This window comes from Vipera berus (genome assembly GCF_964194415.1).
Source record: "Vipera berus genome assembly, chromosome: 7".
Taxonomy (NCBI): domain Eukaryota; kingdom Metazoa; phylum Chordata; class Lepidosauria; order Squamata; family Viperidae; genus Vipera; species Vipera berus.
The window spans coordinates 70677886-70749974 of record NC_138209.1 but is presented as its reverse complement, the minus strand read 5'-3'; the positions used below and the strand labels follow the sequence as shown (position 1 = coordinate 70749974).

General features: G+C 43.3%; 1 protein-coding gene across 2 annotated transcripts; it reads right to left on the bottom strand.

Annotated features, from left to right (window-relative positions):
- Positions 1–14430: 14430 nt before the first annotated feature.
- On the bottom strand, positions 14431–69876 carry USP46 (ubiquitin specific peptidase 46). Of its 2 annotated transcripts, XR_014027029.1 has the most exons (10): positions 69410–69876; positions 53181–53261; positions 51903–52116; positions 48195–48424; positions 45077–45153; positions 43119–43202; positions 40890–41087; positions 36874–36952; positions 32825–35430; positions 14431–14840 (listed from the first exon to the last, which is right to left on the bottom strand). XR_014027029.1 is itself a non-coding variant. In XM_081332084.1 (9 exons), exons 1-9 carry the CDS (start codon positions 69443–69445, stop codon positions 35329–35331), a joined length of 1101 nt encoding a protein of 366 aa, XP_081188210.1. In that variant the 5' UTR covers positions 69446–69876; the 3' UTR covers positions 32557–35328. The 2 variants fall into 2 exon arrangements, 1 of the variants encoding a protein (XP_081188210.1); XM_081332084.1 differs by lacking the exon at positions 14431–14840 and having other exon boundaries at positions 32557–35430.
- Between the last annotated feature and the right edge of the window lie 2213 nt (positions 69877–72089).

Below are 72089 nucleotides of genomic sequence, written 5' to 3'. Positions count from 1 at the left end.
TTAATAACCTCCTTAGTCTTCACATCCGCTGGATTCAAAATCAAAGCCTTTTCTTTTTCCTTAATTTCATTCTCCAATTCTTTCCTCCTGGCTTCCAAAATACGTCTATGTTTATTGTTCATATATATCAACACCCCTCTCATATAGGCCTTGCTAGCATCCCAAACCATGTCCATAGAAGTGTCTTTGTTCATATTAATTTCAAAAAAATCCTTCATCCGCTGTTTACATTCTTCCACATTTCTCTGATTTCTAAACAAATTCTCATTTACGCGCCACGAGCGCCTATCTCTATTCTCCTTATTAATCTCTAGCCAGACTGGGCTGTGATCAGAAATAGTTCTTGCACATATCTTCACCTTTTTAATCCTTGAAAAAAAGTCATTAGTCAGCAAAATAAAATCGATCCTGGAGAAAGATTGATGTCTGTCAGAAAAAAAAGTATAATCCTTTTCATGCAAATGTATTTCACGCCAAATATCTCGCAGTTCCAAGTCATCCTTCATTTCAAAAAAGGATTTAGGCAGTCTAGCATGACTTGGAACATGTTTAAAAGAACCAGCCTTATCCATCTGTACATCCAAAACACCATTCCAGTCCCCCATAAAAATAAACGATTTATAATCCAACTGAGTAAGCTTTGTGTGAAGTAAACTAAAAAAATCAGCTTGTTGTTGATTAGGAGCATATAATCCAACTAAAAGCGTCTTTTTACCTTCTAACAGCAACTCTATCATAACGTATCTTCCATGCTTATCTGCTTCAATTAAGTCCGCTGTTAAGGCACTTTTAACATAAACAACCACTCCATTTTTCTTATTCATTGCAGAAGCAACAAATTGCGTGCCCAACCTTAAGTTCAATAAATACTTTTGGTCCATAGCCCTAATATGCGTTTCTTGCAAACATATAACATCTATCTTGAATTGTTTTAAATATTGAAAAACTTTCTTCCTCTTCTGTGGTGAATTTAGTCCATTAACGTTCCAGGTTAAGAATTTAGTCGCCATGCATGTCATCCCAAAGCTGTTGGAGCACATCTTTAATAGGCTCTCCTTTAGGCCGTGCTCCTCCCACTGCTTGGCTGTAAGTACGTTTTGGAAGTTCCATAGACTTCTGCTGATCTTGTTCTTTTATTTTTTTTGCTCGTTTTAAAGCAGCACGCGTCACCCTCTGCTCTCCAGGATCAGCCAAAGAAGTTGTAGCTTGATCTCCTCTAGCACCATTCTCCTCTGTCTGTCCAGCTTCAGCCTCTTGAAGTTTTCCTTCTCCAGATCCCTTTGCAGCTTCCAGAAGTGATAGTGGGGTTGCTTTTAAAACATTGTTATAAAAATCCCGCGCCTGTGTCACAGTGACCAGACGGTACCTTTTGCCTTCATGCATCGCCACCAATCCAACTGGAATCTCCCATCTGAACCTTATATCACGTTGTTTGAGCTCTTGCACAAGAAATGCATAATCTTTTCTTCTCCTTAAGATCTTTGGAGGAATTTCTTTTAAAACCAAAACTTCTTGGTCAGCAATCACAACTTTAGTATCATAGGCAGCTTGAATAACTTCATCTCTAATTTCCCTCTTTGCAAAATATACCACCACATCTCTAGGTAACTTTCTCTGTCTAGCAATCCATGAGTTAACACGGAACACTTTATCCATGCCTCCCTTTATTTCAGATGCTGGCTGACCCAATACTGCTTCCAGAGCTTCAGAAATCAGCTGCTTTAGATCTTCCTTAACATTTTCTTTTAAACATCTGATTCTAACAGCATATTGCATCTGGTAATATTGAACTAGACACAGTTCTCTGTCCATTTTGTTTCTTAAATCTTCATTCTCCAATACCTTTGCTTCTAATATGGCATTCTTTTGAGTCAAGTCCTCCACTTTTTCATCCAGATCTTGCACACATTCAGCCACACTACGCACTGTAGACAAAATGTCTACCCTCATCGCACTGAACTTCTCCTCCATCCTCTCCTCCAATTTCTCCTCCATCTTTGCCAATTTATCACCCATTGATTCCAAAATTACCTGGGCATGTTTTTCAAGAGCATCTTGTAAGTCCTTCGATGTCAGTGCAGCGGGAGGAAGCAAAGCTTGCAATGATGTCTGTTGCACCGGAGAAGTTCCAGCACTCCGAAGAGTTTTTGGGGGAGGTTTAGCCGCCATCTTTTTACTTTCACTTGTGACGCACTTTCACTTTAAGTTTATAAAGTCCATTAAGCTAGAGAGCAAAAATAAAAGTCCTCTTCACCTTATCCTCCTGTACCGCTCTGCCTGCTCTTTTTATTCCATGGTCTTTCCTTCTGGCAGGGGTGGTCGCAAACGCCTGGCTCCGCTCCAGAAATCACGGAGCAGAGACGCTGAACAGCTGGGAGCAACCCAGGCTACGGGGGAGTTCAATCCTTCAGCCGCCCAAGCTTTAAGCTCAGGCGGCCCCGGAGAACTCAACCCCTACCTGGGGCCTCTCCCCCTCCTCTTCTCCCGAGGAGGGGGCTTCAAATTCACCCGAACAGCTGATCGGCGCTGTTTCGGGTGAAAACAACACAGCTGAGCCGCGGGCAGCCCGAAAAGGCTGTCTCCGGCGCCGCACCGCCACCGGAAGTCCCGACAGACTCGCTTTTTGACTTGGCCCCAGGCATATTGGATGACTCAAGAAATCACATAAGCATTTTATGTATTCTTAAATAAAAAATATGCAGTCCAAAGTAAAATCAGTATTTATTTTAACCACCCTAATCTCTGTAAGCATTTAATAGACAATACGGCAAACTCCCCTAATCTTGTTCTTGGACAGATCTTTGCTCTGCCAAGGTAGTTGTTTGGCAGTCACCACTGCAAGCATCGGCCAGAATAGAAGGGCCTTCAGGAAAGTCCACATACAGTAGCATCCCTGTCAGTTCTCACAATAATTCATTAAAAGTCTTTTGGACATTTTCTCCAGCTATTGAGACAGAGAGGTATCTTAACATGGAACTGGTGGTGCTATACAGACAGATTGACGCTATACAGACAGACAGCCATGGCAAACCTTGTTTCCCATGAGTCTTTCTAAGCTTGTTTATCAGCCAGGTGACCACCAGTAGATTGCATTGACCTAATTCAGGGCTAGGCAACCTTGGCTCTTTTAGGACTGATGGACTTCAACTCCCAGAATTCCTGAGCCAGCCATGCTGAGGGGAAAGGGAGAGGTTTCCAAGCTGAGCCATGCTGGCTGAGGAATTCTGGGAATTGAAGTCGAGTCATAAAAAAGCCAAAGTTGCCTACCCTTGACCTAATTCAGAAAACTAAGGTATCCTCTCCCAACCTGACTTTTTTCAGATATCATCATACTGTAGAGAGTGAAAATGCTAATAAAACTCAACCCCTTTTGCATAGTTTTTCCTCCTTCCTGACCCAGACAAAAAGGCCAAAAATAAGAATTATGGACAATGATTATGGCAAGTTCTTTGATATCCTGCTTTGAGCATAGCCAGATGCCTACACGGCCTTGCTCCAGTGTGTCAACTAGCAAAAACTGTTGTCAGAAATTGTGCAGCCTTCGTACCTGATTCCTCCATTGCCTGACTGACTGACGAAGGTCCTTATTTTTAAAATGTAAGGCAACTTAAAGAAAGCAGCTGGCAGATTTTGTCCTGCATTGTTTCCCCACCAAAACAACCACTGATCTTTCTTCAGCAGGTGATGGGGGGTGGAGAGGGGTGGGTATAGGATGGTCCTTATATTTCTTAGAGTTGCCCAGATAACAGGCTGCTCTGTGCCCATTTGCCTCTGAACATTTTCGGCTATTTCTGAACATAGGCCTCCGCTCTTCTAAAAGACTGATAAACCTGTGTTCGAAAGCTAATAGTTTACAAATGCAAAAGAAGCCGGAGGAGGCAACCAACTTTGTTCTCAACTAGTGCTGCAAGGCAATGGCAATAATGACAAGAACTAGAAGTACCCTGTGGAACAGGCTAAACTAAAGAGAGTTGACCTGGGTGGCTGGAGAAATTTAATGAGTGAATGAACGAAATGGCTTGAACTTCCCTATTACCAAAATAGGAATACAGAATAACAGAATGGGAAGGGACCTTGGAGGTCTTCTAGTCCAACCCCCTGCTCAGGCAGGAGACCCTATGCCATTTCAGACAAGTTGCTGTCCAGTCTCTTCTTAAAAGCCTCCAGTGTTGGAGCATTCACAACTTCTGGAGGCAGCTTGTTCCACTGATTAATTGTTCTCACTATAGTTCTAGGTTGCTTCACTCTGTGGTTAGTTTCCATCTATTATTTCTTGTCTTGCCTTCTGGAGCTTTGGAGAATAGGTTGACCCCTTCTTCTTTGTGGCAGCCCCTCAAGTATTGGAACACTGCTATCATGTCGCCCTCTAGTCCTTTTTCCCCACCTCTAGACTAGCCATACATAGTTCCTAAAAAGAAAAATAAGAGCAGTAAATGCATATGTATTTTATTGCATTGCCCTGTACACCACCCTGAGTCCTTCGGGAGAAGGGCGGTATATAAATTAAATTAAATAAATAAATAAAATAAATAAATATGCATAAGCATTTGAAAGAGTATGACTTGACATGCTCTACAAAAATGCCAGTTACGCAATAGGTGGTCAGGTGCCTTTGTGAATGTTTACGGAGGGTGCTTTGCTCTAGCAGAAACCAAAAATTCGGGACAGAGGGGTGTGTGCCCTCACAACAATGGCCAGTATGATCTGAGAAGATTCTAGGACCTGATCATGCATCTATCCCATTGCCAATGAAGTTTCCTAGAATATGTTCACCGCAAAAATTGTGTCAGGGAAGAAGGAAAAAGATGCTTAAGTCTGGAACAACTAAACCAGGGGTCTTCAAACTTGGCCCTTTTATTACCTGTGGACTTCAACTCCCAGAATTCCTCAGCCAGCATGGCCCAGCTTGGAAACCTCTCCCTTTCCCCTCAGCATGGCTGGCTCAGGAATTCTGGGAGTTGAAGTCCACGAGTCATAAAAGGGCCATGTTTGAAGATCCCTGAACTAAAGTAAGAGATGAGGCAAAGACAACATCATGAAGATGTGACATAAACAAATGTTTATCAAGACATGTTTGGAATATAGCCAAGAGAATATAAAAAAGAAGCCTTTCTAAAACTTGTTTTTTGTTTTGTTTAGTGAGAGAACATGTAATTTTTTTGTTTTCAGAACAGGTGGCCCTGGAGATGAGAAATAACCAAGTTTCGCTGAAGCACCAGGAAAGAGATGCTATCTGGCCTGGAGTGAGGGGTTTTTAATGATTTTAAATTGTGATTTTAATTTTTGGGGGCTATACTTAATTTAATTTTATTTTAATTTTATACTGTATTGTTTTTAAATTTTGCCCTGTAAACCGCCCTGAGTCCTTTGGGAATAGGGCGGTATATAAACCGAATTAATAAGTAAAATAATAAATTCTTTTCTGCCCCCGTCCATAAAAATGTAAGAAAATCAAGTCATCAACAAAGAGAATGCAAATTAGACAACAGCAGTGCAACGAAAACTGAAATGGATATATATATTTTTTAGCGTGAAAGTAGCTTGAACATTTTCTGCCATTAAAATAAACATTTTGGAAAACAGTAGATATGCTTCAAAGTCACATTAGCCAAAAAATTGCTTTAAAATACCCATCTCTTAGATTGCACAAAATACACTGTATGAATAGCAAGGGTATCTGTGATGTAATACTTGGCATATATAGCTCTGAAAGGCTATTTAGATATAATGACACCAGGTCTGGTTAATGGAGAAAGATGAAAGGAGATGGACTTGTTTAGGGCTGTGAATATGGTGCCACTTTCAAAACCTAAAAATGGTCAAGTCCTCAGTCTAGGGCAGACATGTCAAACACAAGGCGCGGGGGGCCGGATCCGGCCCGCGAAGTGGTTTCATGTGGCCCGCGAAGCCATCCTGGAAACAGTGAGGGAACGGCCCCCACTGCCTTGGCCCTGGCCCAGAGACCCTCCTTCTGCCAGAGACCCTCAGATCTGTCCCACTCCTGCCCAGGCCCCCATAGGCACCCTTGATGCGAACGATGTAGAGCTGGCCATGCCCACCCAGTAGGCCATATGCACTCTAGCCACGCCCACCCAGTAGGCCACGGCCACCCAGGCCATACCCACCTGGCCCACTGAGGGCAACCGCAATGCTGATGCGGCCCTCAATGAAATTGAGTTTGACACCCCTGGTCTAGGATGTACCAGGAGGAAGAAGGGAATTAAGTTACAAGTAGGCAGATTAAATTAAATATCAGGGGGGAAAAAACACCTTGGTAATGCAACCCTTTTCCAGAGATATGATGAGCTTCCTTTCACTGGATTAAGAGAGACTAATCAGCTGTTTGTTGGGAACGCTTTAATTTATATTTCTGCACTGGGCCTGGATTGGACACAAAATCCTAAACGGCCACTCACAAATCTATGTTTGTAATAATGCTTATTTATTTAATAACCAATGTTGATTAGGCTGAGAGTATGCCATCTGCTCTCTTTCTCTTTCTTTCCATATGGGGGGGAAAGCATTCGTTTATTGATTGATTGATTCATTCATTCATTCATTGATTCATTCAGCTATATTTGTAACCAACCTGAATCCTAATGGACTCTAGGCATTGAACAGAAAGTATGTGTCAAAAAATATAGAAACAAACAAACGAACAAAAAAAGCAACGAAAATGTTAATCTAACTTGCTATGAGCACCCAACATCAACTTGGGCCTAAAAGCTTGTTGGTACAGAATAAATTTTATTTGTTTCAAAACGCCGGAGAGGGAGGAACCATACAACCCATCTTGTAAAAGAATGTTCCTGAAATGGGAGCCATTGCTGTCATCTCATCCACACCCCGTGTCCCATTCAGCAGGGAATCTCAACAGGACTGTTCTTAAAAAGTGCCAGTATAGTGCAGTGGTTAATGTGTTGGAGTAGGAGTAGGAAGACCCAGATTCTAGTCCTCCCTCAGCCGTGAAACTTGATTTAGTGACCTTGCTACAGTCATTCTCTCTCAGCCCAATCTTGTAGGGTTCTTGATGTGTAAGTAAACTCTGGCTATAGCTCAGTGCATTTTTGGGGACTGGAGACTAAAACATATAAAGAACGGTGGCTGGAATTGGGAGTGTCTAATGAAGAGAAGAACTAGGGGTGACATGATAGTAGTGTTCCAATATCCCAGGGGCTGCCCCAAAGAAGAGGGAGTCAAGCTATTCTCCAAAGCACCTGAAGGCAGGAGAAGAAGCAATGGATGGAAACTAATCAAGGAGAGAAGCAACCTAGAACTAAAGAGAAATTTCCTGACAGTTAGAACAATTAACCAGTGGAACAACCTGCCTCCAGAAGTTGTGAATGCTCCAACACTGGAAGTTTTTAAGAAGAGACTCGACAGTCACTTGTCTGAAATGGTATAGGGTTTCCTGCCTGAACAGGGGTTTGGACTAGAAGACCTCCAAGGTCCCTTCCAACTCTGATTCTATTCTATTCTATTCTATTCTATTCTATTCTATTCTATTCTATTCTATTCTATTCTATTCTATTCTATTCTATTCTATTCTATTCTATTCTATTCTATTCTATTCTATTATTCTATTCTAAACATATGGATCCCTGTTTAATCATGTTTAGGACTTCTAAGGAAGAAATGGAGAACTGAAGATGGCTCTATGAAAAGTGGAGTCAACAACTATGATAGAATGAAGAACCAGTGAGTAGACCATCTCTTTATCATTCCTCTACAGACAAGGAATAGACTTGAGATTGCCCACAAGTCTCCATATAGTTTCTCCTTGACTGTTTGAATCTTCCCTATAGAGGTTGCTGTACATACATTATAAAGGGTAGATCAGATTCATCTTGGGTGGAAGACCATAGGATGGCTACTGAAAGGACTGCAAAATTGGGGGCATATTACAGTGATTCTCTTTTGAGTTTACTTTATAACGTTTCTTGGAAAAACCTAAGCAAGGTCTTTCTTGGCTACGATATATGCATCTTGGAGCTCAATCCTTTTGGGGTTGTGAGATAGAATGTAGTCCAGATTCCCAGGAGGGAGAGAATGCATTCAGAGGAGCAAGAGATAATTCAGTTCAGATAGTTTGTGTGAGAGAAAGAGGGTGAAGATGGCTCCTTCTTAATGGTTTCCAGAGTTTATGCCTTCTGTTATATGCTTTAGGTAGGCAAGATTCTGTTGATGGGTAAGGAAAAATAAAGAGATCTACTCGGAAGAATCACATATTTTTCTTGGTTTTTGGAGACTGAAAGAGTCTAACCACCATCTGCTGTGGTTCAAATTGTTAAGCACAGCGGACCTCTGCAGCCAGTTCAATTGTGTTGAGCACGGTGGATGTCTTTACCCATCGAAGTGTTTGCTGTTGGTTAATTTCAGTGGCTGAAATTTTTATTATTATTATTATTTTTAATTCCTTGTATTTTATGTTTTTTTTAGAAAATTGATAAACAACTGTAATCTTGTTTTTAGTGAAAACATGCCTACAAAGGTAGCCACAGTAGTAACAACAACAATAATAATGTTCTGGATTTGCTTTGAATTTAATCATTGCCATTTTAATAGAATTAGGGGGAAAAATGGTTTGATGTTTTATTCTTCATGGGAAGGGGGATGGGACATGTCAGAAAAATTTCTGTGTTCCTATTAACTGTTGCAAAAATCCATTCCAAACATTTGTGAGAACATTATGTGAGTTTAACTGCTGACATCAATAACTGCAGACTTAAGGCACACTGGAGGCTTTTGATCTCATACCTAGACTTTAATATGATGTGTAGTGTGAACAGTGACTTGACAAGTACCAACATTTCCAAGAGGAAGTAGAGAATAACCTATCACCCCAATGTGCCTGACTTTATTAAATCGTTCTTTTAACAAACTCCAGTTCCTTAAATAATTTGGAAGATGAATGATTCTTCGATGGACATGGTTTAATTTTTAAAAAAACCTTCAAATGGAGAATTAACACAAAGAAGATTCAACATGTGACAAGGCCTTGAAAAACTCCACTGCTATCAGATATTTTGACATTTGGAATTTCACTTCAATCTCTTGAGGTTAGCAGGATTTTAGGATTATGTTTAGCATTTGGTTTTAAAATAAAGATTTCCTTTTTTGTCGTAACATAAAGTCAGAAATCTTAAAATATCTAATCTTAAAATAGCTAAATATCTAAAATATCTGCATAGAGTTGATAAAAATTCAGCTTGCCGTTAGAACAGACAATTGCGGTGGTCAGAATGCTTCCTCTTGCAAAGATTTGATTTTTAATCAAACTCTTCAGAAGCCTGACAAAGTTCAGCAGTAATATAATCAGAAATCCTGCTCCTAAATTCTAATATATGGCAAGTCCTTCATCAAGGAGAACAAGAAGAAACGGGTGATAGTTCCTATTAAGGCTGAAGTATACTTCACAACATCTGATGAAGTTTCCCAAGGCAAAGAATGACCACATTTGGCTTCTGTAAAAAAAATAAAAAATACCCAGTTTTTCTACCTGTCTCCCATCACAGTCCTGTAATTAGACTGCTCAAAACTTTTATTTACTCTGAAATGAATTGTGGTTAGTAAAAGTACTGGTTAGTAAAAGTACTGTCTGAATTCAGAACTGATTGCTTAGCATTCTAGTCAATTCTCCTAGCTAAAGACATAGAAATATGAGTGCAACAGAGAAGGGCTTTGTAGGAAGATCTCGCGTAACCTATTTCTATTTTAGAAAATCTGAACAATAAGGCAGGGGACTTCAACCTTGGCAACTTTAAGACTTGTGGACTTCAACTCCCAGAATTCCTCAGCCAGCAAAGCTAAGGGCTCTTTGAATAGTTTTCCAGAACAGTCTGCTATGAAATATATTTTTTCATTATCGAGTGATTCTGTTTTGACTTGTTTGTTTTCAAAAGGATTTTTTTTTAGGTAAGGTAAAGGTTCCCCCGCACATGCGTGCTAGTCGTTTCCGACTCTAGGGGCCGGTGCTCATCTCCGTTTCAAAGCCGAAGAGCCAGCGCTTGTCCGAGGACGTCTCCGTGGTCATGTGGCCGGCATGACTAAAAGCCAAAGGCGCATGGAACGCTGTTACCTTCCCACCGTAGTGGTCCCTAATTTCCTACTTGCATTTTTACGTGCTTTCGAACTGCTAGGTTGGCAGAAGCTGGGACGAGTAACAGGCGCTCACTCTGTTACGTGGCACTCGGGATTCGACCCGCCAAACTGCCGACCTTCTGATCGACAAGCTCAGCGTCCTAACCCACTGAGCCACCGCGTCCCTTTTTTTTTAATGATAGCCAATTGTCAGGATATTGTTGAAATAATTTTCAAACTTCTGATTTCTAGCTAGGAAATTCTGTGAAGTCCAGACATGTGGCCAAGTTTGAAAAAATAAATCCCTGATCTACACACACACATTGGCAAGTTCTTTTGCTCTCCATGGTTCTGGAGAAGCTTCTGTCCCAGCTCTGTTTATAGGAATCAGAGATTAAAAAAAAACTGGACTCTAGGCAAAAAGCCTGCTCTGTAACTTGGCTTCCTGAAACTTGTGCAGATCCTGCAATGCACTGCTTTTGAAAGCTGTGTTCCCCATATGTTTTTAAGGGATCCAAATTTAATCAGGAAAGTGCAGTTATTAAAGAGAGACCAAATGCTGGATATTACTCAACCAGGGTGATGTACATCTGTGAGGAAAGCGATGGAGAAAAGATATTAAAGGGAGTGCAGTTAATGATCTGTAAACATGAGTCACAATATTCAACCTACTAGATAAAGAGAGGGGGAAAATCTTCTATTTGTGACTTTCTGCATTTATGCCATTCTGGTCAAGCTGCCCTGACATATTCTAAAAGACTTACTATAGATACAAGAAATTCAATTTTCATGAAGTTAAGTGACTACTCTGTTGCTAGGCTACTCATCCCTAAGTACTATCAGAAGCCAGCGTCATAGCTGTATTTTAAACATTCATTTACAAAACCGGATAATTCAATTCACGATCCCACGTTCTCAGAAACCATTCTCCTCTAGCCTAGCACTTTGTAGTTGTATTATATTGGACAACAGTGTCCGGTGTTCCCAGACCAAACTGCCAGCAGTGACTTGCAGTGATGACAGTGGTAGTCCATCTAACCGGATGGTGTCTAACTGGGTTAAGGTTGGGGTAAAAGCTCTTTAGCTTGTCTCTGCTTCTCAGCCTAATCTACCCTACAGAGTTATATTTGTGAGAAAATGAAGGAAGACTTCACTGTGTATTTTCTTGGGCTTCTAGAAGAAAGAAAGAATTAATAAATGTAACAACAAAGAAATAATTCTTCTTCTTCCCAGTCTTCTAAACAGAACTTCATTCCAATCCTTCCTATATGCTAGGGACATCTAGTAGTGGGGAATTTTTTTAAAAAAAATAATTGATTGGTCACCTACAGTCATCCCTAAATGAAACCAATGCAATTTTCATGCAATCTCTCCATTAAAAAGAGATCCAGGTTTGGCCATTGAAGAAGGCTCCATGAGACACTTATAATTTAAGATGTTTTTGTGACTTTTTTCAACATGTCCTTCCGTAAGTACCTTCTAGCAATCTCTAGGGTTAGTTTTCATAATATTTAGTAGGGCTCTTAGACTATAAATTGCAATAAGAAAGATATTATAGGGCTGGATCAAAGGCCATCACAGAGCAATAATGAAACAGCCATTATGGCACCTTCACCCACCATTTTGTCTCCATGTCTATGGAGATTCTCAGTCATCCAGATCATAGTTACCCCAAATATGCTTGTCACGAGGTTCTTGTTTGTCTTTGAAGATGTTTCGCTTCTCATCCAAGAAGCTTCTTCAGCTCTGACTGGATGGTGGGGAATGGAAAGATTTATACTCCTTGCAAATGGTTGATCATTTGCATTCTTTTAATGAATCGTTGAAGGCCAGATCCTGAAGCTGAAACTCAAATACTTTGGCCACCTAATGAGAAGGAAGGACTCACTGGAGAAGAGCCTAATGCTGGGAAAGATTGAGGGCAGTAGAAGAATGGGACGACAGGGAATGAGGTGGCTGGATGGAGTCACTGAAGCAGTAGGCGTGAGCTTAAATGGACTCCAGAAGATGGTAGAGGACAGGAAGGCCTGGAGGAACGTTGTCCATGGGTTCGCGATGGGTCGGACACGACTTCACAGCTAAGAACAACAACAACAACAACAAAAATGAATTGTTAGTGCTACCTGGAGGTTTATTTGTGTCTTCAGGGTCACCTGAGTAGTGCAAATGACCCTGAGGACTCAGATAAACTCCAGGTGGCCTCAACAACTCTCTAAAAGAATGCAAATGACCAGCTGTCTGCAAGGAGTAGAAAACTTTCCATTCCCCACCATCCAGTCAGAGCTGAAGAAGCATCTTGGATGAGAAGTGAAAGGTCTTTAAAGAAAAACAAGAAAGTATAGTTGCCTCGTGAAAAAGCACCTTTGGTATACATTTTATCCCCAGTTCTTTTCGTGTGCCCATTAATTTTAGGGCCACTTAATGTCTTATGTAATTAAAATAAATCTATTATACTCTGTTTATAACTCTGGGCCCTAGATTGTCTGCAGAGTTTAGCATTTTCTTCTGAGTGATGGAAATTTGTCATCTAACAGGGATGCCAGAAGTAAGAGAAGAACAAAAAGTCTCTATTTTTGTGTATACTAAGCTAAACAGTTAAAATATTCTTTTTCTTTGTTGTGGTAACCTACATATCCTAGGAACTCACAAAGTGTGCTCTCTGTTGCTCCACTTATTGTCAGGATGTAGATGGTCACCAATAATTTTCACAATAAAATTAAAAATATCTTCACCATGAAATACTTCTTCTTTAAACAGGGAGGTTTTGGGGAAACTATAGGTACATAAACCTGTATTAACTCAACCCAGATTATTTAAACTTTGCTTTTGCTATGTCTTAACCATAATACTGTGACAGCCATCAAAATGGAGGTACAAGATTATTTGTAAAAACAACTGCCCAATGCCCACATGCTTTTTAGATTACCACAGAATTCTAGACCACCATATGACAAGCACATAGGACCCTTTCCCTCACTACTGGCAGTTCTGCTGGGATGTTTTTGGCCTGGTCATCTCCAGATTTCCTCCAGCAACAATGGTGAACAGCAGAAAGGAACTGGGATCTGTATGGTGAAAAGCACCCACCATCACCACTGAATGATAAGCAAGAATTCAAGTAAATTTCTGGCCATTAAAGAAGGCAAGTATGGCCAAAATGGAGGCCGTATAGGTGCCATCAAAGCTCTGCTTGTTTTTATGTGCAACCCTTTTGACCAGGGGTCTTCAAACGTGGCCCTTTTATGACTTGTGGACTCCAACTCCCAGAATTCCTCAGCCAGACAGGAATTCTGGGAGTTGAAGTCCACAAGTCATAAAAGGGCCAAGTTTGAAGACCCCTGCTTTTGACCATACCCTGGGGCAACCCTGAAAGAAGCAGGAAATCTCAACAGATTTGTTCAGTAAGTTCTTCTGAGTGTTATCACTCCCAATTAATCCAATTTGTCTTCCTTAATACATTGTCTGAGGAAAGGAAAAAGAAAAAGAGGGGGCAGGATAACTGGTAAAAAAAAGGAAGCCTCATAAATTGGAGAAGATCATGTCTGGAATCCTCACAATATTCCTCTCAGTGCACCTTGCGCTGAAAGTTCAGTTAACAAACAAAAAAAAGTCTCAGCACACTAGACCACTTTCCCAAAAGTTTAGGTCTTCCTGTGTAGAATTATAGGATGTATGGTTGAGGGGGATCTGGCTGGAGTTCCAGAAATCTTTCAGATCCAGGGAAAAGGCTCTTCTTAATGGTCCCCCAATCAAAAGGCTATTTCCTCATGATGGGAAAGGTGACGGAAAAGCAAAGGATGGTTACAGATTGGGTGATATCAACATCTGGAATTTATGTAAAGTTCCCTGAATAAAACTGAATAATTGTGTTGTGTGTGCCCGATTGTAAATTGTTTTATATTTCTGGCTTTGTAAAATGCATTCTTTCCATCCCTATTTAGTTTAAATATTTAAAATAGAATATTTACAATCAGTTCAAAATTCCAAATTGGATACGCCCTCTATCGCGTGTCCAATTTGGAATTTTGAACTGATTGTAAATTATAAAATGTTTTATAGATGGCATCTGGATCCCAAGAAGTTGTCCAACATGTATCCTAATTTACAGTCTAAATGTTGGAGATGTGGTAGTTTAGAAGCTACCTATTTTCACATGTGGTGGACTTGTAGAAATATAAAAGCTTTTTGGATCAAAATTTGGTGGAACATTCAAAAGATTTTTAAGAGAAAGATAAAGTTTTCTCCGCAATTGTTTTTATTGGGTATTGTTGTAGATTGTGATGTTAAGGAAACTAACTTGATGTTGAACATGATAACAGCAGCACGGTTACTGGTGGGACAATATTGGAAGAAGGATAGTTTGCCCACTATAGAAGAATGGGTGTTTAAAGTTTCGAATCTTGCAGAAATGTCTAAGATTTCTGCTTATTTGAAAGATCATTCACAGGAAAGATATATTTCAGTTTGGAGGAGATGGATAAATTATATTCAGAACAAATATGGGACTAAAAAGTTCCATTTAGCTTATGAGTAGATTTTAGTGGGATATTGTTATTGGTACTTTGTTTGTAGTTATGTTAAAGGGGAGTTAAAGCACATTATGAATTTGGTTAATTGTATATTATGCATAATTTTTATTTAGAATATGATTATTGTAACTATAATCCTGTATTTAGCTCTGGGAAGTGGGGGGGGGGAAGTGGGTGGGTTTGGGGTGGGAGGGATTTGGGGATATATTGTAAAATTTTGTTTTTGTAAAACTCTTTAATAAAAAAAATAATTCCAAATTGGACTTAAAACCCAACCTTTGATCAATGGCATCCTGCGCTGTGTTCTTTTATGGTGTAGTCTTCAAAATGACCATGTTCTTTCTGCAGGGTTTGCACGCATGCAAAAAAGGGTTGTTTTTTTGGGAGGGGGCATCAAAAATGAATAGACGACTATAAAGAGTAGCAGGAAGCCTCCGTTTTTCTCAGCACTTTCCCAACCATTCAGCTGAAAAAAATAAAACTGTCACAACGCAGTCATGCATAAATGAGGGGACTTCACTGTCCTTGGGCAGTTGAGGGACTTGGCAGCAACTTGGCAGTCAAGGATAAAAATTTAGAGTCCCTTGCGATGAAGACAATTACAGGCATGACGCTTCCCAACAGGCATACTGAACTGCAATAGCATGGTATCGTATGGTTTCAAGTACAGGTAGTCCTCAACTTACAAGAGTTCATTTAGCAGCCATTCAAAGTTACAACAGCACTGAAAAAAGTGACTTATGAACGTTTTTCAGCATTACCACCTTTGCATCATCACCATGATAAAAATCCAGACGCTTGGTAACTGGTTCAGACTTATGACGGTTGCTGTGCCCCACGGTCATGTGAACCGTAAGATTGTCTGGGACACAACACATCCTCTTCACAACCTGTTTTCCTTGTTCCCTTCTGGGAGGAGGGGGCTCTGTGGTATCCGAAGCAGAACAACCAGATTCAGCCAAAGTTGCGTTCCATACAGTATTATGAACTCTCAAGCTTTCTCCTTCTGTTATGTATTCAAGATGGACAGTGATTAATATTTATATGTTGCTTATATGTAAGAGTGTAGGTCTATACGTATGTTGTATATAGTGTGTTTTAAATGTGTGTTATGTATGTGTACACTTTGGGGGCAAGCAACTAAATTTCATTTTCAACGTGTGCCGTTGTGCCCACAGTAAAAAATGACAATAAAGGTTATCTAATTTAATCTAATCCCCTTTTGTGACCTTCTGACAACCAAAGTCAATGGGGAAGCAAGAATCACTTAGCAAGAGAAAAAAAAGAGAGGAAGCATTTAATGTTGAAATAAGAGAAATTTTTGTTATTAAATTTAAGACATTTGGAAATTAATAGAAAAAAAAGAATGTTATACAATATTATTAATTAGTTGATGTAAGACGGTGAGAAATAGAATATATTCAAACAGATAAGACGTGTATCGTGAACATTAGATTTTGTGATGAATTGGGATAAAGGGAACTGTGATTATTTACAACTTGGAAATTATAAATATTAAATGTTAAATTTAAATATTAATGGAAAACTAAAAAATAGGAAAAACTAATTAGGACATTGATAGTCTATAAAGATGGAATGTTAAAATAACCAGGATATGTATAAACTAAAAATTGTTGATAAATGTAAGAAAGTTATTTTTATTTAATTGATATAATAAGAATTGTATTAGTTTAAACATGCGACAGTAAACACTAAGGGGAAAACAGAGGAAATATTTAATGTAGTAGTCTGAGACTTGTACCAAAGATATTTGTATGTTATTGAATTATTGATTAACTCAGCCGCCATGTTGCTTTTTAAATATTTAAATGTAAGACTAGAAAATCAATAAAACTTTTATTTAAAAAAAGTGTCACTTAGCAACCATGTTACCAACTTTATCCACTCTGGTGATTCTGTTAAGACACCTGTGGCAAGAAAAATCATAAAATGGGGCAAAAATCACCTAACAAATGTTTCACCTAACAGTCAAAATTTTGGACTCCATTGCGGATGTAAGTCGAGGACGACCTATATGTAAGGATAACTGGCTCTAGAGCAGGGGTGTCAAACTCAATTTCATGGAGGGCCGCATCAGCATTGCGGTTGCCCTCAGGGGGCCGGGTGGGTATGGCCAGGGTGGGTGTGGCCTACTGGGTGGGCATGGCTAGAGTGCGTATGGCCTACTGGGTGGGCGTGGCCAGCTCTACATCGTTCGCATCAAGGGTGCCTATGGGGGCCTGGGCAGGAGTGGGACAGATCTGAGGGTCTCTGGCAGAAGGAGGGTCTCTGGGCCAGGGCCAAGGCAGTGGGGGCCGTTCCCTCACTGTTTCCAGGATGGCTTCGTGGGCCACATGAAACCACTTCGCGGGCCGGATCTGGCCCCCGGGCCTTGTGTTTGACATGTCTGCTCTAGAGTATGTTTGTCAAGCTTGGCAACTTTAAGATGAGTGGACTTCTAGAATGGTTGAAAACTGGGGAATTTTGGAAATCAAAGTCCACACATCTTAAAGTGGCCAAGTCTGAAAAAAAAACATCATCCTACTGTTTTTTGCTTAAACAAAAATCCCAACAAAACTTTGCTCTAAAGCAGATCCAAAGTTTTGAAAGGACATCCAGTAACATTTATGTAAAAGAGAGAGCCGGTGCATGTTGAACCGGAAATAAATAAAGATCCTGAAAAACGAACTAACTAAATAAATGAAGCCACAAGGAAAGAAGCATTTTTCTTTTAATGAGTAAAATATTTTCAAGAATCCTGGATCCCGGTTTTGTTTTCACTGGTTCCGTTCAATAAACTTGAGATGCTTTAGCTATCTTCCAAATTTAAATACGACTGTGACAAAATAGGTTTCCCGACATATGATTTGCACAAAAGCTTTTGTAAATGATCTGGAATTGGACGAATCTTTAGTTGACCTCAGTGGCTCACCTACGTTTGCTACTATATATTGCTTCTTCTTATAGTTGTATGTCAGCTTTAATGTAGACCTACATTCCAAAGCAACAAGAAGGAGGTGGAAGAAATTAGAAAGATGTAAATGCCTGGGAATCAAAAAATAAAATGAGCTGGCAATTAGAAATAGGGGAGTGGAAGAAATATAATTGACACGCAGAGGGCATGTTCTTGAAAGAAGAGATTGCTATTGCTTTGCCAGAAACTCCAGGTGGGTGGATCGTACTAACAATATAACCTTATAAGAGAAAGCAGAGAAACCAATCAAATATGACATTAATAGAATAGCATGCCTCCCACAGTGAGGTACAACACTGGCTTTGGAAGAATAAATGGAAATGGCATTTTGAGAAACGCTATAGCAACTGTCACCCAGGAGACTATCAGATATATTCTTGTTTGGGAGACTCACAGGCCGGGCTGCATCAACAAATTGAGGAGGAGCCACTTATTAACCTAAATCTACACCACTTCTAAATCTGAAATATGTCTCAACATAGAACAATGATTCCTTTAATGAAAACAATGCTGGGGAAAAGATGAGAAAAGGTATTTTAATGAAAAGCTTTGTATTTTTCTATGCACGAAGAAGAATGGAATGGAGCTGGTGTATATTTAAATCAGGGGTCCCCAGCCCCCACCAGGGCCGTAGCCCATTGCCTATTCACAACCGGGCAGTGTGAGTGGTGGGCTGCATGCTGTTTGACTTGTGTGAGTGGCGGGCTGGTGCACATGCACACACGCACGCAGCTCAAGTTGCACAAGTCGAGCTGCACATGCATGCACAAATGCAGCAAGAAAGTTCGTAAAAATGGGGCAAAACTCACTTAGCTTAGCAGCTAGAAATCTGGGGCTCAGTTGTGGTCATAAGTCGAGGACAGTCTGTAGTGTCCAAAAATCTGATATTCCCTGAGGCAACATTGCTAACTTCAAACTATTCCAGAAATTCTGTTGGATTTTCTTTTCCGGCACACACATTGTTTTGTCTCTGTTGCATTAATTACTTTGGGACAAGCGAAAGAAACATAAAAATGTAACTGTTAGTTTCTTAAATCGATTAAATTGTCAATATCAAAAAAGGGAAAAAAAAAGAAAAATATTGCTTCACAAGAAAAAAATAACATGAATAATCCTATAGTGAGGTGGTATCAGCAGGAGAGATCCCTTGCTGTAAGTACTGCTAAAACGTTACAGCAGTTGTGACCAAGGTGGTTATATTTGATACTCATAGATTTTTTTTTTAAAAAAAATTGGAGTGATTATTTAACACCATTTTTTCCCCCTTGATCAGTCTTTCTCAATCTTAGCAACTTTAAGATGAGTGGACTTCAACCCACAGGCAACATGCCAGCTGGGGAATTCTGGGATTTGAAGTTCGCACATCTTAACATTTCTAAGGTTGAGAAACATTGTCCTAGATCAGGGGTCTTCAAACTTGGCCCTTTTATGACTTGTGGACTTCAACTCCCAGAATTCCTCTGAGGAATTCTGGCAGTTGAATTGATAAATTCCTCTGAGGAATTCTGGCAGTTGAAGTCCACAAGTCATAAAAGGGCCAGTTTGAAGGCCCCTGTACTAGATTAAGACATGCTTTTCTGTTTGAACTGATGGAATAGAATACAATATTATTTCTATTTTAGCCGAAGCAATAAACAGACTTTGAAGGCTTTAACAGGATATAACTAAAGTTAAGAACTTCAGCAAATACCCAGTCATATTAGCCAATGATAAAATTTCACCCCAACATTTTTTTTTTTTTTGGCCCAAGATGGCGACGGACGCAACCTAAGCTTCGGGCGCTCTTCGAGGGCTCCAAGGAATTCGCTTAGGGAGGCCCACGGTATGGACAGGCGACTCTGGGGGTGGGGGAGTTAATAAACAGCTGCTGGGCGCTATTCTTTGCGGCGCTGAGCCCCCCCCCTCCAAACTAGCGGCGCTGGAGAACTGCCGCCTGCCGACCTGTCGAGCTCTATTATGGCGCCGAACGCTGTTGCAGCGCCGTGAAGCCCGGGACGCCTTGCCTGATTTTTCTCTTCTGCCGGCTTGCCGAGGTGACTCTGGGGATTGGGAGGATTCTGGAACAGCTGCTGGGCGCTGCTCCTCGTGGCGCTGAGCCCCCCCCCCCCTCCGAACTGTCAGCTTGCTGCTCTGAACTGGCGGCTCTTGAGAACTGCCTGCCTGCCGATCTGCCGAGCTTCGCTATGGCGTTGAGCACTGCGACAGCGATGTGAAGTCCGGGATGCCCTCCTTGCTTCCTTCTTCTGCCGGCTTGCCGAGGCGTCTCTGGGGATTGGGGGGATTTTAAAACAGCTGCTGGGCGCTGCTTTTGTGGTGCTCAGCCCCCCCCTCCGAGCTAGCGGCTTCTGATTTGAACTAGCGGCGTTTGAGACTTTGCCTGCCTGCCGACCTGCTGTTCTCCGCTATGGCGCCGAGAAGTCCGGGACGCCTTGCCCTGCCTTCCCTCTTTCTGCCTGTTCGCCGTGAATACCCTCTGCTTGTCGGAGGGGCAGCGGCGACGATCCCCACCGGTCAGAGATCTTCTTACGATCACCAGCTGGCTGGCGCCGTTTTTGGCGGCGCGGAGCCTTTTTCTCCTCCCGGATGGTGGCTGCAGATGGTGGGCCTGGTCATCGGCCCCGGCGGACATGTTGGCGAATTCCCGGACTTAATACATCTGCTGGGATTGCCTCTCTCCGCCGTTAGAAGATTGCCTGGACTGGCGGATGGGTGCTTGGGAAAGAATGCTCCTGTTCTTCCCCCCCCCCCCCGGACTGGTGGCGCTGGCCGGAGATGCGAGGATTGACAGAGGCCTGGCCTGCCTGTTCTTACTTTTCCGGCTGACAGGCAGGCATTATGGCTAGCTCCATGCCTGATGGGAACTAAGATCCCTCCTATTGATAGTCCAGTGTGGCTGGGACCGGACCGTGGTGGGAGGACGGTTTTGGACTGGCCAGTAACCACCTCACTGGTGTGAGAGACCAGTTGGGGTGGCCCTGGCTCAGGATCCCCTTTTCTCTCTCTGCTCCTGATTGGACTCCTCAGCCGGAGTGAGAGGACGACTGAGGTTGTCCCTTGGATTTCCATCTCAGGTGAGAGCTGAGATGGCTTTGCAGACTAGCAGAGGTGCCTACTGGACTTTTTACCATCTATACACCATCATTGAGCGATCCTTTGGACACAACATCTGCCCTAAAAGACTATCTCAGCACAGTATGATTTATTACTCCGAAGCGGACTTGTATGCCCTTAGGGCAGTTCCTGCCTCATGGGCGCGACCTGTCGCCTGTTTCCATACTCCCCTTAATGACGATCCCAAGCTTTGGGATTCCGAGAGGTGGCTGGGCTTAGATAGGGGCCTCGAGTCAAGACATGCTAAGAGGCCCCTGATAAAATTTTTAGCCGGTTATTTTAAGAGGTTAGGGAGGGGGAGGGAGGGGGGGGTAGGGAGGGAATCTTTAACCGGCACTCAGTCTGGTCCTGTTAGAGGTCCTGACGGGACGGGGTCGGGGGAGGTGGCTGCTGGTTCTGGGAATGTGGGGGTGGGGCTTCAAATCCCCACGGCGATAGGGAATGGCAGCAGGTGTTTGCGTGGAGGGCCATATCAACATCTGGGATCGCGCCCCCGCTATCTCCGAGCGGTGGCGCGCTCCGACCCTCCGGTTAGCACCCTCTTACCCGGGGATGAGGGTGATCAGGCCCCTGAGCTCAGGTTGGTCTATTTTAACGCTAGATCCGTAGTTAACAAAGCTCCCCTCATCCGTGATTTGATCGAGGAGGAATGTGCGGATCTAGCGTGCATCACGGAAACTTGGTTGGGTTCGGAGGGAGGGGTGCCTCTCACCGAGTTATGCCCGCCAGGTTTCCGGGTGCTGCACCAGCCACGGGCTCAGGGCAGGGGTGGTGGGGTGGCAGTGGTTATTCGGGAGACTTTGTGTCCCCGGGAGGCCACCATTGTCCAGATGGCCGGGAGTGAATCCCTCCCCTTGAGATGTGGTCCTCGGGTTCAGTTGGGCTTGTTGCTCACATACCTGGCGCCCAGCTGTGTGGCAACAGCCCTGCCTGAGCTGCTCGACACCCTCTCAGGGTTGGCGGTGGAGTTCCCCAGGCTTATAGTCCTGGGTGACTTCAACCTGCCATCACTGGGGGGGTCGTCGGAGTTAGCTCGGGAGTTCATGGCTTCCATGACAGCCATGGGCCTGACCCAGGTTATTGAGGGCCCTACTCACGAGGGGGATCATACTCTCGACCTGGTGTTCCTGTCTGGACAGTGGTTGGATGATCTGGGAGGGGGTTCTCCGTCCATCACCCCTCTGTCATGGTCAGATCATTACCTCCTGAGGCTGGTTTTCCGTCATGCCATCCCCCGCCGCTGGGCGGCGGAACCGACCAGGTGGTTCCGCCCCAGGCGCCTAATGGACCCGGACCGGTTCCAGAGGGCGCTTGGGCCGATACCTATCACCCTTACCCACAGCCCAGTCGATGCTCTGGTGGAGGCCTGGGAAACGGCTGCCACCAGGGCACTCGACTGTGTTGTACCCATGCGACCTCTGACTCGGCGCAGATCCCGCTGGGCTCCATGGTTCTCGGTGGAGCTCCGGGAGATGAAGCGTCGGAGACGAGGTCTAGAGAGCGGTTGGAGGTCCAGCCGATCCGAATCCGACCGATTGCAGTTAAGAACCTTTATAAGGTCTTATCTTGCGGCGATAAGGACGGCGAAGTCCAACTACTTTGCCGCCCTTGTCGCGTCCGCAGATAATCGCCCGGCCGCCCTGTTTAGGGTGACTCGCTCCCTCCTTAACCAGGAGGTGAGGGAGGATCCCTTGCAGGGACGAGCCGAGGAGTTCAGTCATCATCTGACGGACAAAATCGCTCGGATCCGGACCGGCTTGGACTCTGACTGGGCAGAGTCTGATGTGGAGGAATCAGGAGGTCTTGAGCATGTTATCTGGACTGAGTTCGACCCTGTTTCCCCTGATGATGTGGACAGGATCATGGGGAGACTGAGCTCCACCACCTGTTTGTTGGATCCGTGCCCCTCCTGGCTAGCTTATGCGGCTCGGGAGGGAACACGAGACTGGTTCCATGCAGTAATAACTGCTTCTTTGAAGGAGGGTGTCTTCCCTGCCGCCTTGAAGGAGGCGGTGGTGAGACCCCTCCTCAAGAAGCCTGCTTTGGACCCAGCTGTTTTAAACAACTATCGTCCAGTCTCCAACCTTCGCTTTCTGGCGAAGGTTGTTGAGAGTGTGGTGGCGCATCAGCTCCCTCTGTTCCTGGAGGAAACTGATTATCTGGACCCGTACCAATCGGGCTTCAGGCCCGGACACAGCACGGAGACGGCATTGGTCGCGCTGGTGAATGATCTCTGGAGGGCTAGGGACAGGGGTTGCTCCTCTGTCCTTGTCCTATTAGATCTCTCAGCGGCTTTCGATACCATCGACCATGGTATCCTGCTGCGGCGTCTCAGGGGGTTGGGAGTGGGAGGCACCGTTCTACGGTGGTTCTCCTCCTACCTCCAGGGCCGCTCGCAGTCGGTGTTGACAGGAGGGCAGAGATCCGCCCCGAGGTCTCTCATTTGTGGAGTCCCTCAGGGGTCGGTTCTCTCGCCTCTCCTGTTCAACATCTATATGAAGCCGCTGGGCGAGATCATTCGTGGTTTTGGGGTGGGGTATCACCAGTACGCTGATGATACCCAACTTTTTCTTTCCACCCCGAACCAACCCAGTGATGCCCTCTCCGTGATGTCCCGGTGCCTGGAGGCGGTTCAGGTCTGGATGGGGAGAAACAGGCTTCGTCTCAATCCCGCCAAGACTGAGTGGCTGTGCATATCGGCGTCTCGGGTTAACCAAGTTATTCCACCTCTAATGATGGGGGGTGAGGTGTTACCCCCCGTTGATAGGGCTCGCAACTTGGGCGTCCTCCTGGATTCACGGCTCAATTTTGAAGATCACATAGGAGCCGTGACCAGGGGGGCTTTTGCACAGGTTCGCCTGGTGCGCCAGTTGCGTCCCTATCTGGACCGAGACGCCCTACGCACAGTCACTCATGCGCTTGTGACCTCCCGTTTGGACTACTGTAACGCTCTCTACATGGGGCTGCCCTTGAAGACCACTCGGAGGCTTCAACTGGTGCAGAATGCGGCCGCGCGAGTTGTAATGGGGGTTTCCCGATACTCCCATGTAACACCTCTACTCCGCGAGCTGCATTGGCTTCCGGTTGCCCTCCGGGTGAAATTCAAGGTGCTGGTTATTACCTATAAAGCCCTACATGGCCTGGGTCCGGGTTATTTGAGGGAACACCTGCTGCCGGCATCAAACGCCCTTCGCCCAGTGCGCTCCCACAGGGAGGGTCTGCTCAGGGTTCCGCCGGTGAGAGATTGCCGGCGGGTGACACCCAGGGATAGGGCCTTCTCAGTGGGAGCGCCTGCCCTCTGGAACCAGCTGCCGGTGGAGCTGAGGACTGCTCCCGACCTCCGATCATTCCGCCGGGGCCTGAAGACCTGGCTCTTTGAGCTCTCGGGCCCAGGCTGAGGAGAAAATTTTAACTGGGGTTTTTAGTGTACAGGGTGAATTTAATGCTTTTTAACTGGTTTTAACTTTTGTATGGTTTGATTTTTAATTCCCTGTAAACCGCCCTGAGTCCTCAGGGAAAGGGCGGTATACAAATGCAACTAAATAAAATAAATAAAATTATGCTTTTTTTCCTATAAATTCAGAAAGCTAAAGTTCAGTGTCATAAAAATAGTTATGAAGATATAAATATGTTCAGTTTAATAATCATAGAACTAATGAAATATCGCTAAAACATATTTTATAGAAAATTGAAAGCTAAACAAGTATAGATCAATAACATACATCTAACATAAAATTAAATTAAACTTTAAACGCTGTTTGACACTCTTTGCTCTCAAAACCACAAGCATTAAGGAATGGATTAGAACTGATAAAATGTAAACACATGCTAGAATGCCCAAATGCCCAAAGTTTATTGTAAATGGTACAAATATTGAATTAACTGTGTGCACCTAAAGATAAAAGCATTCCACAGCTTGTGATTATACTTAAAAGTTTAGATCCTTTTTACCATCCTTATAAAACGACATATAGCAAGTGCTAGGTAGGACAATTCTTAATATAATTTCTCAAATGCAAAATATTTCCTGACATGCTTCCATTATTACGTATGGAAACACCAGGAAATGTTGAGCAACTTTGAAGGAATGAAAAAGGAAAGATTCAGAGAATCTGCACTGAAATTATGTTAGTAAAATAATCATTGGGATGTGTAATGTCTGAGTCCTAGATATCTTTCCTTTGGATTATTATCCATCTACTACATATACAGTACAAGTTCAGATGAATCTGTCAAAAGAATGACAAAAATGTAAGGAGAAAATTGCAGACTACATGAATTAGTCTGTTCTCTCCATTTGCCTGCCAACCATCAGCTTCACTGTTGGCTTATGACAGGGGTCTTCAAACTTGGCCCTTTTACAACTTGTGGACTTCAACTCCCAGAATTCCTCAAGCCTGGCTGAGGAATTCTGGGAGTTGAAGTCCACAAGTTGTAAAAGGGCCAAGTTTGAAGACCCCTGGTTTATGAGAAGGGGGGCTGTCCTTGCTACTGAAAGATCTTCCATTCCAGGACAATTCATAATATCATGGTAGAGATGAGTGGGTGCCGAACCCTCATATTTGAATCTACTTTGTAAAAGCCACTATGTGAGAGAGATAGTTGATTGGCATGAAAGTGTTTTCAGAAGAGGTCAGAGTGTATTAGCATAAGTCAAGATGGTGGCCACATTTTTATATGATGCAGATAAAAAGCAGATAAAAGTTTAAATTCCACCGTTGCGACCACTATATTTGCTCTTTTAAAAAAAAATCATATGGACACCATATGATACAGATTGTTTTTAAGCTGTTTTACAAACAATGAAGGCCTGAATCCCATTCAAGCATCTGAAATCTACGGGAGGTTAAAAAAGTAAGAGTAGGAATTGAACTGTTTACAAACTTATTACTTACTCAGTGATTGTTGGGTAACAGAAGAGGAACAGAGAACAATAGAAAGGTGAGACCCTGTTGGCTGGGGAATTTTGGGAGTTGAAGTCCACAAGACTTGAAGTTGCCAAGGTCGGATGCCCATGCCTTAGACCACAGGTGTCAAACTCGCCACATCGTATGACGTGCCGTGACATATCATGACTCTTTTTGCATTGCTGGCAATGGGGTGGACACAACTTCAGTATGATGAAACCGGCCTATGGGCCGGCAGTTTGACACCCCTGTGGTTTAGACAATCTCACAGGATTATATCTCCACTGCCTCTGATCGATTTTTTTTAAAAATCCCATTTATATCCCGCCCTTCTCCGAAGACTCAGGGCGGCTTACAATCTAAGCACAAATCAATGTGCTTTAGCAATAGCCTTCATTCTATGAATATGCCTGCTTATTAGGGCTTTCGCCCCCCCCCCAGCGGCATTATTACAAAGTCAGCTTGTTGCCCCCAACAATCTGGGTCCTCATTTTACCTACCTCAGAAGGATGGAAGGCTGAGTCAACCTTGAGCCTGGTGGGACTCGAACCTGCACTAATTGCAGGCAGCTGGTGTTACTTAAGGAGGCATTAGCCCACTGCTCCACCAAGGCTCCAATTTTATTTCATGATGCTTTCTTTTCAACAAGGATTTTGGTGCTTGTGTGGTTTTCGATGGGATTATACAAGCCAAGAAGTTGAACCTGTCACCTCTATAGAGAGATGTCCTAATAATACATTATTATTATTATTATTATTATTATTATTATTATTATTATTATTATTATTATTATTATTATTATTATTATTTTAGCTATTTGCTAGCATTCGGTCTCTTCTGTGTATACATGTCTCTCACTGCAAATACACTAATATTTGGTGGGAACACATGGGTGTTGAGGGAGTGCACGGGCACCAAGGATAGGAAATACTGAGCACAGGTGAGTAGGTGAGTATTGCAGGCAGATGAAAAAAATGGCAGGACTGGGAATGACCTGTGACCTCTTTTGATTTTGCCTGTGGGAAGCTGGCAAGGAAGGTTGCAAAAGATGATCACATGACCGACCATAGGATGCTGCAACTGTGGTAATTGCAGGCTGGTTGGCATGTATCTGAATTGTGATCACAACTTTTGGTGATGCTGTGACAGCTGCAACTTTTGCAAACTGGTTCAGCACCATCTTAATTACTTGTACCACGAGGTGGGGAAAAGTCTTGTTAGGAGCTGTCGGATTCTGCTTCTAATCACTTCTAGCCAGCATGGTCAATGGGCAGATGTGGCAGAATTTACAAACTACCATCTTGAAGTTCCTAGCCCCTGTAAATGAAATATCTATGCAATTTCATTTTGCTAAATGTTTCCTTATGTCTTCTCAATCAGTGTAGAAGTTGGCTAAGATTCTGATTGTTAATAATGTGCATTCATTGAACATTGTATCTCACAGTGAAGACCAGAATACTTGACCACGAGTGTTCAAAAATTAGGTAATAGTGCAACTGAGATCTGTTTTCACCCCAGAGCACAATCTTCACCACCGCTTGTTGAATCATTACAGTAATGGTGTGTCAGAACAGATTACCTTTGGACAAACCCAACACAGATTATTCTCGGAACACCCAAACTGGTCCCTGAACTTGTTCAGTCGGTCTCCACACAGGGTTGTCAAACAGGTCTAGTTTACATGAAGCTGCAGAATTACGAATAAAAGGGCGGGTGATGGACTGGGGGTTTGGAACCTATTCGCTATAGGATTCATTGCAATAATCCCGATAGATGATTATCCAGCCTGTTTGAAGACTTTGTGTAGTGATTGTCAAAATGTTCCATTTAATGCCTAATCTATATTTCCATCCTTGAGGTTTCATCCCATTAGGTCTAGTTTAATTCTCTGGAACAAGCAAGTGTGACTGCCTTCCTGATATCTGAAGACAACCATCATGTGTTTGCAAGCATTTCCACATGTTTTAACCATTCTGTGTAGGACTTTTGTTTCCATCCTTTTGTCATCTTAGTAACCCTTCTCTGGAATTGTTCTGGTGTATCATCTTTTTTAAACTGGGGTGTGTAGAATTGCGTATAAACCAAGTATTTCAAGTGAGGTCAGAGTTGAGCTGGATAATTGCTTTATTTCTCCATGGGGTTTCAACCTTGAACCCAGCAATGTGTAGGAAGACACAACATTGTGCAAGGAGCAGGGGATGTGTGTTTCACTTTTCTATGTGACCAAAAATGATGGGTGAGTTCACCACGGGGGGGGGGGAAGTGAATTTTTTGAAGTACGTTTAGTATGTAGGTTGGTGAAATTAAGGAGGTGCACCATGCGCCTGATAAATGCCATATTAATTATGCAGAAACAGGTTTCATGTATTATATCCCAGATGAAAAAGGACTGGATTTTTCCACTTGATAGATCTGATGTACACAAACAGGGAAGACATAATTCAGCACGTGCTCACAGATCCAGTCAGGATGTTCATGTTTAGAAGGATTATATCCTGATTTTGTGAGAAATTTTTTAAAAAGAGGAACCAAGCATTGCAAATTTACTCTTCAAAACCAGTTACTAATGTTGTAAATAGAAATTGGCGGGAACATACTGTAGATTTGAAGTAGTTGAAAATGAACAGATTAAAATATTGCTTGGGCTCCTCATAACATATCAGATTTAATTCTGGTTGAAACGGTGTGGACAACTGATGCCACAACACCATGAAGTAGTGGAATAGAAGTTGAAGAGCTGGAGAAAGTCACAAAGTATCAAGTTCTGAAAACAAACTGAAAGATGCCATGTCCAAAAAATCTGGTTGATACTTAGAAAATATACCGTATTTTCCCGCGTATAAGACGACTTTTTAACCCATGAAAATCTTAAGACAAAACATGGAATTGGTATATTTAAGTGTTATTTTGTTCTAGCTTTCTTTTACAGCACAAAATAATATATTCACTACCTTCCCCTTATCCTTTTTTTTTTTAATTCCCAGTAATGCAAAACGTCTCTTCCTAAAACACCCGCTCTAAATATTCAAGTCATACATCGAGGGTAGCTTTTCTTTTATTTAAAAAATAATAATTGCTGAACAGATAATTCTAAAAATGGTTGGCAGCAACCTTTGCAACATACAAAACATCTGTATTACACCGATCAACACCAAACTAGAAAGTGCATTTTCTCATCACCCCCAGAGAGCTGGCCAGTCAGAAAAACGTTGTGCCCCCCCCCCTCAGAAAAATGCTGTGCAACATAGCAACACAAGTGAAAGGCTTTAGTCACCAAAGGACAACTGCCATCCCTACCGGAGTCAACGCTAAACTGCCTCTTCCCTTAGATGTCCTTTAGTGCCCAGACCCACCTTGATTCCAGTTCCTGGTTAAACCAGTTCATTATCATTTATCATTTCAATACTTATAGAGGCCTGTAGATGACAGGGGTAATCCTGGTTTCCTGCCAAGTAAATGAGCCACGATCAATTTGTAGGATCACCCTGTCCCTTTCTTACCCCATACTTATCGCAGATTGAAGGCCTCCATGTTGAACTTTAAGTAAGGAAGCCATAGTTCCCTTATAACCGTGGTGGCGAACCTATGGCATGCGTGCCACAGGTGGCACACAGAGCCCTCTCTGTGGCTACGCGCACCGTCGCCCCAGTCCTAGGCCTTCAGCTGGGTTTTATAAAACCTTTTCGCTTTAGGCCTCCGCCTCCGTGTGCAATCAAAGTTCAATCAATTTCAACTTCTCGCAGGGAAGAAAAAGATCTTGCAAAGTTGGAATTGATTGATTGAACTTTTATAGTCCCATCCAGTCTTCTGTTACCACAGCCACGCCCACCCAATGGGCCACGCCCACCCAATGGGCCACACCCACCCGGCACCCGACGATACACCAGTGGGTTTTGGGTTGCGGTTTGGGCACTCGGTCTCTAAAAGGTTCGCCATCCTTGCCCTATAATATATTCAAATTCAGCTGCCAGGTATTGAACGCCGAATAATCAAGTGATGTAGCTGTATATATATATATATATATGGATATATATATATATATATATATATATATATATATATATATATATATATATATATATGGATATCCATATATATATATATGGATGATTATTTGTGCCTTATGAGCTACAGATCAAAACTGAGAGCATTTGACACGAATACATCTTTTTTATTTCTGCTTTACACTAGGACCTTCTGCAGTTGGTATATGCTATCTCTGCATCTTTGCCAAAATTATCCAAGTCTAAATTTGTTTTGGGTGGAAAACAGAAAAAAAACATGCTTCCAGTATTTCTGAATGTGGACGTTTTGCAATACTTGCTCAAATCTTATTATGCTTGACCTGGAATTGAGCTGAGAGTCAGAGCTGGATGAACAGTGAAAGCTACACTTTCTGTTGGATCACAAGATAAACAAACATTTGGTGGTATCTTAAACATAAAAAGTTATCTGATTTTGTTCTTCGCCCAAATCAAGGGCTTCACAAAATTCTTCTGCTGTCCAAAATGCAAGATATAGCAAGACTTAATACTCTAAAATCCACATTATGTGAGAAAGGTAACGACTGCATACACGAAAGGAAGATTTTCACTCTCAGAAGACCAAGCCAAGATGAAAACTCCAACAGTAATTAACAAGGGAATAAGCAGCACAGCAGTCTCATATTAGATGTCTTAGTTAGGAATCATTTGATGGGCTAATAATAACTGCATGCACTTTCTTCCATGCGAAAGAAACACAGGAGCTTGTGTCCCTATTAGGATTTCCTCCCGAACTGACACATGGATCCCTACAGAGATCTAGAAATTCAACACCCTTTTGCACTGAGTTCAGTGGATTGAATCCTGTGTCCTTTATTTTGTGGGCAGAGATATCCAGGCAAAAGGGTCAAAAAGCTTAAGGTGGCAGCCACCTGTCCCATTTTTATGTGGTTGCCATTTTTACTTTTTTGATCTCTTACGGACACGCCGAGTGACTTGAATCATCATCGGTTCTAGCATGCTGTACAACACCTCCTACCATCTGAATCAGGGGTCTTCAAACTTGGCAACTTTAAGACTTGTGGACTTCAACTCCCAGAATTCCTCAGCCAGCCAGGGCTGGCTGAGGAATTCTGGGAGTTGAAGTCCACAAGTCTTAAAGTTGTCAAGTTTGAAGACCCCTGATCTAAATCTTAGGCGTAAAGACTATTCGACACCTAAATTGGTGGAGCAGTGGGCTAATGCCTCCTTAAGTAACACCAGCTGCCTGCAATTAGTGCAGGTTCGAGTCCCACCAAGCTCAAGGTTGACTCAGCCTTCCATCCTTCCGAGGTAGGTAAAATGAGGACCCAGATTGTTGGGGGCAATTAAGCTGACTTTGTAATAATGCCGCTTGGGCCCCCCCGAAAGCCTTAATAAACATTTTTTGATACTGTTATATTGGAAGAAGGCTGATTTGTTTATTATAGAAGAATGGATTTTGAAAGTTTTCAATTAGGTAGAAAAGGTAGAATTTGGAAATATGTGAAGAATATTTGTAATGGAGATATATTGTGATGTTTAAAGAGAGTTAAAGCGCGATTGGATTTAAAGTGTAATTACAGTTTGTTAGTATATTTTAGATTAAGATTGTGAAAATAACACCCTGTATTCAGCTTTGGGAAGTCGGGGGGGGGTTGCGTGTGGGGGTGGTAGGGGTATTGGGTGGGTTAGGGTATGGGTTAGGGGTAGGGGGGGATGGGGTTTATGCTTTTTAAAAAAATGTACTTTAAAACTTTTTAATAAAAAAAAGGAAACAGATGCAGAGGGGGAGAGAATTTGGGACATCTCAAATGGATGTTATCTACAATCAGTGCTTTTTTTGTAAAAGAAAAAGGTGCCGGAACTCACACATGTCATACAACCCACCTTGCCTACCCTACAAGGTTCCATCCAAAAAAGGTGCCAGAACTCCGTTCTGAGTGTTCTATGACAAAAAAGCCCTGTCTACAATGATGGTTGTCACCCTATACCACTATTAATTATTAATAGAATAGAATACTTAATTGGCCAAGTATGATTAGACACACAAGGAATTGTCTCCGCTGCATAAGCTCTCAGCTTACATACATAATTGAACTATCTGTGGTCAACTGTAGCCCATTTATTCTATGACATAAAACTTGATGGGGACCACTGCAAATCAACCTTTTATTTCTTAAGATAGAAAGTTCAGGTGGGATTGTAGGGATACCAAAACGGATGCTAGGTTTAACTCTTAGCATTAAAAAAAAACCTCTCAACTTTCAGTGTGCCTCCCTTAGTGACCTTGTCAATTATCCTCCACTGACTTTATCACACTGAACTGACTGGGAGCATTCAAAACTGCAATCTCTTCTGCTCGTCCAAAATTCAACTTCTTGGTCATACTTCAATGCAAAGAGACAGAACCCAAGACTTGGTTCTTACTGCAAAATGTGAAATGTATTACAGAGCCTGGGGAACTCCAGAAGTTGCCATCCCCTTTTGCTCTCTGTGTAGTCCACGGAATTTACTGAAACATGGCAATTTGTAGGCCTCAGCACCATCGTTCAATCCTGCAAGCGTGCAGGATCTCATACGCACACTTCTTCAATCTTCCAAGAGGGAAAAGAACTAAAAATCCCTGCTCACATATGTGCTTAAATCTGATGAAACTTTGGATTGTGGTTTACTATTTGCTTAACTGAATGTGTAACTCTTGGGTGATGTGTGTGACCTTGATACAAAAACAGATCTGAATAAGCAAGAACCAAATTTTTGGTATGTCTTTGGGCGAATATATATATATATATATATATATATATATATATATATATATATATATATATATATATATATATATATATATATATATATATATATATATATATATATATATATATATATATATATATATATATATATATATATATATATATATATATATATATATATATATATTTTCTGGGCAGTGTACAAGAGTGAATTGCTGCGTTCCATTTAGCTTATGAGTAGATTTTAGTGGGATATTGTTATTGGTACTTTGTTTGTAGTTATGTTAAAGGGGAGTTAAAGCACATTATGAATTTGGTTAATTGTATATTATGCATAATTTTTATTTAGAATATGATTATTGTAACTATAATTGTGTATTTAGCTCTGGGAAGTGGGTGGGGAAGTGGGTGGGTTTGGGGTGGGAGGGATTTGGGGATATATTGTAAAATTTTGTTTTTGTAAAACTCTTTAATAAAAAAAAAAGAGTGAATTGCTGCGTGACAATAAACAGGGAATGTAGATCTGCAGAACGATTTAAGTGAAACTAAAATCCTTCTAAGTGAATGTATGGCTTGGTGTTCCCAATTTGATTTCTTTTTTTCAGTAAGCCGAAGTGCTAGAAGGCTCAGCTCTCTTAAGGGAGGATACCATGTGAAATAATCCACAGTCCCAAGCCCAGTTCCAAAAACTTAGGGAAAAAATATATTTATCTTTCCTTTAAAGCAACCATTTTAGAATTCCTACAACACGAGAACCCTTTTTTTCACATCTCCTGCTCTTTTGGGAAACACTTATCGCAAGGCCCCTTCAAAAACTCACTTTAGAAAATGGGCTGGCAAGCCTTCCTGGAATCCATCAATTGCAAAATGCATGTGTGCACACTTTAAAATTCAGATATACCTTCAGTCTAACATCAGCACAGGTAGTCCTAGATTACGACCAGTCGCTAAGCAACCATTCAGGGTTATGATGGATTGCCCCAGAATTAATCACCCAGTTTCAAAATTCTGACAGCCCCTCCCCCCTTGCCGGTCATGTGATTACATTTTGGGTACTTGGCAACCAGCTCACCTTTCTGGTCATTTATGGAATCCTGTGATCGCATGATGGGCTTTCTGCATTATTATTTTTTTTGGCAGGAAACTATCATTTACTTCCATCTAGCCATTGGCTAAAAAAACAGGTTTGTTTTAACAACCACCACTTTCACCTAATGACTATTGCCAATAAGGTCATAAAACCCGGGCGTAGCTCAATTACGGTCGTAAGACGAGGAGTACGTGTACCGTAATTATGGGGCAAACAGATGAAAAAATCAGCATCGCCTAAGCCGGGTGCCCCCAGATGTTTCAGACAACAACTTAACACCATCCCTGAACAGTATCTGAAGAGTTCAAGAAGCAAGTTGCAGCCTAACACGTCTAGAAATATACAGGCTGGGAAAAGCTGCTTTAAGGAATTGGTATCAACTATAGTTCCTGATTTTGGAGGAGTGGCTTGGAAGAGTGGCTATTCTTTGTGAGAATGTAGTCTTGCTTCTTCCTCCTTTTCTCTGTCCCTCTGAGGATCAGCAATGAGCCAGCTGGTCTGATGGGGACCTCAGTAGTGGAATGGGACGACTTGCTGCAGGACAACTTGCCATGGCCAACTCATCATGGGACAACTCACCGTGGGACCATTCACCCAAAGGTGCTTGTTTCAGGAGGCAACTGGACTTTCCTGCATTTCTTTTGAAGACATTTCGCTTCTCCACCAAGAAGCTTCTTCAGCTCTGACTGGATGGTGGGGGGTGGAAGGATTTATACTCCTTGCAGACAGCTGGTCAGTTGCCTTCTTTTAGAGATTCGTTGAGGCCATTTGGAGGTTTGTCTGGGTCCTCGAGGTCACCTGAGTGGTGCAAATGGGTGTGGAGCCTTCTTGGCTACCAAATGTTTTCTGCCCTGGGTCCCTTCACTGTTGGGGATGAGCCTGCGCTGTGTGCATCTCTAACTGAAGCACAGAATATATTGCAGACTACGGGAACCATTTGTGCTTCAGTTTGAGATGAAGACAGCACAGATTCATCCCCAACAGCCTGTGCCTGTCTTCAACAGTGAAGGGACCCAGGGCAGAAAATAGCCCGAAGCCAATATCTTCACACCCATTTGCACTACTCAGGTGACCCTGAGGACACAGGTAATCCTCCAAAATGGTTTCAACAACTCTCTAAAGGAACGCAAATGACCAACTGTCTGAAAATAGTATAAATCTTTCCATTCCCCACCATCCAGTCAGAGCTGAAGAAGCTTCTGGGTGGAGAAGTGAAGCGTCCTCAAAAGAAACACACCTTTGGGACAACCACGACCTGGATGACTGAGAATCTCCAAAGACATGTGGGACGATTCAATTTAATTTGAATAATGAAATAATTTAAAACGATGTTCATTTTTGTCATTCCCGTTTCATTTTGTCCCACCTTTAGCGTCCTTTAATGACTTTATTTCTATTTCTTTGATATTAGTGTAACTCTTGTCCCATGGCAAGTTGGCTGTGGCGAGCTGGCTGCAGCAAATTGTCGTAGACCCGCTTAGTAGATACCTTACAGATTGCTCTCATTTGGAGTGATCTTAAAACACTCATGAATCTTTTTTTTAAAGAAATTCAATAACTCCACATAGAACAGTTTGAAAAATCACTGCTGCAAAGGAATGGAACTTGAGAAATGGGTGAGGGAAATGGTCCTTAGTGGTGATGCAAGCATCTGTTCAACATGATACCTCAATTCAGTGGATTCATCTGATGAGTATGAGTCTCTATACATTTGTTCTTTTCCTTGATGACTTAAGATGGGAGAATCTTCTAGACATAAGTTTAGTCAATGATTAAGCAATGATCCTGCATGGGCTGTATTGGTCAGGCCTACAGAGTAGTCAGTTTAACAGTGTTGGTCAGGATCCACTCCAGTACGGAGAAAGTCACAGTCTTCCTAATCATTCCCTTGACTGGTAAAATAAAATATATCCAGATTCCGAATTTTTTGATATATCAGAAGTAAGGCCATAGAATTCTTCGATAGCTTGTGCGTCAATTTTCTAAGGGGAGAAAAGAAAAGAGAGAAGCTATGAAAAGTTTCAGGAACGTAGAAATTGATATCATGTTTTTAAGCAACGTGATCTGGCCTAGACAACCAGGTACAAAATAGTTAGCTCTTTTCACAGACTTTGTACTTGCAATATGTAGGCATGTATTTCTCCCTCATAGCTCTTTGGACTATTTCTGGTCTGAAAGTCTGACAGCTATAACTTTATTAAAGTTTGTTGAATCCAAGACTCTTTTGCGTGAATTCAACAGATTCTTAGGAAAAAAAAACAACTTTTGCCTCTTTTCCCTTCGTAACAGTGGTATGTATCTTGGTATAATGATTCCCGATTCAAAAACATTATTGTAGTCAGCAACATGTGACAAGATATAAAACAACACAAAACATATTTTTGTTTATATAATCCTCAAATTAAAATATTACTCTGTCTAAAACAATGGCAGCTGTAGGAAATTTTGCAGCTCTTTTGCATGTGATGTTCAGATGGTGATCTGATAAATACAAAGCCGACAAAATCATCACTAAAACTTCCAAGATGGAACTTCGATTAGCAAGCGGAGTTATAAGGCTGAGCTACAAACTGTTGTAAAGGACTAGTGGTATCCACATGGTATGGTAAAAAAAGTGCTGTAACAAAAAAAAATAAATGGTGCACAGGTATGGCTGCAACAACATTACAAATGTCTGTGTTGAGTGCATTACAGATAGTCCTCGACTTATGACTGTAAACGAGGCTGAAATTACAGTCATAGATTATGCTGGTTATTAGGAAGGTCAACAAATGACCACACCCTATTTTACAACGTGGCCATTAAGTGAATCACTGCAGCTATTCAACAAATGCCACGGGTGTTAAGGGAATACAGTAAATACAAGCAAATCCATGTCCGCAGTGGGTGAGCTTTGCTGGAAACCAAATTAAATGTTCATTTGCAGCAAAAATGTAAATCATGATCAAGGACATGGGTTGTTACAAACGGTCGTAAATGTGGGCTAGTTGCCAAGTACCCACCATGCGATTAACACAACCCGGGAGGGGGAGGGGAGCGGCTGTCAGAAGTTTGAATCTAAGTTGCCAGTGGCCATAGGGAGGTTACTTTGAACAGTCGCTAGGCAACTGTTCCTAAACTGAGGACTAGCTGTATTTTAGCTGCCATCTTGACTTTTTTTTAATCAGTCCTTGAAGGCACTGCTGAAAAAAAACATGGAAGACATGAGTCCCTCCGTATCACAAGGGAAAGAGGGACTTTATTGTTATTGCTGGCTGAGGAATTCCGGGAGTCGAAATCCACACATCTTAAAGTTGACAAGGTAGAGAAAGGCTGCCTCAGATTGGAATAGTAAGGATTTTACTTTCAGCAAACGAAACGCTGCAACGCATAAACAGGCTAAATTAAGGCTCAGCAGGTTTGCTTAAAATAGTCAATTTACTCACCTCTACAATATCGTCATCAAACAATAGCCAGAAGCCATGACTTTTCACAATGGTGATATAGTGTCCACGGTTGGGGCCACTGAAAAGGAAGGAAGGAAGGAAGGAAGGAAGGAAGGAAGGAAGGAAGGAAGGAAGGAAGGAAGGAAGGAAGGAAGGAAGGAAAAAAACCCCACGAATTAAAATATAAAAGAAAAATACTGGAGAATTTTCTAAACACAAAAGTAATGGAACAAAACATCCGTGTTGACTTTCCCTTCTTCCTAGAAGCCAAGGGTGACACTGAATCCTGATCTCGCTCTTTCTTTCACACACAAGAGGAGAGGTCTACAGGCGACCTGCTCCATATGTCCCTCCGTGTTCCGACGGTACCACCAATATTCCAATGGCAAGCGGGCCCAAAAGCGAAGACACGGGAGGGTAAGGTGAGTATCTATGCGCACACGTACCTCCGAGTCAACCTTCATATTAATAGATCCCATCAAACAGCCCCTGAATGTGTCAGAGAGACTAAAGTAAGGCTCTTCTGCAAGGATCAACGTTTTTCAAGGGACTGGAAAAAGCACAGAGTTTCAGGATTGCTTGACCAGGCTGAGTTGAGTAAGGAGAGGGGGGCAATCCAGACCCGGCATGGTGCAGAAAAATAAAACAAAAACAAATGGCTCTTTAAACATCACCTCTAACATCTAGTCTCCCGGGTAAAGGAATGTTTTTATAGAGCACGTTCAGCTGCCCTTTTTTTAAAACAGTGCACATAGCCAAAGCTGTGAGGCCAGCCACCCTACTGGGTTAAGCAACCATTTGCAAACAGATTCAGCTGTTTTATTATTCTTGCTTTCTATCCAGAGCTGGCTCCCCTTTTTGCACTTGGCACTGAACAGGCCTTTCCTTTGGAGAAACTACCTTTTTGCCCCTGTACCCCCATCATTACCGTATTTTCCGGCGTATAAGACGACTGGGCGTATAAGACGACCCCCTACATTTCCTGTTAAATTATAGGGTTTGGGCTATACTCGCCGTATAAGACTACCCCTCTTCCAACGCACACCAAATAAAAATTAAAAAACATCAGATTTGATTTTAATATGGTAATTTTAATTCAAATGCTTATGACATGCAGGCACTTAGTAGGAAAACTGTCACTTATAAACATAAGGCTGTTTTGTCATCAAACATGTAAATATAAAACAGTGCAAGTGGATTAAACTTTTCCTAATTCACTCTAAAGCTTTCCCTGCGCAGACCAAATGGGAGATCCGCTCCAGGTTTTCCAGCCCGCCCGCCCAGTTCCTGAGTCAAATGTGTCCTTAGAGCTAAGCAGCTGCTCTGGCTGCTGCATTCCCCACCTGCCTTTCAAGTTGGGATAGACTGCAGCTGCTCTTCAACTTTAGAAGGAAAGACACCCAGACCCCAGCCTGTAAAAAATCACAGACTGCAGCTTCTTCTCCAATTGGTCCCACTTTCCCTGCGCAGACCAAATGGGAGATCCGCTCCAGGTTTTCCAACCAGCCCTGTCCCTACATTTTCAGCACCCGGCGTATAAGACGACCCCTGACTTTTGAGAAGATTTTCATGGGTTAAAAAGTCATCTTATACGCCATAAAATACGGTAGTTGGTGTCTCTTGGGCTTCAAAGCCCCAGAGTTCTTTCAGCAGGCGGCATAGAAAAGTTGTACAATAAATAAATACAACAAATACATTCCTCACGTTCTCATTATTTCTATCAACTCTTTGCTTAACCCCGCCCCCCCCAGGGCTGCCTGAGGGAAAGAGGTTTTAAAAATAATAATAATACAGAGCTGATTTGCCATGTCATGCTGCTTGCTCGTAAGACTTTCTGACCTTTTAAAAAGACCATTTAAACCCTTCTTCACTGAAACATGACATTCAAATCTTTATTTTTTGTGGGGGACTGAACCGCCTCTTTGCATTAAGAAGTTATTTGGACTGACAGGACCGGTGACGAGAGACAGACCGAGGGCAGAGCTTCACATGCTGGTCCTGTAACTTATTTATCCCCTGACTTATTGTTGGTGAAAGAAATCTCTGGATTTTAAGCACACAAGAAATGTCCGGTTTTTGGCTTCCCTCCCATACTTTAGACAGCAGTGCGTTTTTCTCTGTCTTCAGGCATCTCCTCATAAACCTAGCTTTGACTCTGAATACAATGAACACCGGCCACCACTGAATGGTATGCAAGCTTACCTGTATCCAGGCCAATTATTAGCACAAGCATTTTATTTTAGTTTTAATGGGATGTTCTGCGACTTCATTGCTCATTAATCTTTCAGCCCCCCAGCTTGCACACAGGACCATATTTTCTAACTAGGGCTCTTAACGAAATCAAATCTCCACCATCTTATTCCCGGCATTAAAGACACCAACGTTACAAGTCACTATCCAAAGCGTGAGAGGCCAATTTGCTGAGCCACACACCAGTCAATGAAAGAAAGAAAAAAAAGAGTGTGACTTGCAGAAAATCAGGCATTTTGGACTGAGAATCACAGAACTGTGCCTACATTAACGAACTGGAAATAGCTGCTTTCCCCCCGTTTGTCAGGATGAGAGCAGAAAAATCTAGTCCAATCTTTTTGCACTTAAGCAACCAATCCTCAGTTTTGTCTGAAGAAGCTTAAAAGCAAAGCACAAATTGAGTCTCTCTTTCCTCAGCTATTTGTCTCCCACGCAGAAAGAAAAAAAATCCCTTCCCTTCTTTCTCACTAAGTCATCTGTAGTCCTTTAAAAGATAAGATAGCATTGATGTAGAAAACATCTTCCTGACAGCTGTTTATCAGCTAAGCTGTGTTCCTGCACGCTGGGTGGGAGGCTCCATCATTTGGTGCTTTCGTGATGGGACAGATGGTCTAATTTTGGGGAATGCGCAAAAGGGATCAGTTACGTCTTTTAAGATAGGTCATTTCCACACCTGAATATTTTACAGCTACACGGGAGTGGGAGTAACGCTGAGGTTACAACAAGCCTATCTTTAATGTGACCTTGTGTTTATGCAAACAAAGGAAATCTGGCAGCCGGATTTTCCTTATACGCAAATACACAAATATGGTGTGCAGCTGCTCGGGAATGCACAAAACTGGTGCCCCTTCTATGCAAAAATCAAGGAACAGAAGAGTGACACACGTGGGAACTGTATACTGACGGAATATGGAAAAGAGAGGTTGCCTTCTCATTCCTTTTATTCCCAATAACATGCGGATGGGATTTTTTTTAAAAAAGATCAGTACCTCTTCGTTCCGAAAATCTGAGCAGTCTGATTCCCTTTTCTTTCTCCCTTTCTACACAACCAAGCTATCTCCTTAAATGAATGAATGAATGAATGAATATTACAAACTCCCAAAGGCCTACTGGATCATCGAAACAGCCCTGGTGGCGCAGTGCTTAGAATGTAAATATTGCAGGCTAATTCTGCCGACTGCCAGCAGTTCGATTCTGACCGGTTCAAGGCTGACTCAGCCTTCCAAAGTCGATAAAATGAGGACCCAAGTTGTGTGTGTGTGTGTGTGGGGGGGCAATAGGCTGACTCTGTAAACCCCTTCCTTCCTTCCTTCCTTCCTTCCTTCCTTCCTTCCTTCCTTCCTTCCTTCCTTCCTTCCTTCCTTCCTTCCCAGTGATTAGAATGCAGCATTACAGGCAAACTGTGCCCACTGCCAGCAGTTTGATCCTGACCAGCTCAAGGCTGACTCAGCCTTCCATCCTTCCGAGGTCGATAAAATGAGGACCCAGACGGTTCGGGGTCAATAGACTGACTCTGTAACCTGCTTAAAGAGGGCCGTGAAGCACCGTGATGCGGTATATAAGTGCTCTTGCTATTTTAGCTTTATAAGCTTGCCTACTTTTGAATGCCTCAGCTATCCCTGGATATATATATAAAAAAACCTTCGGTGCAAGAGAAGAGAACCTTATTTTGGTTTCCGGGTTGAAAGGCACGCTCGATCAGCTGGGTAAAACTCATATTCCTTATCTAAGGTTTACATCCTGGCAGAGCAGAGGGGGCAACTTACCTGCCACAGTGAACGACCACAGCCACCAAGTCATACATACGGTCCAGGTTGATGGCCTCCCCCGATGTGTTGAAGAGTCGCAGCTCCAGGGGGAAGACCACTCGGTAAGAGAGCTTGGTGTATCGGTGTAGTTGCTCCATGTACTTGAACCGCTTCAGGTGCAGGGCGAGGATCATCGGCAGCTTCTTAACCCTCATCCTACAAAGCCGAAAGAGGAAGGTGGAATCAAGGTTGGCTCCCTCTGATCTGCTTTCCCCTAACTGAGAGACCTTCTGGGGGTTTTGGGACTCCCATAACCATGAGGCACCTTGGGCACGGCGGTTAGGAATTTTGGGATGTTGTAATTCCAATATACCATCAGTTTCGACAAGCGTGCAGAGACAGCATTCTATCCTACGAGTGGAATAATTTACTTTTATCCGACATTAAAGTTATACTTCAAGCCGGTCTCTTTTCTCTTTTCCTCCATAATAATTAGCACTTTTATATTTTTTTTAAAAAAGCAGTTTGTTCAAAAGAAAACTTCATACTTCCTTTTAAAACAAAATCGACAGCTGTCCCAAATAAAATAGTTTATCTCCTCTCCTCACCCCCTCCTCCAAAGCACCACAGTTAAGAGATGAATCAATTTGAACATTCAAGAAAACCTGAACTGGAAATGGAGACTGGACATATCATTTGACATAGTAATGTTTTTTTTTCCTTTTTCTTCAGGCAGTATGTATGATTTTATGGCCCCACCATCTCATTCTCCTGCGTGTGGAGAACCAAATTTTGAGAGCTACTTGGAAGGAGACCCAGGCTGGGCTGCTATTAGCGCCAAGGGAAGGAACGAAACATTTGTGTTTCTGTTCCTCCTACAATCTTCCTTGCTTGCTTCTGGGGAGGAAAGCCATGGCAAATCTAGACAGCACACTAAAAAGCAGAGACATCACCCTGCCAACAAAAGTGTGTATAATCAAGGCTATGGTCTTCCCAGTTGCAATGTATGGCAGTGAAAGTTGGACCATAAGAAAGGCCGAGCGCCGAAGAATTGAGGCCTTTGAACGATGGTGCTGGAGAAGACTCCTGCGAGTCCCTTGGACTGCAAGGTGATCAAACCGGTCAGTCCTAGAGGAGATCAACCCTGACTGCTCCTTAGAAGGCCAGATCCCGAAGTTGAAGCTCAAATACTTTGGCCACCTAATGAGGAGGAAGGACTCACTGGAGAAGAGCCTCATGCTGGGAAAGGATGAGGGCAATAGAAGAAGGGGACGACAGAGAATGAGGTGGCTGGATGGAGTCACTGAAGCAGTAGCCGTGAGCTTAAAGGGACTCCAGAAGATGGTAGAGGACAGGAAGGGCTGGAGGAATGTTGTCCATGGGGTTGCGATGGGTCGCACACAACTTCGCAGCTAACAACAACAACAATCTTCCATGAATGGCTGTCATATTGTATTGGACAACTTGACCAGTCAATTGAGACTATCAACAAACAATGAGATTAAACTTCACTAAAGGAGAGGTTAAAAAGAAGTAAGATGAGATACAGTAAGGTAAGATAAATGAAAAGATAAAAGTGAGGTAAAATGGCTGCCTGGAAAATTCTCAAAGTCCACATATCTTAAAGTTGCTGAGGTTGAGAAACACAGGTTTAGAGAATGCGTAATGTTTACAGGTTGCCTTAATGCAGGGGTAGGCAACCTTGGCTCTTTTATGACTCGTGGACTTCAACTCCCAGAATTCCCTAGCCAGCCATGCTGAGGGAAAAAGGAGAGGTTTCTAAGCTGAGCCATGCTGGCTCAGGAATTCTGGGAGTTGAAGTCCACGACTCATAAAAGAGCCAAGGTTGCCTACCCCTGATGTAGATCATCTGATCATAGATCCTGTTTTTAAAGTTCTCATTTAAATTTTCCCCACAATATTCAAAAGAAAACATTTTTACCTGTTAAAATTCTCTTAAGAGTTAATCATAATCATAACAGTAAAGTTGGAAGGGGCCTTGGAGGTCATCTAGTCCAACCCCCTGCTCAGGCAGGAAACCCTATAAGTTAATTACACTTATGTATTGAAATCTTTTTCCCCCTCATATAAACCATCCCAACACTTACCTTTTTCGTATCTTGAAACAGAAAGAACAAAAGACAAAAATAATATACTGTCAATAAAAACCAACAAGCCAACATATCCCTCTTAAACTAGAATACGTTTATAATCGATGTTTCGTTCTTTTTAAGCATATTCACATACCGTTTCTGAGCCTCCTGTTTGCTGCAGCAGGTCTCACAGTAGTATTTCTGTTCGCTACACAACGTTTCGGTATTACTGAAGTCTCTGAAAAGTAGTAAGAGGTATCAATTTTTAGAGGGCTGTGAATTGTTTATTATGCCTGGCTTCACAGTAGCTTCATGGCAGCTGTTGAGCAGGGAAATTATCTTGGGGCAATCATAGGCACACAAAGGATGCTTTTACACAAATGCCAGCGCGGGAATAGTAGAACTCCTTCCCCCTCCTGCAATTTCTTAACAGGTTCATTTCATTTGACAAACACCCAATTTAGCAAAGCCAGCAAGGCATAAAAAAAAGAAACATGCACGTAAAAACAGTAAAAGGCCATAAAGGATTCCAGATAAAAATTATTAGCATTTTCCCAAGACTTGTCAAACTGTAAAAAAAAAAAACCTAGAAGATGACATTGGAGAAACGATGGGCCAACATTATGGAAGTATGGAGTCCAGGAACGTAAAAAAAAAAATTGCGGCTCAATTGTGGTTGAGGACCACCTGTACAGTATTTTAATTCAACGGCATATAACGGATAATTTAAATGCTATGATAAACAGAGTTTCTAAAGCTTGGGAACAAATACTTGACGTTATTGAATAGAAGGCTTTTGGTCTGACAAATAATAGTTGGGTTTCGTTTTGTCTTTGTGCTATTCCTATGTTTGATTCTGACTAGCCCTGTTACAATAGATGGGACTTCTCTGAAGCAAATGACAGAGGCATTCAAAAACGTGTATCTTTTGCCAAATATTCTGTTACACCATGTATTCTCTGACTTAAAACACAGAATGGAGTTGGAAGGGACCTTGGAGGTCTTCTAGTCCAACCCCCTTCCTCGAGCAGGACACCCTGTACCATTCCAGACAAGTGGCTGTCCAGTCTCTTTTTGAAAGCCTCCAGTGATGGGAGCACCCACAACTTCTGAGGGAAAGCTATACCCATTGGATGATTGCTCTCACCACTCGGAAATTTCTCCTTAGTTCTGAGTTGCTTCTCTCCTTGCTTAGTTTCCACCCGTTGTTTCTTGTCTTGCCTTCTGGTGCCTTGGATAATAGTTTGACCTCCACATCTTTGTAAGGTAAAGGTAAAGGTTCCCCCGCACATGTGTGCTAGTTGTTTCCGACTCTAGGGGCCGGTGCTCATCTCCGTTTCAAAGCCGAAGGGCCAGCGCTTGTCCGAGGACGTCTCTGTGGTCATGTGGCCCGCATGACTAGACACCAAAGGCGCACGGAACGCTGTTACCTTCCCACCGTAGTGGTCCCTATTTTTCTACTTGCATTTTTTATGTGCTTTCGAACTGCTAGGTTGGCAGAAGCTGGGACGAGTAACAGGCGCTCACTCTTGTTATGCGGCACTCGGGATTTGACCCGCCAAACTGCCGGACCTTCTGATCGACAAGCTCAGTGTCCTAACCCACTGAGCCACCATGTCCCTTTTTCATCTTTGTAGGAGCCCCTCAAATATTGGAACGCTGCTATGATGTTACCCCTTCTCGTCAGTCCTGCTTCTCATTAGATTGGACATACCCTGTAACTGTTCTTCGTACGTTTTAGCCTCCAGCCCCCTAATCATTCTTGTTGCTCTTCTCTGCACTCTTTCCAGAATGTCAACATCTTTTTTAGATCGTGGTGACCAGAACTGGATGCAGTATTCCATCCAAGTCTGCTCTTACTAAGGCTTTGCAAAGCGGTATTAGAACGTGTGCTCTCGATTCTATCCCTAATTTAAACTAAGATTGCATTGGCTGTTTTGGCTGCTGCCAGACACTGCTGTCTCATATTTATCAGCTTCACTGATACTTCTTTATTTGACTTAGGCTACATCATTCTGAAACACCTATAGAATTTTTTTTCCTTTCACATCCCACTAAAGTTTAATAACCATAAAGCAGAAATGATGCTGGTCACTGTGAAAATGTATTTACCTTAAACAGTGAGTTATGGATGTATTCTGTTCTACATCAACAGAGAGATCAAGAAAATCTTCATCTTTGCTGCTAACCTGCCACAAAAATAAGATTGAAAAGCAGTTTAAAGCATTGCAACATATTAATTTAAGGCTAGATACCCTATAATAATGATTCTCATCCTGTCAATGCATCAGGAAGGTTTTACTGAATCAACTTCCCCAATGCAAAGCATTACCAAATGAATTTCTAAATTCACAGATTGGCATTTGCGGTTCAATGCAAGGGTAACATCTAATCATGGTTCAGATTTTGCTAACTATGATTATGTGTGTATTCAACATAACTCCAAGGCAGAATTTTATTTTGTATTTTTATTGTTAGTTGTGAAAACTGGCTGGGAAGCTTTGGGTCTCTTAGCCCAACCCATCTCCCAGGATTGTTTCTGTGGGGAAAATAAGAAGAGGAAATATGATTATTAAGAACGTTTGCCACCTTGTTCTATTTAAAAAAAAAGTTGGGATAAAAATCGTCATCATCATCCATAGAACTTCATAGCTACCATGACTACGTTGTCTTGGAAAAAATAAAGGACAGACCTGAAAAGGTGACAGATCTGAAAGATATTCATAAGAATTTTTAAAAAGTTATTTTTTAAAAAAAAAATCTTCATAAAATATTCAAGAAAATAGTTAAATTAAATACCTATAAGAGACATCTTTCTTTATTTCAGAAAGGACTGTCCTTTATAATCCTGGATGGATGGTCACGCTGTATCAGGGGTCTTCCAACGGCCTTTATGACTTGTGGACTTCAACTCCCAGAATTCCTCAGCCAGCTGGCTGAGGGATTCTGGGAGTTGAAGTCCATAAGTCTTAAAGTTGCCAAGGTTGAGGACCCCTAGCACTAGATGACATTCAAAAGTTAGATTTCTCCATACCTCTTTGCTGCCATCTAGTGGCTGCCTTACATTGGTTGCTCTTATTAAAGTGGCCACAATTTTGTCCAGCTTGCCCGTACAAGAAAGGCAACTCTGCTTAACATGCACTTAAATGAGTTCACTTCTTAAATTGGCGGCATTCAGAAGCCTGAAAAGGACATGGCGGCCTCATTCAGCAACAGAGAAGGGCTGCCTTTGTGCAACGTTTAAAGTGCGTCTTCCAAGTCTTTCTTGGGCACCCACCGACTTAAATCTTTAAACTTTTCCAAAGGTCGTAGATTTGTGCACTAAAAGCATGCACACACATTACATGTCTGCATACAAGTGGTCTTTGACTTAGGACTGGTTGTTGAATGGCTGTTCGAAGAGTCGACGGCCTGGGAAATGTTGCGCTGCCCATCAAGCCATTGCGATCCTGGTGCTTGGCAACCTGTTCATACTTAATCATCCTTTGCCAAGCACCCTGCAATGATGAGATTGACATTTGGAATCTTCTCTGCCGGCTTCCCCAGAAAGTCAATGGAGAACCTGGCAGTGAAGGTTGCCTGCTGTTGCCCACCTGGTGAGAAGATTCCCTCTCGCCACTGGCGAGTTCCCCTGGAAGGGAACTGACGTCCTCCTGTGAAGATCTAAGCTCCCTTTCCGCGTCCCACTGGAGGAGTTCCCTTCTGCGCACAAAAGAACTGTATTTCTTCAGCAGGATGCAGAAACAGAGCCGAGATCCTTAACATCTGAGCTCTATTCCTGCACCCCATTAGGAGTTCCTTGGTGTGCACTCTTTCTACAGAGGCTGCCTTTGCTGGCTGAGGGATTCTGGGAGTTGAAGTCCACAAGTCTTAAAGCTGCCAAGGTTGAGGACCTCTGCACTAGATGACATTCAAAAGTTAGATTTCTCCATATCCCTTTGCTGCCATCTAGTGGCTGCCTTACATTGGTTGCTCTTATTAAAGTGGCCACAATTTGGTTCAACTTGCCCGTGCAAGAAAAGCAACTCTGCAGCCTCTGTAGTAAGGGTACACCTCACGTTAGTTGGACATGCCTGTCAGCAGTTGCAGAAAAATACAAAGTTAAGTGGAGCAAGCTGTGCGTGCTGCTGGTCCTTGTAACACAGGAGAGTCCCCAACTCCCGGTCTGTGGACAGGCACCGCTCCGCGGCATGCCAGAAAAAGGTCCGTGCAAACAAGCGAAGCCCCATCTGCAGGATGCAGGCAGCACGCAAAACCACATCCCCTCTCTGGTCTGCGAAAAAAAACCCTCTTCATGGAACTGGCCCCTGGTGGTGCCCAAAAGGTTGGGGACCTCTGTTGTAACAGACTTGCTGGACGTGGTGGGGTGGGCAGCAGGACCAGGCCTCCCCCGCCCCGAGGCATCCCTGTGCTCCCCTTAATGACCCACAGAATTGTTTAACAAGGGCAACTGAGAGAGCCAGGATGGTAGTCAACTGAGCAAAGGGGTGACATGAGTGTCTCGCGTAACAGGCACTTCACTCAACAACCAAAATTCTAGTTTCTGTTGTGGTCATAAGTCCCCAAATTCCTGCAGGTGTTTGTATATTAAATATATGTACGTGTACCCTTTGTGTAGAGCAGGGATTCCCAACCAGGGGCGTGTGACAATATTCCAGGGGGCGCGAAAACTTGGGTTTTCAAAATTATGGTGTATGTGCATAGTTCGTTGCTGTTATTTCGAACTTTTGTAAGGGGTGCGAGAAGATATCCAAAGCGTTTTAGGGGTGCGGGGTATAGAAAAGGTTGGGAGCCGCTGGTATAGAGATTTGCATATTTAAATTTTGTACACATGCCTGCTATTGCACATTAAAATTACGTACACATGCTCTCTGCATATATAAAGAAACTGGACGGAGAGATCGGCAGTCCTTTTAAAAAATAAAGTTTACAATAAATGGGGATAGATAAATGAACCCAAACACACATATAATAAATATTGACTTTACCAACTCATTTATGAAGCAGGGGTCTTCAAACTTGGCCCTTTTATGCCTTGTGGACTTCAGCTCCCAGAATTCCTCAGCCAGGCACGCGTGCCTGGCTGAGGAATTCTGGGAGTTGAAGTCCACAAGTCATAAAAGGGCCAAGTTTGAAGGCCCCTGTTATAAAGGTAGAGATTTCTTTGACTATGCAAGGATTATCCAGCTGTTTTACAGGTAATTCTTGTTTTAATCCTGCCAGTGCTTACAGTTTCACAATTCAGACATCTCGTTTCGTTGGTCAAGGTTCCCTGAAAGATCTCGTGCACCCAGGTCAGCTCCTGTTTGATGTTCTCCTCCGCTTCGTTCATGTTTCCGTTTTTCAATCTGCCATTTTGTTTTTCCTGCTTTTTCTCCTCTTGCAGAATGTCAGCAACGGTGTTTAGTAAGTAATTCAAAAATTCGTGAGCATCCTGCTGCATATAGTTGTCAAAAAGATCTATTAAAAAAAACCAAACAACCCGATTTATTTCTATAAAAAATGGCTAGAGCCGGACCATTTTGTCATGCACCCAATTCTGGGCTGCTCACAACAGCGATAAATAAATAAAACCAGTACAGAGAGAAAAGAATGAGAGGAATAAAAATAGATCATAATTAAGAAAAACCAGATCTCCCAAACTATACCCGTTTATTTCTTCAGTCCCCAGCCTTTAATTTTCAAACCTAGGGCCAGTTCCTACGGCTGTGGCTGGCACTGGGAATCAGGACGGTTAGCAAACGTGAGGATGCTAACAGCTGTCGCTTCACGGCACATGACGGATTCTCTACAGGATGCGTTGAGGTCTCCTGATCATTCCAGGCACTGCTCCGAATGAGGCAACTCCTGGGCAAAGGACATTTTTCACAGCAGACGACAGAAACGTCTAAGCCAGGGGTCTTCAAACTTGGCCCTTTTATGACTTGTGGACTTCAACTCCCAAAATTCCTCAGCCAACGTGAGGGAACTGTGACCCTTTTGTGACTTGTGGACTTCAACTCCCAGAATTCCTCAGCCAGCGTGAGGGAACTGTGACCCTTTTATGACTTGTGGACTTCAACTCCCAGAATTCCTCAGCCAGCGTGAGGGAACGGTGACCCTTTTATGACTTGTGGACTTCAACTCCCAGGATTCCTCAGCCAGCGTGAGGGAACTGTGACCCTTTTATGACTTGTGGACTTCAACTCCCAGAATTCCTCAGCCAGAGTGAGGGAACTGTGACCCTTTTATGACTTTTGGACTTCAACTCCCAGGATTCCTCAGCCAGCGTGAGGGAACTGTGACCCTTTTATGACTTGTGGACTTCAACTCCCAGGATTCCTCAGCCAGCGTGAGGGAACTGTGACCCTTTTATGACTTGTGGCTGAGGAATCCTGGGAGTTGAAGTCCACAAGTCATCAAAGGGCCAAGTTCGAAGACCCCTGGTCTAAGCCACTTTATGTGGGTCAAACATGGATTTGTTTCTGCTAAGATTTGTCCCAACAAAAGAGAACTGGGCTCTAGCATAATTTGTTGCTCAGTTCTTCTTTTTTAAAATTCCAACTGCATCCAATACAGTAAAGAAAAACGGGCTCAAGCATGCCACCCAATGAGACAATGCAAAATTCTCCCTCTGTCAACCCTCCTCAAAGGGCAGTGGGGACCCCAAAGATAGGAAAGGCATAAAGTGCAGCTCTTTGGAGGAACAGTCATTCCCTGCCCTTGAATTTCTCATTCACTCCAGCCTAGCTGGCGCACAGATCTAAAACCCATCAAAGTTGGCTGAGGCTGCACAGGTATTAATATTCTAAAGCTGTGCCAGTTTGGTATGGTGGTTAAGGCACTAAGCTCTAGTTCCAGCTGGGTGTCCTTGGCCTGGTCACGCTCAGCCTTACGCAGTCGCCAGGCTTCAAAAACACTGGCCCGAGGGGACACACACAAAAAACAACAGTCTACTATGGAGATTCTCAGTCATAATAATAATAATAATAATAATAATAATAATAATAATAATAATAATAATAATAATAATAATAACAACAACAACAACAACAACAACAAAACAACAACAACAACAACAACAACAACAACAATAACAATAATAATAATAATAATAATAATAATAATAATAAAAAGTTGGAAGGGACCTTGGAGGTCATCTAGTCCAACCCCCTGCTCAGGCAGGAAACCTTATACCATTTCAGGCAAATGGCTGTCCAGTCTCTTCTTAAAAACCTCCAGTGTTGGAGCATTCACCACCTCTGGAGGCAGGTTGTTCAACTGGTTAATTGTTCTAACTGTCAGGAAGCTTCTCCTTAGTTCTAGGTTGCTTCTCTCCTTGACTAGTTTCCATCCATTGCTTCTTGTCCTGCTTTCAGGTGCTTTGGAGAATAGCTTGACTCCCTCTTCTTTGTGGTAGCCCCTGAGATATTGGAACACTGCTATCATGTTCCCCCAGTCCTTCTCTTCGTTAAACTACACATACCCAATTCCAGCAACCGTTCCCTATATGTTTTAGCCTCCAGCCCCCTAATCATCTTTGTTGCTCTTCTCTGTACCCTTTCTAGAGTCTCGACATCTTTTTTACATCGTGGTGACCAAAACTGGATGCAGTATTCCAGGTGTGGCCTTACCAAAGCATTGTAAAGTGGTATTAGTACTTCACTTGATCTTGATTCTATCCCTCTGTTAATGCAGCCTAGCACTGTGTTGGCTTTTTTGGCAGCTGCAGCACACTGCTGGCTCATATTGAAGTGATTGTCTACTAAGACTCCGAGATCCCTCTCACAGTTACTACTATTGAGCGAGGTACCACCTATACTACACCTGTGCATTTGATTTTTCCTGCCTAAATGTAGAACCTTACTTTTTTCACCATTGAATTTCATTTTGTTAGATAGTGCCCAGTGTTCGAGTCTGTCCAGATCCTTCTGTATCTTTTTTTTATTTAAAAAGTTTTACAATACATTTTGACTTTAACCCCCCCTCCCCCCCCCCTCTCCCTCACTCCCTCCTCCCCCCCCCCCGACTTCCCAGAGCTAAATACAGGGCATAAAATCAAAAAACAAACATAAATCCTTCTGTATCTTAAGCCTATCTTCTGGAGTATTGGCTATTCCTGCCAGCTTGGTGTCGTCTGCAAATTTCATGAGTTTCCCATCTATCCCCTCATCCAAATAATTAATGAAGATATTGAAGAGCACTGGGCCCAGAACAGAGCCCTGGCCAGGTCATAGTTATCCCAAAGGTGATTTTCCGTGAGGCAACCGGACTTTCTTGTTTTTCCTTTGAAGACATTTCGCTCCTCATCCGAGGAACTTCTTCAGCGCTCAAGAGCTCAAAAGAAAAAACAAGTAAGTCTCCCCATTGCCTCGTGAAAGAGCACCTTTCGCACACAACAACTGGGCTGTAACAAGCACAGGTAACCGCTACTTGGCAGGACAGTGAAAGCTGCATCACTTCCACTAGCGACCATCCAGATTTTTGCAGCTCAGATATGTAAGGTAAAGGGTAAAGGTTCCCCCGCACATGCGTGCTAGTCGTTTCCGACTCTAGGGGCCGGTGCTCATCTCCGTTTCAAAGCCGAAGAGCCAGCGCTTGTCCGAGGACGTCTCCGTGGTCATGTGGCCGGCATGACTAGACGCCAGAGGCGCACGGAACGCTGTTACCTTCCCACCGTAGTGGTCCCTATTTTTCTACTTGCATTTTTTACGTGCTTTCAAACTGCTAGGTTGGCAGAAGCTGGGACGTGTAACAGGCGCTCACTCTGCTACGCGGCACTCGGGATTCGACCCGCCAAACTGCCGATCTTGTGATCGACAAGCTCAGCGTCCTAACCCACTGAGCCACCGCGTCCCTTTCAGATATGTAAACGCGTGTAAACTGTGTGACGTGTCTCAGACAGCAACCTGAAAAGTAATGGGGGCAGAGCCACTGACCAGCTTGGAACTACACATACCGTTCTCCTTCCGTAGCCTTGAGATGAATTTTTTGGGAGGAATCACCCCAACTTTCTTCTTCTGTGTAGCAATGCTGTGGAAAAGGTCTGCTAGACAAGTCAAGAGGTTTTCCTTTTTTTTCTGCTGGACCTTATACGCCAGCACATTTTCCCGAAACGGCCGGCAGAAGTACAGGGCTTGCAGGACTGAGTTACAGTAGCATGTGTTGCCAAACTGCACATAAGCATACAGATAAACAAAGGGATGGAGAAATGGGTATAATGCAACGTCTGAGTGTTAATCCAGCTTGCTCTTTATTATCCTACCCCTGCCAATCATTACTCAAGTAATCAGTTAATGGATTAAGATTACAGGTGCCTTAATTGCCATCTGATTTGGCATTAAATGGCTATTAAGTTTTGATTTGGCCACCAAAGGGCAATTAAGTTGCCCTCCATTTTGATTCAAAGGGTCCTTAATGAATTAGTAAATGACCTTGCTGTCCTTTCAGACCTTCACATTGAGTACAATATGTCTATGGAGATTCTCAGTCATCCAGGACATGGTCGTCCCAAAACTGCTGTTTTCAAGACGCAACTGGACTTTCTTGTTTTTCTTTGAAGATATTTCGCTTCTCATCCAAGAAGCTTCTTCAGCTCTGACTGGATGGTGGGGAATGGGAGGATTTATATTCTTCCCAGACAGCAAAATTTTTTGCACTACTCAGGTGATCCTGAGGACACAGATAAGCCTCCAAGTGGCCTCAACGACTCTCTAAAAGAATGCAAACGACCAGCTGTCTGCACGCAATATAAATCCTTCCACTCCCCACCGTCCAGAGTTGAAGAAGCTTCTTGGATGAGAAGTGAAGTGTCTTCAATGAAAAACAAGACCGTCCAGTTGCCTCTTGAAAAAAGCACCTTTGGGTTAAGTACAGCATGTTTTTTTTTTTTGCAAGGACATGAGAATGCAGCTTCCATATACATCTACATCCACTATCTTAATTGCACTGATCTACATTTAGTCAAGCCCCTTTACCAATTTGTAATAGAATCTTGAACTTGCAGGCAACCCCGGTCCAGTGTTAGCCTTCATTCCTGCAAATTAACCCTTTGCCGAGGACGATACTCTCTCAAATGTCCATGTTCCCCAGCCTGGTTTCTTTCAGTTATGCTGCCTACTAAGTCCTACGATCCTCAGCCACCTTGGCTAAAGGATTGCTACTAAGGAAGAGAGGGAGTTGATATCTAAATATCTGCAGGGCCTCAAAATAGGCAGAACGGAGTAATAATACTTACGTTGACCAGCCCAAAGTAGTGTTCATTAAGTGGAAATTGCTCTGGGCCAATGTCTTTTTCCAGAGCAGAGGCATTGGTGCCCTGGGGGAGAAAAAAAGAAAAAAAATGTTATTCTCTCACTAATTCAAATAGGATCCGAGAGGGACAAATGTTTTTTTCTTGCTTCATCAAAAATGGCACAATTGTGGCTCTCACAGAGCTAGGCATGCTCATGCCCTCCCTTTACTGAGTCCATTGGTGGCCTGAGGTTGCTGCACAAAGTTATGAACGCTGTCATCCTTTCGATGCCCCAAAAGATGGTCTTCAAAAAAAAACTCACAATGGGGCTTTTCATCCACATCATAACCACAAAAGCCCACAGGAATGCTAGCAATTGTAAATTAGGAGGAGCTGCACGAGATCCATTCTTTTTGAAGAGAGAAACTGGAACACATCACGAAGGAAGATGGCTTACTTGCCTGCCCTCCCCAACCAAATCCATTAACCTGCCATCAATCATTTCCCAGAATAACATAAAAAAATAAACACACAAACACACACACACACTTTACCGATGCTATCCAGGTTTATTTAGTTGGGTAAAAAAATAAACACACACACACACACACACACACACACACACACACACACGTTTTACTGATGCTATCCAGGTTTATTTAGTTGGGTAATCTTATCGAATTGTTTCCTATCTACTATTTCGTTTGTCTAAGAGGCAAGGGCAGAAAAAGGGCAATGGGATGGGTTTTTTTTTTACTTGCTTAGATTAAGAGGGAAACTCTGATTTCCCCCCCACCCCAAAAAAAAAGTAAAGATAAGGTTTTCAGAAGAATTGAATGGCAGAATGAGAGCGAAAACCAGATAATTACAGAAAGCGTGCAGGCTTTAAAAAAAATAAAATCAACTTGCTTGTAGGTGGGAGCCCGTAATGCAATTTCATCTTGCTGTCAGAATTTTATCTATTTAGGCTATCCATGTTTTTGTGTGTGTCGTTCTTTCCGGAATGTCTCACCTAGCCTCGTGTAGAAAATATGGAAGAAGACCTTGATGGAGTTACGTCCACTTCATTGCCCAAGCGAGGAGTCAAGACAATATTTTAAGTACACAAAAAATGGATAGTATTTGGCTCAGGCAGGTAACCTCCCTAGCTGGCTGAATTAGCATTAGAAGGAGGAGGAGGAATAATACAATCAGGCTTGCAAGATTCTGCTATTATAGCCACTCTTAGTAAAAGTAATTTTAGCCACTTGTGGAGTGGATTTCTGAGCCTGGTCTACCTAAAAGAGGTGTTGTTGTTGTTGTTAGTTGCGAAGTCGTGTCCGACCCATCGCGACCCCATGGACGACGTTCCTCCAGGCCTTCCTGTCCTCTACCATCTTCTGGACTCCATTTAGGCTCACGCCTCCTGCTTCAGTGACTCCATCCAGCCACCTCATTCTCTGTCGTCCCCTTCTTCTCTTGCCCTCAACCTTTCCCAGCATGAGGCTCTTCTCCAGTGAGTCTTCCTTCTCATTAGGTGGCCAAAGTATTTGAGTTTCAACTTCAGGATCTGGCCTTCTAAAGAGCAGTCAGGGTTGATCTCCTCTAGGACTGACTGGTTTGATCGCCTTGCAGTCCAAGGGACTCGCAGGAGTCTTCTCCAGCACCATAGTTCAAAGGCCTTAATTCTTTGGCGCTCAGCCTTTCTTATGGTCCAACTTTCACAGCCATACATTGCAACTGGGAAGACCATAGCCTTGATTATACGCACTTTTGTTGGCAGGGTGATGTCTCTGCTTTTTAGTGTGCTGTCTAGATTTGCCATGGCTTTCCTCCCCAGGAGCAAGCGTCTTTTAATTTCTTGGCTGCAGTCCCCGTCTGCGGTGATCTTGGAGCCCAGGAAAATAAAATCTGTCACTACCTCCATTTCTTCCCCATCTATTTGCCAGGAATTGAGAGGGCCAGATGCCATGATCTTGGTTTTCTTAATGTTTAGTTTCAACCCAACTTTTGCACTCTCCTAGAGGTGACATCATACCCAAACAGCCCATTCTTCACAGGCTTGACTTTATATAAGGCTGTCATATCTGGGTGCCCATGTTCCACATGATCACTAGCTGACATGAAACAAAGCCTGCATTGAAGCTTGTTCCAAAGAAACAGCACAAGCATTAAAAGATGCAAATACTGCAATATCAAGCATAAGCACCAATTCATTGCAAGAAACAAACCAACTAATGTACAGCACAGCTGCAGTTATAACTGAATACGTGGGATGCAAAATCAACAAAGAAGAAAAACAAACAGTGCACCACAAAAATGGAAGTTTAGACTAGAAAAATGGAAGTTTAGACTAGAAAATAAGATCAGCAAGTTAAGATCACATGCAAGCAAGCTAGAACAGATGAAATAAAAGAAGCTGAAGAACAAGAAGACCAAAGAATACCTAATCAAGAAATACCACTTAGAAACAAGGAAGATCAAGGAAGCACTGGAAATAATAAAGCAGCAAATAACAGCTATAGCCAAGAAAATCAGTAGATACGAAGCTCGAATTGCAAATTATAGGCAGAACCACCCATTTCAATCGAGTCAGAAATGTTTCTACCAATCCCTCAATGGAGAAACTGCAGTGAATCAGTCAATACCTGACAAGGAAGAAACAGTGCAGTTCTGGATGCAGATATGGGATAACCCAAAGAAACACAACAAGGACGCAGCTTGGTTAAAAGAGGTGGATGCAAATAAAACAGAAGTTGAAATGAAAGAGCTAGTAATAACAGCAGAAATGTTAGAGAAAAGAGCAAGGAAGATGAAGAATTGGTCAGCACCTGGTGAAGATGAACTGCATGGTTTTTGGTTGAAACATCTAACTGTTCTATACCCACTCATTGCCAAGCAGTTCAACAACCTTCGGGAGAAGGGCGGTATATAAATCAAATTAAATAAATTAAATAAATTAAATAAACATACTACCAGGAGGAGAAATTGAAAAGTGGCTAACAATTGGGGAAAACCTACCTGATCATGAAAGATCCGGCAAAAGGGGCAGCTACGAGGCAACTACAGGCCAATTACCTGCTAACCAACAACTTTCAAATTGCTAACTGGTGTGGTAGCTGATGCAGTCCAACAGCATCTAGTTGAAAACAATCTCTTCCCACCCGAGCAGAAAGGAAACCGCCCCAATAGCAGAGGAACAAAAGATCCACTCCTAATAGACAAAATGTTCTTGGAAAACTGCAAGAGAAGGAAGACCAACCTGAATGTGGCACAGATTGACTACAAAAAGGCATTCGACTCTCTGCCACATGACTGGATAATCAAGTGCCTAGAAATAACAGGAGTCAGCAGAAACATCAGAAAGTTTGTGCAAAGGTCGATGGCACAATGGAACACACATTTGCAGGTCAATGGTGAGAGAGCCGGAGAGGTTAATATCAAGAGAGGAATATTTCAAGGAGATTCACTATCACCACTGCTATTTGTCATTGCACTGTTTCCTCTGTCAATGATACTGAATAACTCAGGCCACGGCTATCAAGCATCAAAAACATCTGCCAGACTGTTCCATCTCCTTTAAATGGATGATCTGAAGCTGTATGGAAAAACATACATCTAAAATAGAAACACTGCTCAGCACTGTCCGTATATATAGCCAAGATATAGCTATGGAGTTTGGCTTGGACAAATGTGAAAACTGAAGGAAGATGCCCCACGAAAATAACATTAAGAGTCTGGATGAGGATGATTACTACAAATACTCGGGTATCCTTCAAGCTGACAACATCAAGCACACTGAAGTCAAGAAAAAGTTTAGAGGTGAATACATTAAGAGAGTGAAGAAGATCTTAAAGTCCAAACTCAATGGAGGAAATACCATGAAGGCAATCAACACCTGGGCAATTCAAGTCATTAGATACACAGCTGGAATAGTGGACTGGACTCAAGCAGAACTAAAAGCAATGGATAGGAAGACCAGAAAAATAATGCAGTGACGTTGACAGACTCTGTCTACCAAGAAAAATAGGTGGGCATGGAATGTTGCAAGTACATCAGATGGTTGAAGCAAAATGGCTTTGGAAGAATATCTGAAGGACAATGATGAAGATGCACTGAAGTTAATATATCAGGAAGGCTTACTGAGTACTGGAGAGACCAAACTGGCCTAACAAGAAAGACTAAATGAAGAAAAGAATGGAGACATGGGAAGACAAAGCACTACATGGCCAGTACATTAAAAAAAATAGCTGAGAAAGCAGATAATAACCAGACCTGGCAATGGCTAAGAGCAGGAAAGTTGAAGAAAGAGACCGAGGGACTAATTCTGGCTACACAAGACCAAGCCTTAAGGACAAATGCATACGAAGTCAAAATTGAGAAGACAGCAACAGACAGTAAGTGACGTCTATGCAAAGCTGAAGAAACTGTGGACCACCTGGTAAGTTGCTGCAAGAAGATCGCACAAACTGACTACAAGCAGCAGCATGACAAAGTAGCAACAATGGTGCATTCAAGAAATATCATTTGCCTGGAAGCAAGAACTGGTGGGACCGTAAAATAGAGGAAGTCGTAGGAAATGAAAAATTTAAATTGCTCTGGGACTTTAGAATTCAAACAGACAGCCACTTGCCACATAACACCCCAAACTTAACAAATGTCGATAAGAAAGACAAAAAAGTCTGGATAGTGGACGTGGCAGTGCCTGGAGACAGCACAATAGAAGAGAAAGATCTGGAGAAGATAACAAAATACAAAGACCTACAAGTAGAAATAGAATGACTGTGGCAAAGGCAAGCCAGGGTAGTACCAATAGCCATAGGCGCCTTGGGTGCAATCCCAAAACAGCTGGAGCACCACTTGAACATCATTGGCATTGACAATTTCCCCATCAGTCAATTGCAAAAGGCGGCCTTACTAGGAACTGCTTCCATCCTGTGACGATATCTGTAATACCATCAAACATCCACATCTGCCTATCCCAGGTCCTTGGTAAGGACTTGACAGGTAGACCAAAATGCCAAGCCTAGCCTGAACATCTGGCTGACTGTCTGATGATCAACAGTAATAATTTAAAAACAGCAGCTAATGCAGCTAGGCTAACTGCCATTGTTAGAAATTTCTCCTGCATTCATTACAACGATCCCCCTTCAAAAGTACCACAGTGCATCTCTATGGCCTAATTGCTGTCATTGCTTTTGTGATGATTTTGGCACGGAGGACATACAATCATCAACTGCGGATAATATTCAATGGATCCAATTATAGAGTTTAACAAAACTTCAGTCAAAAAATTAAGTTTTATGGCAACTCCTGGGGGAAAATTTATCTATCCTAACAGCAGTATCCCAAGTTAGCCAGCTTTTTCTTCCATTTATGTCCCATTTATATCATTAGCTAACTTAAACTACTATACCAAGATCTAAGTCAACTTCTTGTTTGTCCCTTTTCTTATTATTGTAGCTTTTCTGGCACTGCAGCTCTTTTAGCTTATTTCATGCCTTTTCATCATTTGCAGCATTATTCTTTTAAAAGAAGAGTGTGTGCCTCTCTCTTCTTTTGAATGGCTATATTACACACACCACACCACACCCACACAAAATATCTCCCAGAGACTTGACTGTTAATTTTGAAAACATGTTTTTCACCCTTGCCGCAGGCAGCACTATAATGCAAAAGAAAAAAGTTTCAAGAAAGACTTTTGTTTTCTAGGAGGAAGGGATGCAATTCTCTCCCATTAATACAAAAGAATCACAGTAAGCTTCATTTTTTACATTACTAGCCTGGAAGAAACAAGCAATCCAGAATTGGATTCAGGTGAATGAGTTGGCTGGTTAATTCCTTCCACTTCTGCGGTTAGTGCAGAAATACAGTTGCATGGCAAAACGTCAGGCAACGTTAGCCAAGGTAAAAACTGTGTGCATGAATGAAATTCCCTGAGTGATGAACAGAAGTTTAAAAGGTTATTCAACAAAAGAGCAAGTCAAACATAGCTCTAAAACAACCATGCACTACTTAAAGAAAAACAGGTCTCTTCAGAATGGCCTTCACAGTCCTCAGATTTTGTTGTTATTATTATTATTATTATTATTATTATTATTATTATTATTATTATTATTATTATTATTATTATTATTATTATTATTATTATTATTATTATTATTCCTGACAGTTAGAACAATTAACCAGTGGAACAACCTGCCTCCAGAAGTGCTGAATGCTTCAACACTGGAAGTTTTTAAGAAGAGACTGGACAGCCATTTGTCCAAAATGGTATAGGGCAGGGGTCTTCAAACTCGGCCCTTTTATGACTCATGGACTTCAACTCCCAGAATTCCTCAGCCAGCATGCCTGGCTGAGAAATTCTGGGAGTTGAAGTCCATGAGTCATAAAAGGGCCAAGTTTGAAGACCTCTGGTATAGGGTTTCCTGCTTCAGCAGGAGGTTGGACTAGATGACCTCCCAAGGTCCCTTCCAACTTATTATTATATTAAAAATTTGGTTTGCAAAGTTCTAAACATGCAGCACGTGCAAGAAAAACTAAGGATGCTTCTGCGCTAGAAGAATTCTATAAGGATGAGTTGGAAAAATTCAGAAGCTTCATATAACCTTGAGGAGCAAGGAGGAAGAGTCACAAATAAGGCAGCAATCGGATAGTATACATTTAAATCCGAGGCAGAAATGTCATTTGAGACAATAATGCGAGGATAGGCATTCAGACTTTGCAAAATTCCGTTGCAGCAATCTTATAATAAAAGTAGCATTCGCATTCATAATTTTGGCTTCCTGGTCTGGTCTGCCTCAAAGGCCCAACTCTCCATCCTTCGGTCTCTTATACAAAACGTTCTGGGATTTATTTACATTCCTAACACAGGAAAGCAAAATGGCAAACACTGCTGTAGGAGCCAGGCTGGTGAGGCAGGAACGCATCCCAGGGTACAAAAAACCGTCAGCTCATAGATGAGAAAAAAATAGACCAGATGCTTTTGAAAGCCACCGAGAGAACAAGCTGTTGTGATTCAGGGTCAGCCTGTGGGTTCGGCAGTGGGGTCGGACGACTCAGAGGAGGAGGAGGAGGGGGGTGTTGAAGAGCTTGCTGAGGGGGTTGAAGATCTTGCTGATGATAGCCCTCAGCCAGGCCCCTCCCACCTGGTCACGACGGAGACCCAGCTGTGTCAGCCTGACAGCATGGATGAAGATGACCCACAGCTGGCCCTGTTCAAGGACGCCCGACGCAGGAGGCAATCAGGAGTAAACAGAGGAAGGCAATGGGGCTCCTCGGAAGGAGGCAGAGAGAAGCCACGCCCTGAACTGTATTTAAGGGGGAATGCGTGGGAGGGCTGGTTTGCTGAAGGCAACCGCTTGAAAAGCTCCTGTTTCTTGGTTTGTGTCTTGTTCTATTTGTTTTTGTAGCAATAAATTTGGCAGGCGTAATTCCAGCCTCTTGCCTTCTTGTAAAAGGGGTTGTCCCTGCCTTTTCTGCAGGGCCAGTAGCAGGCTGGTACAGAACACAAGCCAAGTGTCTGTTCACTTGGAAAACGTGGAAGGAAAAAGTCCAGTTTTTAAATTCTAGAGTGCAGTCCTATTACAGGCCTTGACTTCTACGTACTGCAGTACCTTTGGTGCTTGTTTAGCTCTCTTCTTGTTTGCAGTAAAGGAACTGATTTTTGCTGAGTAGTACTTACTGGGTTTGAGCTTTTTGTTGAGTAAAGCAAAATCTTGAAGAAGAAGGGGTTATATGTTTGGGGAGATGAGATTTACAACCGTGCCTGGCGGGAAGCTGGGGAAAATGGCTCAGCTCAGCCTCCAAGTAGCTGTAACACGGGAGATACCATTAGAAGCCAACGTAGTATGTCGAAATGTGACGCTGAATTCCAACTAGTGACTTTTAGGTGTAGTTCTGAACCCCTGGGGAAGGGGGTAGTGGGGAAGGCAGGCAGATTTCTTCAAGAGGAGATTAGCAGTAGCAGCGAAATATAATTTTTCTGAACTTCAGCAATCACATTAACACGGTGACAAGCAAACTGGAAGATTATGTGTGATGAAGAGACACACACTGCAGGAGATCTGGATGATATTCAAGAAACAGTGGAACACATACAAGATACAATGGAACACATACAATGGAACACATACAAGAAACAATGGAACACATACAAGAAACAATGGAACTCATACAATGGAACACATACAGGAAACAATGGAACATATACAAGAAACAATGGAACTCATACAATGGAACACATACAGGAAACAATGGAACACATACAAGAAACAATGGAACTTGTAAAATGGAACACATACAGGAAACAATGGAACACATACAAGAAACAATGGAACTCGTACAATGGAACACATACAGGAAACAATGGAACACATACAAGAAACAATGGAACTCATACAATGGAACACATACAGGAAACAATGGAACACATACAAGAAACAATGGAACTTGTACAATGGAACACATACAAGGGAACACATACAAGAAACAATGGAACACATACAATAGAACACATACAAGAAACAATGGAACAGTACAGTACAAAACCAATAACTGAGTGAAAAAATATCTGATTTTCATCAATTTTTTCCAAGAGACCCAAAAGATCCAGGTTCCCCTCCATTAAACATTATTATCTTGCCAGGCCGAGATAAGTTTAGTTTGGGCTGTGTGGTTTTATGTTTTCATTGTTGCGGCTATAACAAATTGAATAAAGACAAACAACAGTGGATGGAAACTAATCAAGGAGAGAAGCAACTTAGAACTTAAAATTCCTAACAGTGAGAACAATCAACCAGTGAAACAAACTGACTTTGTAAGTTGTGGGTGCCCCATCAGTGGAGGCTTTTAAGAAGAGACTGGAGAGCCATTTTTCAGAAATAGTGTGTAGGTGTCCTGCGTGAGCCGGGGGTTGGACTAGATGATCTCCAAGGTCCCTTCCAACTCTGTTAATATTATTCTTCCTCCACCACCTTATGATTTCTAAGTAAAAGAACTTCCATGCTTGCAGGTGGTCTCTTCTCCCCACTCCTCCTCCTCTTTCTCCCTCCCTCCATCTCTCTGACCCATCTCAAAATCTCCAAAAGGAACAAAATTGGTCCTGATTTTTGTAATCTGTATCATTCAGTTTATCCAATGGAACTTCCATATCCACTGTACCCTCTAACATCAGATAGATAGGATGGTATATATAACCTAATTAAGATTATATTTTGCAAATAAAAAATTAAGCACTTAAACTGAATTTGGGGGGGGAGCAATATAATAAAGGTAAAGGTTCCCCCGCACATGCGTGCTAGTCGTTTCCGACTCTAGGGGCCGGTGCTCATCTCCGTTTCAAAGCCGAAGACCCAGCGCTTGTCCGAGGACGTCTCCATGGTCATGTTGCCGGCATGACTAGACGCCAAAGGTGCACGGAACGCTGTTACCTTCCCACCGTAGTGGTCCCTATTTTTCTACTTGCATTTTTACGTGCTTTCGAACTGCTAGGTTGGCAGAAGCTGGGACAAGTAACAGGCGCTCGCTCTGTTATACGGCACTCGGGATTCGACCCGCCAAACTGCCGGACCTTCTGATCGACAAGCTCAGCGTCCTAACCCACTGAGCCACCGCGTCCCTTAGCAATATAATACAGTGACATATTTCAGCTGCTGAATTAATGCTCTACTAACCAGATTCTCAAACCAGAAATACCTGTTTGTGTGGTTAACCTCTTTTAGCATTTGCCCTGCTTCAGCATTTCTCTCTTGTCCCTCTCCCAGCTAAATTTTATCATATAACGATGATGATAACAAGTGATTTTTCTCACCTTCTTGAGGAATGTGCAGACCTTAAAACATTTTTCTGGAAACTGCTCCAAGTACAATAAAACCTCTACAGGAAGGAATGCAACAGCTGTATCTTGACTGCACAACAATAATAACACTTCATAATTACTGTCTCTCTCTTCAATTCTTGTACCACTTTAATACACACTAGGCAAATTAAGAGACAACGCTTAAGCTCCCCAGAATAACTTAGTCATGGGCTAATAACGTCCAATTAAGTTTCGAAAGGCCTTTCCTTGGAGAGATCTATTATCTTATTAATCCTGGTTTATTAATTCTGGGAGTTATAGACTCAAATATACGTAGATGATACCAGGCTGGGGAAAGGCTGCTCTGGTACAACCCTTTACAGCAGGTCAAAAAAACCATTGCCATCTCACAGAAGCATAAAGGAATAAAACATTGAGAAATAACAGCTCGTTCAGTCAGCCAAAAAGATCTCAAATGAAGATCAGCTTACCCAAAGGCATTTCTGTCCCAAAATGTCTTTCTTTTAAACAACTATATCAGGTGTCTTCAAACTTGGCCCTTTCATGACTTGTGGACTTCAATTTCCAGAATTCCTCAGCCAGCATGCCTGGCTGAGGAATTCTGGGAGTTGAGGTCCACAAGCAGGGGCCTTCAAACCTGGCCCTTTTATGACTTGTGGACTTCAACTTCCAGAATTCCTCAGCCAGGCACGCATGCTTATGCTCAGATGCCGCTTGGGTGAGGGGGAGGGGCTTCATGCCGCTCCCGGGGTCTGGCGTTTGCAAGGGGGAGGGGAAGGGGCTTAGAGGCTCTTGGGGGTGGGAAGGGAGAGTCACAATGGAGGGGGGACTGGACTAAGGAGGCTTGAAGTTGCTTTGCAAGAACGGGGACGCTCGACTGATTTATGTTAAAAAGTCGTCTTATACGCCGGAAAATACGGTATATCTATGTTTTTCAATCTCTGCAACTTGCAGATGTTTGTAATTCAATTCCCAGAATTCCCTACCCAGCAGACTGGCTGAGGAAATATGGAAGCTTAAATCGACACATCTTAAAGTTTTCTACTAGAGAAGAAGAATGTATGAACTACTCCTAGAGTTTACATCTTGGGATCTTGCAATATACATGCAACCTTATATATGTGTGTGCTTATAGCACACACGTATCCTATCCTGAAGTCTTCTTTGGTCCCTCTACCACTTCAAAGATATAATAATGATAATGATAATAATAATAATAATAATAATGACAAAAAAGTCTGAATAGTGGATGTGGCAGTGCCTGGAGACAGCAGAATAGAAGAGAAAGATCTGGAGAAGATAACAAAATACAAAGACCTACAAATGGCAAAGGCAAGCCAGGGTAGTACCAATAGCCATAGGCGCCTTGGGTGCAATCCCAAAACAGCTGGAGCACCACTTGAACACAATTGGCATTGACAAATTCGACATTAGTCAATTGCAAAAGGCGGCCTTACTAGGCACTGCTTCCATCCTGCGACGATATCTATAATACCATCAAACATCCACATCTGCCTATCCCAGGTCCTTGGTAAGGACTCGATAGGTAGATAAAAATGCCAAATCCAGTCTGAACACCTGGCTGACTGTGCGATGATTAATAATAGTAATAATAATAATAATAATAATAATAATAATAATAATAATAATAATAATATAAAGTTGGAAGGTACCTTGGAGGTCATCTAGTCCAACCCCCTGCTCAGTCAGGAAACCCTATACCATGTCAGACAGTTTTGTGCTTCTGCTTCAAAAGAAGAAAGTTGTCTTACTTTGCAAAACTTTGCAAAATACATCAAGAAACTGCAGCTTCCTGCAATAACTCCAGCAAAGCTACAAAAAAACTGCGCTATTCGGAACATCTTACATTTTAAGGAGATACCTGGTCGATACCTAGGATGCTGGCAGCAACCCGTGTCAACCATTAGTGCCAGTCAATTTGAGTATTCAGTTGACTGAGTCTCATGTTTTATGAATAAAAGTTTTATAATAATAAAATAAAAATAAAAAAAGTTGGAAGGGACCTTGGAGGTCATCTAGTCCAACCCCCTGCTCAGGCAGGAAACCCTATACCATTTCAGACAGTTTTGTTCTTCTGCTTCAAAAGAAGAAAGTTGTCTTACAGCAGTCAAACTGCCAGGCTCACCAAAGAGACATTGAAGCACTAAACCACCAGGATTATGCATTTTGCAAGTGACGATATACAGGAAATCCTTAGAGAAGGACATCTATGATAAAGGTCATCACCCTAAGAGAATGTTTCATATTCATGGCAAGTTTAAGATAGGTGGATTCAACTCCCAGAATTATCCAGCCAGAAACACAAAACACAAACGTTGGGCAAAAAAGTCCATGAAATCTGGAATGCCAAAGTCCATAGTGATAACGGATTTTTCTCTGCTGAGTTAATTGAGTGGAATAATTCTATTTAAAACTCTCCTGATATTTCTGAATGGCTTTGAGTGAGGTGACAACACCTTGACAACTAACAAATGTATTATATCCTAAGCCTGTATGGCCAAGAGAGTCTACTGTACTTCAGTTGAACATTATGATTAATATTGTATAATATATATCAGTTGTATTACATTAAGTATGTAGTCCCCTCCTCAAACTATAAGATTGGGATAATTCCCAGAGACATAACCACAGTAGCAAAATGGAAGCCAAATTATAATTGCAGCATTAGTGAGCAGGAACTTTCACTTATTGTTGTCACATTGAGTTCCACCCATTTGTGTTCAAGCAAAACAACCACATGCCTGTTCTACCCAAAATATTAGGATTGCGTGCAGGCACTAACTATTAGTAATGCTACTTTTGCCTATCTCTGCCTTTACACTCAATCTGACAGATTTTTCTGCCATTTAACTGTTTTTCCCCTCTTGCTCATCTATGAGTTTGTGTGTGGGTGGGTGTGGGTGTACGTGTGCCTGCATGTACGTGTGTGTGAAAAATGTGAGCAAGAGGTAAACCAACAAGTGAGCATAACCATACACATGATGAAATAGATCCTAGTCCATGAAAGCTTCTGTCGTAATATATTTAAACAGATGCCTATTTAGCGGAAAAACAAAACATTTGCTTAGCCAAGCCATAAGCCACCATTGTTTAAAATAATGATAAGATTACTGTGAGAAAAGAGGTTATGTAAATACTTTTACAATTCGGCTTCCCAATGTATGTATTTCATTATATTTGGATGTGCTGTGATTCACAACAGTGCCCAAAACGGGAAAAAGTTATCAAATGAATGGTTCTAGATACACGTGTGTGGGAGTGTGACAATTCAGGCTGAAGGTCAAAATTGGCCTTATATTTTTATTAATTTGCTAGTAGAAGCATCAACTTACTTTTTTGATGAAAGGAATGTAACCCTAAAATAGAATAACTCTAGCTGTAAAATCAAGATTGTGATTTCAAAAGTTATGTTTATAGGTAGGTGATTACAACACCCAACATACAACCTGTTATTGAAACAAGTCTGCTTGGCCTGTGATTGTGAACGTACCCACAACTACAGACACTATTACAATTCCATTTCACAAAAAAATGGTATAAGGTTTCCTGCCTGAGCAGGGGGTTGGACTAGATGACCTCCAAGGTCCCTTCCTTCTTCTTCTTCTTCTTCTTCTTCTTCTTCTTCTTCTTCTTCTTCTTCTTCTTCTTCTTCTTCTTCTTATTATTATTATTATTATTATTATTATTATTATTATTATTAGCTCGATACTGAATCAAACTAAGGAGAATGCAGCTTTCTGCTCCCTGTTTATAAACAGTGCTGAGGCTAATCCAGATGTGCCATCATGTTTATGCCATTAGTCCCTTTAAATTATACGTATCACCATACACTTTTCAACTGCAAGTGGACCGGAGCTTGCCTCAAATTACAAGCCTTATCACACCCAGATATCATTGCTAAAGATTCACACAGGCTTCTCCTGTTATTATTGGGCATCCATAAAACAAGGTGATGCTAACCAAGAGGTGTGGATTAAGGACTAAGATTTTCCTGTGTGGTAGACCTAATCCAGGACAACTACAGTGTGCTTGTTTTAATGGTTAAGGCCTGGGGCTAGCAAGCAGGAGACGGTGAGTTCTAGTCCTGCCTTAGCCACGAAAGCCAGCTGGGTGACCTTTGTCAGCCCAACTCACCTGACAGGATTGTTGTGGAGAAAACGGGAGGAAACAAGTGGATACACCGCATTGAGATATTTATACAAATAATTAATTTGGAACTGAATTGCTGGCTGGGGAATTTTGGGAACCGAAGTCTTCTACATATCTGGAAGTGGGACACGTTGCTCCCAAATCAAAGAAAAGGCAGCCGGATTGTACATCCAAGTTCTTTAACGGGCCAGCAAGTTTCTAACACCACAACACCACCTCTCCACATTCTGCTTAATGCTTCACACCGCTCCCGTTCGCCATTCAAATCTCTGCACGTCATTAAAGAGGGACAAGTTTTCTCAGGCCACCCCCCCCCCAGTCCTTATTTCATTCATCCGTTCGAAAGTGAAGCCTGCTGCAAATTTAGGGGTCTCTAACTTGGAAAGGGATGGAAAAGGGTGGAGGGCGTCTTGATGAACGAGGAGCAGATATTCAAAACATGAAGTCTGAGGCGGGGGGGGGGGGGTAATGAAAAAAAAAAAAACCTTGGTTCAACCCTGCCTGGAGCCATTCATAAAACGAAAAGGGGCAAAAGACCCCTTTACAACAGCAGAGGAAGAGCTCAAACAGCACCACCCACGCAGCCCAGAGGCCAAGAGGCCATAGCCTGGTAGTGGGCCGTGGCCCATAGGTTGGGGACCTCTGTTCTAGAGCATTACAGGCAGTTCTTCCTAAGATGGTTCAAATTAATGAGGGCCTCCCTAAACAGTTATCGCCTAAGTTTGAATGAATGACCTCCAGCCACATCACCGCCATTTGAGCATTTGGCAACCTGCTCCCATTTACAACCAGTTGCAGCATCCCAGTCATGGCTGATTTGTGACTCTTTTGCCAGTTTCTGGCAAAAATAGCATTGGTTTAAGCTGGGTTCACACTTGGGACTGTGGTGACTTACTACTGCTATAAAGGTGGTTGTAAAGTCAGGTCCAGTCACAAGGTGTCTCAATTTATGACAACTTACGACAGATTCTGGTTCCAACTGTGGTCCTAAGTCAAAGACTCCCTATGACAGGGGTGTCAAACTGCCGGCCAGACACGTCATCCGGAAGCTGCGCCCACCCCATTGCCAGCAATGGCAAAACTGTCCCAATACATTGTGTGACATCATGTGACGTCGCTTGTTTGACATGTCTATCAGAAAAGTTCTCATCTTTGCATTTGACCAATGGGGGGGATAGCAACCTTTTGCATCCCAATTCCCATAGAACCCAGATCTATACCCCACCCCCACCCCCAAATACAGGTAGCCCTCGATTTACACCACTTCGCTTTAAGTGACTGTTCCAAGTTGCAACTGGGGGAAAGGGGAAAAAAAAAAGCATTTTTCACACTTCTGACTCTTTGCCGCATCCCCCTGGTCCTGTGATCCAAATTCAGCCGCTTGGCACCTGACTTACACATCTAGGCTGGTTGCGGCATCCAAGGATCCCGTGATTTTCCCCCCACCCTCCCCACCCCCTCTTGCAATCTTCTGGCAAGCAAAGTCAATGGGGAAGGCCGGATTCGCTTAACAACCCTGTCCCCCAACTTAACAACCGCGGCGGCGACGATACGCTTGACAAACCGGTCGCCAAATGGGGCGAAACGCACTTAGCAAATGCCTCACTCCGTGGAGCACATCTGGTGGGGGGGTGGTCGTAGGCCGAGGACCCCCACCCCTGTAGAGGCAGGGCAGCTCTGCAAGTAGCCCCTCAACTTAGCAGCCCAAGGGCCTCCCCCACCCATGAGGCACCCCCCTCCCTATAATGGGGGAGGGGAGAGAGCCGGGATCGCCCGGGGCTGCCTCGCTTAACGACGGGCGACGACAAATGGGGCAAAACGCACTTAGCAAATGCCTCACTCTGTGGCGCACATCTGGTGGGGGGTGGTGGTCGTAGGCCGAGGACCCCCCCCCTTGTGAAGGCAGGGCAGCTCAGCAAGTAGCCCCTCAACTTAGCAGCCCAAGGGCCTCCCCCAGCCATGAGGCACCCCCCCTCCCTATAATGGGGGAGGGGAGAGAGCCGGGATCGCCCGGGGCTGCCTCGCTTAACGACGGGCGACGACTTCCGGGGAAGTCATTCCACCGCTCAGCGGCGGTTGCAAGTCGAGGACTACCCGTGGTGGGTAAAAGTTGCCCGGACGCTCCTTTTCCCAACTCCCGCCCAGGCACCGGCTCTCCCCCACCCCAGCCCCGCCGCCCTGCCCCTCCCTCCCTCCCTCCTCCTCCTCCTCCTCCTCTTCCTCCTCCTTGCAGGCCGCCCTCCTCGGCGCCAGGCCGGCTCACCATATTACAAATGGAGGCGATGTTTCTGACAGTCATGAGTCTAAAGGATGCAGCGATTGCCCACCGCCATCTTCAGAAGGGGAAAGCCGGCATGGCCGCGGCTGTTGGAACCGGGGAGAGGCGAGGCCGGCGCTCAGCCTCCCCCGCCAGGCTGCAGCAGGAGGGAGAGAGAGGCAGGCGGGCAGGCAGGGAGGAAGGCAGGCGCCCGACGGAGCCCCGGCCTGCGGCGCTTGGGATCAGCTGCAGCGCGCCTTGCAGGGCATGGCCGAGGCGGGCGGCAGGAGCGCGCACCCGGGACTCGGGCGCTTCGGTGTCGTCGGGACGGCCCCCGCTTCTCACTCGGCCGCTTTTCCTCCTCCTTCGCCCCGCTCCTCCTCCTCCTCCTCCTCCTCCTCCTTCCCTCGCGCCGGCCGCTCCGCTTCCCGTCTCTCCATTGCCGCGCAGCGCCCGGGATCCACTTTGACACAGCGGCGGGGTTTTGGAAGGGTGGGTGGGTCAATCCCCGTTGGTGGCGTGGCCGCCGACCAATCGCCGCGCCGCCTCTCGGGATTGGCAAGGCCAAGCCGCCAATGTAGAGGCGGGGAAGGCCCGGAGGCCATCCCGTCCAGTAGACCAGCTGGGAGTGAGTGAGTGATTGAGTGAGTGAGAGTGTTTGTGAGAGAGTGTGTGTGTGTGTGTGTGTGTGTTGGGGGTGGGGTGGGCCGCCGGGATCCGCGCGCCTCTTTTGCGCTCGCCCAACGTTGCAACGCGTTTCATACCTGCACACCAACGCGCGCGGGTATGAAACGCGTTGCAGTCCAGCTGGGAGGTGTGTTTGTGTGTGTGTGTGTGTGTGTGTGTGTGTGGTGGGGGGGGCCGCCGGGATCCGCGCGCCTCTTTTGCGCTCGCCCAACGTTGCAACGCGTTTCATACCTGCACACCAACGCGCGCGGGTATGAAACGCGTTGCAGTCCAGCTGGGAGGTGTGTGTGTGTGTGTGTGTGTTTGTGTGTGTGTGTGGGGTGGGGGGCCCGCCGGGATCCGCGCGCCTCTTTTGCGCTCGCCCAACATTGCAACGCGTTTCATACCTGCACACCAACGCGCGCGGGTATGAAACGCGTTGCAGTCCAGCAGACCAGCTGGGAGGGGTGTGTGTGTGTGTGTTTGTGTGTGTGGGGGGGGTGGGGGGCCCGCCGGGATCCGCGCGCCTCTTTTGCGCTCGCCCAACATTGCAACGCGTTTCATACCTGCACACCAGCGCGCGCGGGTATGAAACGCGTTGCAATGTTGGACCTGCGCGCACCGGTGCCCGTCTGAAGCGTGGCGGCTTGGAAGTTTGGACTGGTGTTTTGTTTTTTTTTAATTGAAAAGTTTGATAAAAGTTACAATATAAACCCCCAAACCAACCCACCCTAAACCCCCCCTCTCCCTCCCCCACTCCCTAGAGCTGAGTACAGGGTTACAAATATAATAATCATAATCTTACTAACATTTGTTGTTGTTGTTAGTTGCGAAGTCGTGTCCGACCCATCGAGACCCCATGGACAACGCTCCTCCAGGCCTTCCTGTCCTCTACCATCTTCTGGAGTCCATTTAGGCTCATGCCTACTGCTTCAGTGACTCCATCCAGCCACCTCATTCTCTGTCGTCCCCTTCTTCTATTGCCCTCAATCTTTCCCAGCATTAGGCTCTTCTCCAGTGACTCCTTCCTTCTCATTAGGTGGCCAAAGTATTTGAGTTTTAGCTTCAGGATCTGGCCTTCTAAAGAGCAGTCAGGGTTGATCTCCTCTAGGACTGACCGGTTTGATCGCCTTGCGGTCCAAGGGACTCGCAGGAGTCTTCTCCAGCACCATAGTTCAAAGGCTTCAATTCTTTGGCGCTCAGCCTTTCTTATGGTCCAGCTTTCACTGCCATACATTGCAACTGGGAAGACCATAGCCTTGACTATACGCACTTTTGTTGACAGGGTGATGTCTCTGCTTTTTAGTGTGCTGTCTAGATTTGCCATGGCTTTTCTCCCAAGGAGCAAGCGTCTTTTAATTTCTTGGCTACAGTCCCCATCTGCAGTGATCTTGGAGCCCAGGAAAATAAAATCTGTCACTACCTCCATTTCTTCCCCATCTATTTGCCAGGAATTGAGAGGGCCGGATGCCATGATCTTGGTTTTCTTAATGTTTAGTTTCAAGCCAACTTTTGCACTCTCCTTCTTCACTCGCAACAAGAGGCTCTTTAGTTCCTCTTCACTTTCTGCCATTAGAGTGGTATCATCTGCATATCTTAGGTTGTTGATGTTTCTTCCGGCAATCTTAATTCCAACTTTTGATTCATCTAGCCCTGCCTTTCTCATGATGTGCTCTGCATATAAGTTAAATAGGCAAGGCGACAGTATACAGCCTTGCCGGACTCCTTTCCCAATTTTGAACCAATCAGTGGTTCCGTGTCCAGTTCTCACTGTTGCTTCTTGGCCCGCATATAGGTTTCTCAAGAGACAAATAAGATGGTCTGGTATGCCCATCTCTTTAAGGACTTGCCACAGTTTGTTATGATCCACACAATCAAAGGCTTTAGCATAGTCAATGAAGCAGAAGTAGATGTTTTTCTGGAACTCTCTAGCTTTCTCCATGATCCAGCGTATGTTAGCAATTTGATCTCTAGTTCCTCTGCCTCTTCGAAATCCTGCCTGTACTTCTGGTAGTTCTCG

What these genes read in the sequence shown, in the direction of transcription:
- USP46 (XM_081332084.1), bottom strand. Translation starts at nt 69,445, where the DNA reads ATGACTGTCAGAAACATCGCCTCCATTTGTAATATG. An exon ending in AAGGCTACGGAAGGAGAACG is followed by an intron (nt 48,425 to 51,902) that starts GTATGTGTAGTT and finishes TTTTTTTAATAG; the next exon opens with ATCTTTTTGACAACTATATG. An exon ending in AAACAGGAGGCTCAGAAACG is followed by an intron (nt 41,088 to 43,118) that starts GTATGTGAATAT and finishes TCGGCTTTGTAG; the next exon opens with GATGAGGGTTAAGAAGCTGC.